Raw genomic sequence first — 72,089 nt, forward strand, 5'->3', positions numbered from 1 at the left:
TACTGCAGCCTAGCTAGCTACCCTCTCAGACATGGGTAGTGTACTGCAGCCTAGCTAGCTACCCTCTCAGACATGGGTAGTGTACTGCAGCCTAGCTAGCTACCCTTTCAGACATGGGTAGTGTACTGCAGCCTAGCTAGCTACCCTCTCAGACATGGGTAGTGTGCTGCAGCCTAGCTAGCTACCCTCTCAGACATGGGTAGTGTGCTGCAGCCTAGCTAGCTACCCTCTCAGACATGGGTAGTGTACTGCAGCCTAGCTAGCTACCCTTTCAGACATGGGTAGTGTACTGCAGCCTAGCTAGCTACCCTCCCATCATTACATTACATTTAAGTCATTTAGCAGACGCTCTTATCCAGAGCGACTTACAAATTGGTGCATTCACCTTATGACATCCAGTGGAACAGCCACTTTACAATAGTGCATCTAAATCTTTTAGGGGGGTGAGAAGGATTACTTATCCTATCCTAGGTATTCCTTAAAGAGGTGGGGTTTCAGGTGTCTCCGGAAGGTGGTGATTGACTCCGCTGTCCTGGCGTCGTGAGGGAGTTTGTTCCACCATTGGGGGGCCAGAGCAGCGAACAGTTTTGACTGGGAACTGTACTTCCTCAGTGGTAGGGAGACGAGCAGGCCAGACATGGGTAGTGTACTGCAGCCTAGCTAGCTACCCTCTCAGTCATGGGTAGTGTTCTGCAGCCTAGCTAGCTACCCTCTCAGACATGGGTAGTGTTCTGCAGCCTAGCTAGCTACCCTCTCAGACATGGGTAGTGTACTGCAGCCTAGCTAGCTACCCTTTCAGACATGGGTAGTGTACTGCAGCCTAGCTAGCTACCCTTTCAGACATGGGTAGTGTACTGCAGCCTAGCTAGCTACCCTCTCAGACATGGGTAGTGTACTGCAGCCTAGCTAGCTACCCTCTCAGACATGGGTAGTGTTCTGCAGCCTAGCTAGCTACCCTCTCAGACATGGGTAGTGTTCTGCAGCCTATCTTGCTACCCTCTCAGACATGGGTAGTGTACTGCAGCCTAGCTAGCTACCCTCTCAGACATGGGTAGTGTACTGCAGCCTAGCTAGCTACCCTTTCAGACATGGGTAGCGTACTGCAGCCTAGCTAGCTACCCTCTCAGACATGGGTAGTGTACTGCAGCCTAGCTAGCTACCCTCTCAGACTTCTCTCTCTATTTCTCTGTCTGTCTGTGTCTCTCCCTCTATCTCTACCCTTTTCATATGCCTCTGTAGCTCTTTCAGTGAGTGTACTCTAGTGTACTGTAGAGAAGTGTGCAGTAGAGTACTGTAGGGTACATTGACATATTAGTCACTTAGCAGACTCACTTATCCACAGCCACTTATAGTAGTGAGTCATTTAGCAGACTCTCTTATCCACAGCCACTTATAGTAGTGAGTCATTTAGCAGACACTCTTATCCACAGCCACTTATAGTAGTGAGTCATTTAGCAGACTCTCTTATCCACAGCCACTTATAGTAGTGAGTCATTTAGCAGACTCTATTATCCACAGCCACTTATAGTAGTGAGTCATTTAGCAGACTCACTTATCCACAGCCACTTATAGTAGTGAGTCATTTAGCAGACTCACTTATCAAATCAAATCAATTTTTACTGGTCACATACACATGGTTAGCAGATGTTATTGTGAGTGTAGCGAAATGCTTATGCTTCTAGTACCCGACAGTGCAGCAGTATCTAACAAATTCCACAACAAAACCTAATACACAAAATCTAGTAAAGGAATGGGATAATAATATATCAATATAAAATAAATTGGACGAGCGATGACAGAGCGGCTGAGATGCAATAGATAGTATGTTATACAGTATATACATATGAGATGAGTAATGTAAGATATGTAAACATCATTTTTAAAGTGACGAGTGATCCACTTATTAAAGTGGCCAATGATTTCTGGTCTGTATGTAGGCAGCAGCCACTCTGTGTTAGTGATGGCTGTTTAACAGTCTGATGGCCTTGAGATAGAAGCTGTTTTTCAATCTCTCGGTCCCCGCTTTGATGCACCTGTACTGACCTCGCCTTCTGGATGCAAGCGGGGTGAACAGCTAGTGGCTCGGGTGGTTGTTGTCCTTGATGATCTTTATGGCCTTCCTGTGACATCGGGTGGTGTAGGTGTCCTGGAGGGCAGGTAGTTTTCCCCCGGTGATGCGTTGTGCAGACCTCACTACCCTCTGGAGAGCCTTACGGTTGTGGGCGGTGCAGTTGCCGTACCAGGCGGTGATACAGCCTGACAGGATGCTCTCGATTGTGCATCTGTAAAAGTTAGTGAGGGTTTTTGGTGACAAGCCGAATTTCTTCAGCCTCCTGAGGTTGAAGAGGCGCTGTCGCACCTTCTTCACCACACTCTCTGTGTGCGTGGATCATTTCAGTTTGCCGGTGATATGTAAACCACCGAGGAACTTAAAAGTTTCCACCCTGTTCCATCGATGTGGATAGGGGGTTGTTCCCTCTGCTGTTTCCTGAAGTCCACAATCATCTCCTTAGTTTTGCTGACGTTGAGTGTCAGGTTATTGTCCTGACACCACACTCCGAGGGCCCTCACCTCCTACCTGTAGGCTGTCTCGTCATTGTTGGTAATCAAGCCTACCACTGTTGTGTCGACTGCAAACTTGATGATTGAATTGGAGGCGTGCATGGCCACGCAGTGGTGGATGAACAGGGAGTACAGGAGGGGGCTGAGAACGCACCCTTGCGGGGCCCCAGTGTTGAGGATCAGCGAAGTTGAGCTTGCAACAAACACTCAAACTGGACAGTTTTCCCTCCATCTTTTCATTCAAAGTCTCAGTCATGGATTACTCTTATTGACAGTTGTGGCTGCTTTGTGTGATGTATTGTTGTCTCTACCTTCTTGCCCTTGTGCTGTTGTCTGTGCCCAATAATGTTTGTACCATGATGTGTTGCTACCATGATGTGTTGTCAGCTTGGTCTATCTTTATGTAGTGTTCTGGTGTCTCTCTTGTCGTGATGTGTGTTTTTACTATATATATTTTGTATTTTTAAATCCTAGCCCCCATCCCTGTAGGCGGACTTTTTGGTAGACCGTCATTGTAAATGAGAATTTTGCCTAGTTAAATAAGGTTCAAATAAAATCATCTGTAAAAATATGTCTTTTGGATCATAATGATCGTAAATCAGCAGTCCTACTTTGAGACGCCTTGTCAATACAGACCCTGGTCTCCACTCAGGGCTCTATTCCATCCGTAGAGCAGGAGTTCAGTGTTACACAGCGTGATTGAAATTTAAAGGTAATGTTAGCAGAGACTGCATTTACGGTGAACGCTACACATGTCAGCTCAATTAGAAATTACCTTTAAATTAATAACGGGCAATCTCTATCACTTCAGCCATCCAGATTGAATAGAGCCCTGAGTCTTAAAACAGGCTAACTAGTATTCCATGTAAAGATATACCTGAGATATTGGCTATCTGCCGTCAGGGAGAGGTAGCTACAAAAAATAATGTTTCCAGAACCACCAGAATGAACTGCCAGGCAAAAGGAAGACTGACTCTCCATATCTCTGTTTCCTGTCGTGTTGACACCATCCAGTAAAGTAGTACAGTGTTGACACCACACAGTACAGTGTTGACACCACACAGTACAGTAGTATAATGTTGACACCACGCAGTATAGTGTTGACACCACCCAGTACAGTAGTATAATGTTGACACCATCCAGTAAAGTAGTACAGTGTTGACACCACCCAGTACAGTGTTGACACCACACAGTACAGTAGTATAATGTTGACACCACACAGTACAGTGTTGACACCACACAGTACAGTTGTATAGTGTTGACACCACACAGTACAGTAGTACAGTGTTGACACCACCCAGTACAGTGTTGACACCACCCAGTACAGTGTTGACACCACCCAGTACAGTAGTACAGTGTTGACACCACACAGTACAGTAGTATAGTGTTGACACCACACAGTACAGTGTTGACACCACCCAGTACAGTGTTGACACCACCCAGTACAGTAGTATAGTGTTGTCACCACACAGTACAGTGTTGACACCACCCAGTACAGTAGTATAGTGTTGACACCACACAGTACAGTGTTGACACCACACAGTACAGTGTTGACACCACCCAGTACAGTGTTGACACCACCCAGTACAATAGTAGTGTTGACACCACCCAGTACAGTGTTGACACCACCCAGTACAGTAGTATAGTGTTGACACCACACAGTACAGTGGGTATAGTGTTGACACCACCCAGTACAGTAGTATAGTGTTGACACCACACAGTACAGTGTTGACACCACACAGTACAGTTGTATAGTGTTGACACCACCCAGTACAGTAGTATATTGTTGACACCACCCAGTACAGTAGTATATTGTTGACACCACACAGTACAGTGTTGACACCACACAGTACAGTGAGTACAGTGCTGACACCACCCAGTACAGTAGTATATTGTTGACACCACACAGTACAGTACAGTAGTACAGTGTTGACACCACCCAGTACAGTAGTATAGTGTTGACACCACACAGTACAGTAGTATAGTGTTGACACCACACAGTACAGTAGTATAGTGTTGACACCACCCAGTACAGTAGTACAGTGTTGACACCACCCAGTACAGTAGTATAGTGTTGACACCACCCAGTACAGTGTTGACACCACACAGTACAGTAGTATAGTGTTGACACCACACAGTACAGTAGTATAGTGTTGACACCACCCAGTACAGTAGTATAGTGTTGACACCACACAGTACAGTAGTATAGTGTTGACACCACCCAGTACAGTAGTATAGTATTGACAACCACACAGTACAGTAGTGCAGTGTTGACACCACACAGTACAGTGTTGACACCACCCAGTACAGTAGTATAGTGTTGACACCACACAGTACAGTGTTGACACCACCCAGTACAGTAGTACAGTGTTGACACCACACAGTACAGTAGTATAGTGTTGACACCACCCAGTACAGTAGTACAGTGTTGACACCACACAGTACAGTAGTATAGTGTTGACACCACACAGTACAGTAGTATAGTGTTGACACCACCCAGTACAGTAGTATAGTGTTGACACCACACAGTACAGTAGTATAGTGTTGACACCACCCAGTACAGTAGTATAGTGTTGACACCACCCAGTACAGTAGTATAGTGTTGACACCACCCAGTACAGTAGTATAGTGTTGACACCACCCAGTACAGTAGTATAGTGTTGACACCACCCAGTACAGTAGTATAGTGTTGACACCACCCAGTACAGTAGTATAGTGTTGACACCACACAGTACAGTAGTATAGTGTTGACACCACCCAGTACAGTAGTATAGTGTTGACACCACCCAGTACAGTAGTACAGTGTTGACACCACCCAGTACAGTAGTACAGTGTTGACACCACCCAGTACAGTAGTATTCTGTTCTGTTTGCGGCTATGGAACCCTGACCTGTTCACCGGACGTGCTACTTGTCCCAGACCTGCTGTTTTCAACTCTCTAGAGACAGCAGGAGCGTTAAGAGATACTCTGAATGATCGGCTATGAAAAGCCAAATGACATTTACTCCTGAAGTGCTGACCTGTTGCACCCTCGACAACTACTGTGACTGTTATTATTTGATGCTGCTAGTCATCTATGAACATTTGAACATCTTGGCCATGTTCTGTTATTATCTCCACTCGGCACAGCCAGAAGAGGACTGGCCACCCCACATAGCCTGGTTCCTCTCTAGGTTTCTTCCTAGGTTTTGGCCTTTCTAGGGAGTTTTTCCTAGCCACCGTGCTTCTACAGCTGCATTGCTTGCTGTTTGGGGTTTTAGGTCTGGGTTTCTGTACAGCACTTTGTGACATCAGCTGATGTAAGAAGGGCGATATAAATACATTTGATTGATTAACACCACACAACACAGTCGTATAGTGTTGACTCCAACACACAGTACAGAGTATTACCAACTGGACACAAACATATTGCTAAAAATATTCTCTTATCACCACAGAGGAGGAAACAGACTAGCAGATGTGAGGGAAGGGGTGGGGGGCATAAGGGGAAGGCTGGGGCAGGTCAAAGCTACATGGGGGGGGTAGGCAACGACTTCAGGAAGGAATGTTGAAAAGCCTAACTCTTTTTGTTCCCATCTATTTCTAAGTAACAGATCAGCTGCGTTAAAACACTAAGCAGCAATGTTACTGTGTTACTGCAGGCTGGAAGGAGTCCTCTCTCAGGAGCGGAGAGCTCTGCCCACAAACTACAGCTCTGCTTGTATTTCCTTCAAAATCAGTCAACGTCTTTCCAATACCCTCTGCTGCCAAAAGCCCACATTCTCCTGACGACTGACTGACTCTCTCTCTCTCACTCTCTAGGAGAGACAGACACAAGCAACTCCACCCCTCCACCCACACACACACACACACTCTATCTCTCTCTCAGATTCCAACTGCTGATTCATGTTTGGACGTACACTGTAAATCTACCAAAGAAAGGTCTGTTAATCACTTGAATATATGAAGTTTAAAGGAACATAATTCATGAAATATGCTGTCCAGTGCAGGGTTCAATCAGGACTCGCTCACTAGGAAAACTAAAATACCAGATGCTGGCCCTAAGGTAATCTACCACAGGTCCTAGAGAGAGTTCAATCAGGACTTGCTCACTAGGAAAAATAAAATACCAGAGGCTGGCCCTAAGGTAATCTACCACAGGTCCTACAGAGGGTTCAATCAGGACTCGCTCACTAGGAACACTAAAATACCAAAGGCTGGCCCTAAGGTAATCTACCACAGGTCCTACAGAGGGTTCAATCAGAACTCGCTCACTAGGAACACTAAAATACCAAAGGCTGGCCCTAAGGTAATCTACCACAGGTCCTATAGAGGGTTCAATCAGGACTCGCTCACCAGGAACACTAAAATACCAAAGCCCCTAAGGTAATCTACCACAGGTCCTACAGAGGGTTCAATCAGGACTCGTTGTGGATGAGATTGAGAATGGGCCAAAGGTTAGAAGTGTGTAGTGAGGATGATCCTGAAATGTCATTAAGTTTGTTTATGAAATGATTTATGCGTATAACTGATAAGCACGCCCCTTTAAGAAATGATTTATGAGTATAGCTGATAAGCCCCTTTAAGAAATGATTTATGAGTATAGCTGATAAGCCCCTTTAAGAAATGATTTATGAGTATAGCTGATAAGCCCCTTTAAGGAAAAGTTATGATTATAGCTGATAAGCCCCTTTAAGAAATGATTTATGAGTATAGCTGATAAGCCCCTTTAAGAAATGATTTATGAGTATAGCTGATAAGCCCCTTTAAGAAATGATTTATGAGTACAACTGATAAGCCCCTTTAAGAAATGATTTATGAGTACAGCTGATAAGCCCCTTTAAGAAATGATTTACGTTATAGCTGATAAACACGCCCCTTTAAGAAAATGCACAGTGAGGTTAAATGGTGCCCCATGGATTGATGACGAGCTGAGAAATGTAAGGATTCAATGTCACGATGCCAAAAAAGTAGCAGATAAATCTGGCACTGTGTTTGATAAGTAAAGTTATTGTAAATGAAGAAATCTTGTGACCAAAATAAAGAAAGAAGGAGGGATTCGAAAACTGATGAAGTGAAGGATGATGGGAAAAAACTGTGGAGAACATTGAACACTATTACGGGTAGGAATTCAAACATGTCCATCTCTTTTGTTGAATCAGAGGGTATATTTATTACAAAACCACACGACATCGGAAAACTACTTTAATTAATATTTTACAGGCAAAGTGGACAAGTTGAGGAATGTTATGATTCCAACTGATGGCTCAATGCCATATACCCTGATAACAGATTTTATCATGGAGGAGAGGCAATGCAGGTTTGTTTTTCATCAGGTAGAAAGGACGCTGTTGTCTCTTTCGGATGACAAGTCACCTGGTACAGATAATCTAGACACCAAATTGTTTAGAGTTACAGCTAATCAAATATCTACCCCAATCTCTCATATTTGTAATAAGTGCTTGATGGGGTGTGCCTAGAAGCCTGGAAAGAGTCAAAGGTTATTCCACTACCTAAGTGTAAAAAAATCTGCATTCACTGGTCAATGGCTATAAACGTGTTGCCTGTGTTAAGTAAATTATTGGATGAAATTGTATCTGTAGAAATCTGTGATGTCACACTGTGGTATGTCACCCAGTAGATATGGGAGTTTATCAAACTTGTTTTCAAATGATTTGTGTGTCTGTGTAATCTGAGGGAAATATGTGTCTCTAATATGGTCATACATTTGGGCAGGAGGTTAGGAAGTGCAGCTCAGTGTCCACCTCATTTTGTGGGCAGTGTGCAACATAGCCTGTCTTCTCTTGAGAGCCAAGTCTTCCTACGGTGGCCTTTCTCAATAGCAAGGCTATGCTCACTGAGTCTGTACATAATCACAGCTTGTTTTTCATTTGTGGTCAGTCACAGTGGCCACTGTGTACTCTCTGTTTAGGGCCAAGTAGCATTCTAGTTTGCTCGTTTTTTTCTTTTGTTAATTCTTTCCAATGTGTCAAGTAATTATCTTTTTGTTTTCTCATGATTTGGTTGTGTCTAATTGTGCTGCTGTCCTGAGGCTCTGTAGGGTCTGTTTGTGAACAGAGCCCCAGGACCAGCTTGCTGAGGGGACTTTTCTCCAGGTTCATCTCTCTGCAGGCGATGGCTCTGTTATGGAAGGTTTGCGAATAGCTTCCTTTTAGGTGGTTGTAGAATTTAACGGCTCTTTTCTGGATTTTGATAGTTAGTGGGGATCGGCCTAATTCTGCTCTGCATGTAGTAGTTGGTATGTCTAATTTTATGTTCCTTTTGATGGCGTAGAAGGCCCTTCTTGCCTTGTCTCTCAGATCGTTCGCAGCTTTGTGGAAGTGATGTGTCGCTGATGTTTAGGCTGAGGTATGTATAGTTTCTTGTGTGCTCTAGAGCAGTGGTTCCCAAACTGTTTATAGTCCTGTTCCCCTTCAAACATTCAACCTCCAGCTGTGTACGCCCTCTAGCACCAGGGTCAGCGTACCCCTCTAGCACCAGGGTCAGCTGTACCCCTCTAGCACCAGGGTCAGCGTACCCCCTCTAGCACCAGGGTCAGCGTACCCCCTCTAGCACCAGGGTCAGCTGTACCCCCTCTAGCACCAGGGTCAGCGTACCCCCTCTAGCACCAGGGTCAGCGTACCCCCTCTAGCACCAGGGTCAGCGTACCCCCTCTAGCACCAGGGTCAGCTGTACCCCCTCTAGCACCAGGGTCAGCGTACCCCCTCTAGCACCAGGGTCAGCTGTACCCCCTCTAGCACCAGGGTCAGCGTACCTCCTCTAGCACCAGGGTCAAATGTTGTTTTTTGCCTTCATTGTAAGACTGCCACACACACACTATGCCATACATTTATTAAACATAAGAATGAGTGTGAGTTGTCGTCACGACCTGGCTCGTGGGAAGGACCAGGGCACAAATAATAACATAATAATAATCAATAATTTTGTTCTTTATTTAACCATCTTACATATAAAACCTTATTTGTTCATCAACAATTGTGAATAAGTGAATTAACACAGGTTAAGGGATTGCTTGAAAAGTCTGCAATGTTGGGTTGTATTGGAGAGACTCAGTTTTAAATCATTTTCCACACACCGTCTGCGCCTGTATGTAGTTTTCATGCTAGCGAGGGCCGAGAATCCATTCTCACATAGGTATGTGGCTGCAAAGGGCATCAGTGTCTTAACAGCGCGATTTTCCAAGGCAGGACACTCTGAGCGCAGCCCTATCTAGAAATCTGGCAGCGGCTTCTGATTCAATTACATTTTCACAGAACTGCTTGTTGCAATTTCGATGAGTCTCTCTGGTTCAGATATCGGTAAGTGGACTGGAGGCAGGGCATGAAAGGGATAACGCATCCAGTTGTTTGTGTCGTCTGTTTCGGGAAAGTACCTGCGTAATTGCGCACTCAGCTCACTCAGGTGCTTCGGTATATCACATTTGTGACTCAATTCAGGAAACGACGTCGCACGACTTCACAGCCTTTAGAACATATTGATTTTTATTTTCAAAATGCATTTTTTGGCAGAAATGCCGTCACGAACATGTCAACTTTCATGCGCCTTAATATCAAACTCGTATGTCATCTGTAAATACAAATAAAATAGCCTAGTTGGTTTAGCCACAGAAAAGTGAGCAACCTTCCCACTAACCATGATTGGCTGAGATAAAGAGAGCAGTCCACAATCATCTCCTTTATCTTGATTACTTTGAGGGACAGGATGTTATTATGGCACCTTTCTGATCTCCTCTCTATAGGCTGTCTCCTCATTCTCACGTAGGTGTTCCTTTTGTCCAGGTGGGACAGTGTGGAGTAGAGATCGCATCATCTGTGGATCTGTTTGGAGCGGCATGCAAATTAGAGCGGGTCTAGGGTTTCTGGGATAATGGTGTTGATGTGAGACGTGTCCAGCCTTTCAAAGCACTTCGTGGCTACGGACGTGAAGGCAGGTTACCTTAGTGTTCTAGGGCACAGGGACTATGGTGGTCTGCTTGAAACATGTTGGTATTACAGACTCAATCAGGGACATATTAAAAATGTCAGTGAAGACACCATTCAGTTGGTCAGCACATTTACATTTACATTTAAGTCATTTAGCAGACGCTCTTATCCAGAGCGACTTACAAATTGGTGAGCACATGCCCCCAGCAACCGTTCTGGTAATCCGTCTGGCCCAGCGGCCTTGTGAATGCTGACCTGTTTAAAGGTCTTGTTCACATCGGCTACAGAGAGCGTGATCACACAGTCATCCAAGAACAACTGATAGTCTCATGCATGCATCAGTGTTGCTTGCCTCGAAGCGAGCAGAGAAGTGATTTAGCTCGTCTGGTAGGCTCACATCATTGGGCAGCTAGCGGCTGGGCTTCCCATTGTAGTCTGTAATAGTTGGCAGGCCCTGCCACATCCAAAGAGTGTCAGAGCCGTTGTGGTACGATTCAATCTTAGTCCTGTATTGGTGCTTTGCCTGTTTGATGGTTCGTCTGAGGACGTAGCAGGATTTATTATAAGTCCCCTTCCTTGAAGGCGCCAGCTCTACCCTTTAGCTCAGTGCGGATGTCGCCTATTATCCATGGTTTCTGGTTGGGGTATGTATGTACAGTTACTGTGGGTACGACGTCAACGATGCTTTTATTGATGAAGCCAGTGACTGATGTCAGTAGCTCTTGTCAATAACAGTAACTCTTGTCAGTAGCTCTTGTCAGTAGCTCTTGTCAATAACAGTAGCTCTTGTCAATAACAGTAACTCTTGTCAGTAGCTCTTGTCAGTAGCTCTTGTCAATAACAGTAACTCTTGTCAGTAGCTCTTGTCAATAACAGTAACTCTTGTCAGTAGCTCTTGTCAATAACAGTAACTCTTGTCAGTAGCTCTTGTCAATAACAGTAGCTCTTGTCAGCAGCTCTTGTCAGTAGCTCTTGTCAGCAGCTCGTCAATAACAGTAACTCTTGTCAGTAGCTCTTGTCAATAACAGTAACTCTTGTCAGTAGCTCTTGTCAGCAGCTCTTGTCAGTAGCTCTTGTCAGCAGCTCTTGTCAGTAGTTCTTGTGAATAACAGTAACTCTTGTCAGTAGCTCTTGTCAATAACAGTAACTCTTGTCAGTAGCTCTTGTCAATAACAGTAACTCTTGTCAGTAACTCTTGTCAGTAGCTCTTGTCAGTAGCTCTTGTCAGCAGCTCTTGTCAGTAGCTCTTGTGAATAACAGTAACTCTTGTCAGTAGCTCTTGTGAATAACAGTAACTCTTGTCAGTAACTCTTGTCAATAACAGTAACTCTTGTCAGTAACTCTTGTCAATAACAGTAACTCTTGTCAGTAACTCTTGTCAGTAGCTCTTGTCAGTAGCTCTTGTCAGCAGCTCTTGTCAGTAGCTCTTGTGAATAACAGTAACTCTTGTCAGTAGCTCTTGTCAATAACAGTAACTCTTGTCAGTAGCTCTTGTCAATAACAGTAACTCTTGTCAGTAGCTCTTGTCAATAACAGTAACTCTTGTCAGTAGCTCTTGTCAATAACAGTAACTCTTGTCAGTAGCTCTTGTCAATAACAGTAGCTCTTGTCAATAACAGTAACTCTTGTCAGTAGCTCTTGTCAATAACAGTAGCTCTTGTCAGCAGCTCTTGTCAATAACAGTAACTCTTGTCAGTAGCTCTTGTCAGTAGCTCTTGTCTGTAGCTCTTGTCAATAACAGTAACTCTTGTCAGTAGCTCTTGTCAGTAGCTCTTGTCAATAACAGTAACTCTTGTCAGTAGCTCTTGTCAGTAGCTCTTGTCAATAACAGTAACTCTTGTCAGTAGCTCTTGTCAGTAGCTCTTGTCAATAACAGTAACTCTTGTCAGTAACTCTTGTCAGTAAATGTCAGAACCCTTTCCGTGAAGTCTCAGCTAACCCTGACTATACACTGGCCTGACAAGCTGCTACATACATACAGGTTTACGAGGGAATAGAAAGACAGAGTCTAATGAATAATAAATACTGGGCAGAGATTACATCACTGGACGTCCTGAAGATAAATGAACAAATATCAACTGGACAAAGAAATGGTGGACTGTAAACAAGTGACTAATAATCAATGCAATGGTGGACTGTAAACAAGTGACTAATAATCAATGCAATGGTGGACTGTAAACAAGTGACTAATAATCAATGCAATGGTGGACTGTAAACAAGTGACTAATAATCAATGCTATCAATCCCTGCACCTACAGTATAAAGGTTTGTCCATTTTTACAGCCACAGAACTAACAAAACACAATGTACCACAGCGTTTTGGAATAACAATGTACTTGGTGTTTACGGAATAACAACAGACACTAATGGACTTGGTGTTTACTGAATAACAACAGACACTAATGGACTTGGTGTTTACGGAATAACAACAGACACTAATGGACTTGGTGTTTACTGAATAACAACAGACACTAATGGACTTGGTGTTTACTGAATAACAACAGACACTACTGGACTTGGTGTTTACTGAATAACAACAGACACTACTGGACTTGGTGTTTACTGAATAACAACAGACACTACTGGACTTGGTGTTTACTGAATAACAACAGACACTACTGGACTTGGTGTTTACTGAATAACAACAGACACTACTGGACTTGGTGTTTACAGAATAACAACAGACACTAATGGACTTGGTGTTTACGGAATAACAACAGACACTAATGGACTTGGTGTTTACTGAATAACAACAGACACTAATGGACTTGGTGTTTACTGAATAACAACAGACACTAATGGACTCGGAGGTTCTAAAGTGAATAACACAAGACACTAATGGACTTGGTGTTTACTGAATAACAACAGACACTAATAGACTTGGTGTTTACTGAATGACAACAGACACTAATGGACTCGGCGTTTACTGAATGACAACAGACACTAATGGACTCGGAGGTTCTAAAGTGAATAACACAAGACACTAATGGACTTGTTGTTTACTGAATAACAACAGACACTAATGGACGTGGTGTTTACTGAATAACAACAGACACTAATGGGCTTGGTGTTTACTGAATGACAACAGACACTAATGGACTCGGCGTTTACTGAATGACAACAGACACTAATGGACTCGGAGGTTCTAAAGTGAATAACACAAGACACTAATGGGCTTGGTGTTTACTGAATGACAACAGACACTAATGGACTTGGTGTTTACTGAATAACAGACACTAATGGACTTGGTGTTTACTGAATAACAACAGACACTAATGGACGTGGTGTTTACTGAATAACAACAGACACTACTGGACTTGGTGTTTACTGAATAACAACAGACACTAATGGACGTGGTGTTTACTGAATAACAACAGACACTAATGGACTTGGTGTTTACTGAATAACAACAGACACTAATGGACTTGGTGTTTACTGAATAACAACAGACACTAATGGACTTGGTGTTTACTGAATAACAACAGACACTAATGGGCTTGGTGTTTACTGAATAACAACAGACACTAATGGACTCGGTGTTTACTGAATAACAACAGACACTAATGGGCTTGGTGTTTACTGAATAACAACAGACACTAATGGACGTGGTGTTTACTGAATGACAACAGACACTAATGGACTCGGAGGTTCTAAAGTGAATAACACAAGACACTAATGGACTTGGTGTTTACTGAATAACAACAGACACTAATGGACTTGGCGTTTACTGAATAACAACAGACACTAATGGACTCGGCGTTTACTGAATGACAACAGACACTAATGGACTTGGCGTTTACTGAATAACAACAGACACTAATGGACTCGGCGTTTACTGAATGACAACAGACACTAATGGACTCGGTGTTTACTGAATAACAACAGACACTAATGGGCTTGGTGTTTACTGAATAACAACAGACACTAATGGACTCTGTGTTTACTGAATAACAACAGACACTAATGGACTCGGTGTTTACTGAATAACAACAGACACTAATGGACTCGGTGTTTACTGAATAACAACAGACACTAATGGGCTTGGTGTTTACTGAATAACAACAGACACTAATGGACTCGGTGTTTACTGAATAACAACAGACACTAATGGGCTTGGTGTTTACTGAATAACAACAGACACTAATGGACGTGGTGTTTACTGAATGACAACAGACACTAATGGACTCGGAGGTTCTAAAGTGAATAACACAAGACACTAATGGACTTGGTGTTTACTGAATAACAACAGACACTAATGGACTCGGCGTTTACTGAATAACAACAGACACTAATGGACTCGGCGTTTACTGAATGACAACAGACACTAATGGACTTGGTGTTTACTGAATAACAACAGACACTAATGGACTTGGCGTTTACTGAATAACAACAGACACTAATGGACTCGGCGTTTACTGAATAACAACAGACACTAATGGACTCGGTGTTTACTGAATAACAACAGACACTAATGGGCTTGGTGTTTACTGAATAACAACAGACACTAATGGACGTGGTGTTTACTGAATGACAACAGCCACTAATGGACTCGGAGGTTCTAAAGTGAATAACACAAGACACTAATGGACTTGGTGTTTACTGAATAACAACAGACACTAATGGACTTGGCGTTTACTGAATAACAACAGACACTAATGGACTCGGCGTTTACTGAATGACAACAGACACTAATGGACTTGGTGTTTACTGAATAACAACAGACACTAATGGACTCGGTGTTTACTGAATAACAACAGACACTAATGGACTTGGCGTTTACTGAATAACAACAGACACTAATGGACTTGGCGTTTACTGAATGACAACAGACACTAATGGACTTGGCGTTTACTGAATAACAACAGACACTAATGGACTCGGCGTTTACTGAATGACAACAGACACTAATGGACTTGGCGTTTACTGAATAACAACAGACACTAATGGACTTGGCGTTTACTGAATAACAACAGACACTAATGGACTTGGCGTTTACTGAATAACAACAGACACTAATGGACTCGGAGGTTCTAAAGTGAATAACAACAGACACTAATGGACTCGGAGGTTCTAAAGTGAATAACAACAGACACTAATGGACTCGGAGGTTCTAAAGTGAATAACAACAGACACTAATGGACTCGGAGGTTCTAAAGTGAATAACAACAGACACTAATGGACTCGGAGGTTCTAAAGTGAAAGTTACTGATAAAACAGATACTATTGCCATCAAGGACAAAGCAGCACAAATCAATGCAATCAATTCCATCTAAAAAAGTCAAATCAACTCCAGCTTTAGTTTGTTATTATAAAACACCCATGTTTTGGACTTGGGACGTTCAAGACAAAGAAAGTGGCAGATTTCATCGCCTTGCAATCTCTCGCCTGCACCTGCAGTTAAAAACTCCCAATCTGGTGTTTACAGCCCCAGAGCACACAGAACACATGAAGGTCATATGATGTGTTAAACCAACACTGAGGGGAACTAAGATGGCTGCCGGCCATGTAACTGGGAACAAAGAGCTTATTCACCCAGGCAGCATGTCTCCTCTAGAGCAGGAACACTAGCTGACCTTTACTGCAGATAACAATATATTGCACGAGACACAAATTGCACTCTATTCCCTATATAGTGCACTACTTTAGACCAGAGCCCTATAGAACCCTATTCCCCATATAGTGCACTACTTTCGACCAGAGAAGTAGTGACCTGGGCCCATTGGTTGATGGTATTCACATAGAACTGCAGTAGTCTCCCTCCCATTGGCCACAAACTGGTTGAATCAACATTGTTTCTGCAGTAGCCTCCCTCCCATTGGCCACACACTGGTTGAATCAGTGTTGGTTCATTGTAATTTGTCAATGTATTGTCACATGGAATCTATGTGGAAAATACATTGGATTTGAAAAAGTTATCACATTTTATTTTTTAGCAAATCTGTGAAGGGTTGTGACCGCGTACTCACTCTACAGCCTAAAATACCTGTCTGCCCTGCCCTGCCCTGCCTCAGACCTGGCTAGCTTAACACACCTGTCTGCCCAGCCCTGCCTCAGACCAGACCTGGCTAGCATAACACACCTGTCTGCCCTGCCTCAGACCAGACCTGGCTAGCTTAACACACCTGTCTGCCCTGCCTCAGACCAGACCTGGCTAGCTTAACACACCTGTCTGCCCTGCCTCAGACCAGACCTGGCTAGCTTAACACACCTGTCTGCCCAGCCCTGCCTCAGACCAGACCTGGCTAGCTTAACACACCTGTCTGCCCTGCCTCAGACCAGACCTGGCTAGCATAACACACCTGTCTGCCCTGCCTCAGACCAGACCTGGCTAGCTTAACACACCTGTCTGCCCAGCCCTGCCTCAGACCAGACCTGGCTAGCTTAACACACCTGTCTGCCCTGCCTCAGACCAGACCTGGCTAGCATAACACACCTGTCTGCCCTGCCTCAGACCAGACCTGGCTAGCTTAACACACCTGTCTGCCCAGCCCTGCCTCAGACCAGACCTGGCTAGCTTAACACACCTGTCTGCCCTGCCTCAGACCAGACCTGGCTAGCATAACACACCTGTCTGCCCTGCCTCAGACCAGACCTGGCTAGCTTAACACACCTGTCTGCCCAGCCCTGCCTCAGACCAGACCTGGCTAGCATAACACACCTGTCTGCCCAGCCCTGCCTCAGACCAGACCTGGCTAGCTTAACACACCTGTCTGCCCTGCCTCAGACCAGACCTGGCTAGCATAACACACCTGTCTGCCCTGCCTCAGACCAGACCTGGCTAGCATAACACACCTGTCTGCCCAGCCCTGCCTCAGACCAGACCTGGCTAGCTTAACACACCTGTCTGCCCTGCCTCAGACCAGACCTGGCTAGCTTAACACACCTGTCTGCCCTGCCTCAGACCAGACCTGGCTAGCTTAACACACCTGTCTGCCCTGCCTCAGACCAGACCTGGCTAGCTTAACACACCTGTCTGCCCTGCCTCAGACCAGACCTGGCTAGCTTAACACACCTGTCTGCCCAGCCCTGCCTCAGACCAGACCTGGCTAGCATAACACACCTGTCTGCCCTGCCTCAGACCAGACCTGGTCCAAAACCCTAGCTGTCTCAGACCAGACCTGGTCCAAAACCCTAGCTGTCTCAGACCAGACCTGGTCCAAAACCCTAGCTGCCTCAGACCAGACCTGGTCCAAAACCCTAGCTGTCTCAGACCAGACCTGGTCCAAAACCCTAGCTGTCTCAGACCAGACCTGGTCCAAAACCCTAGCTGTCTCAGACCAGACCTGGTCCAAAACCCTAGCTGTCTCAGACCAGACCTGGTCCAAAACCCTAGCTGTCTCAGACCAGACCTGGTCCAAAACCCTAGCTGTCTCAGACCAGACCTGGTCCAAAACCCTAGCTGTCTCAGACCAGACCTGGTCCAAAACCCTAGCTGTCTCAGACCAGACCTGGTCCAAAACCCTAGCTGTCTCAGACCAGACCTGGTCCAAAACCCTAGCTGTCTCAGACCAGACCTGGTCCAAAACCCTAGCTGTCTCAGACCAGACCTGGTCCAAAACCCTAGCTGTCTCAGACCAGACCTGGTCCAAAACCCTAGCTGTCTCAGACCAGACCTGGTCCAAAACCCTAGCTGTCTCAGACCAGACCTGGTCCAAAACCCTAGCTGCCTCAGACCAGACCTGGTCCAAAACCCTAGCTGTCTCAGACCAGACCTGGTCCAAAACCCTAGCTGTCTCAGACCAGACCTGGTCCAAAACCCTAGCTGTCTCAGACCAGACCTGGTCCAAAACCCTAGCTGTCTCAGACCAGACCTGGTCCAAAACCCTAGCTGTCTCAGACCAGACCTGGTCCAAAACCCTAGCTGTCTCAGACCAGACCTGGTCCAAAACCCTAGCTGTCTCAGACCAGACCTGGTCCAAAACCCTAGCTGTCTCAGACCAGACCTGGTCCAAAACCCTAGCTGTCTCAGACCAGACCTGGTCCAAAACCCAAGCTGCCTCAGACCAGACCTGGTCCAAAACCCTAGCTGTCTCAGACCAGACCTGGTCCAAAACCCTAGCTGTCTCAGACCAGACCTGGTCCAAAACCCTAGCTGTCTCAGACCAGACCTGGTCCAAAACCCTAGCTGTCTCAGACCAGACCTGGTCCAAAACCCTAGCTGTCTCAGACCAGACCTGGTCCAAAACCCTAGCTGCCTCAGACCAGACCTGGTCCAAAACCCTAGCTGCCTCAGACCAGACCTGGTCCAAAACCCTAGCTGCCTCAGACCAGACCTGGTCCAAAACCCTAGCTGCCTCAGACCAGACCTGGTCCAAAACCCTAGCTGTCTCAGACCAGACCTGGTCCAAAACCCTAGCTGTCTCAGACCAGACCTGGTCCAAAACCCTAGCTGTCTCAGACCAGACCTGGTCCAAAACCCTAGCTGTCTCAGACCAGACCTGGTCCAAAACCCTAGCTGTCTCAGACCAGACCTGGTCCAAAACCCTAGCTGTCTCAGACCAGACCTGGTCCAAAACCCTAGCTGTCTCAGACCAGACCTGGTCCAAAACCCTAGCTGTCTCAGACCAGACCTGGTCCAAAACCCTCAGACCAGACCAGACCTGTCCAAAACCCTAGCTGTCTCAGACCAGACCTGGTCCAAAACCCTAGCTGCCTCAGACCAGACCTGGTCCAAAACCCTAGCTGTCTCAGACCAGACCTGGTCCAAAACCCTAGCTGTCTCAGACCAGACCTGGTCCAAAACCCTAGCTGTCTCAGACCAGACCTGGTCCAAAACCCTAGCTGTCTCAGACCAGACCTGGTCCAAAACCCTAGCTGTCTCAGACCAGACCTGGTCCAAAACCCTAGCTGTCTCAGACCAGACCTGGTCCAAAACCCTAGCTGTCTCAGACCAGACCTGGTCCAAAACCCTAGCTGTCTCAGACCAGACCTGGTCCAAAACCCTAGCTGCCTCAGACCAGACCTGGTCCAAAACCCTAGCTGTCTCAGACCAGACCTGGTCCAAAACCCTAGCTGTCTCAGACCAGACCTGGTCCAAAACCCTAGCTGTCTCAGACCAGACCTGGTCCAAACCCCTAGCTGTCTCAGACCAGACCTGGTCCAAAACCCTAGCTGCCTCAGACCAGACCTGGTCCAAAACCCTAGCTGTCTCAGACCAGACCTGGTCCAAAACCCTAGCTGCCTCAGACCAGACCTGGTCCAAAACCCTAGCTGCCTCAGACCAGACCTGGTCCAAAACCCTAGCTGCCTCAGACCAGACCTGGTCCAAAACCCTAGCTGTCTCAGACCAGACCTGGTCCAAAACCCTAGCTGCCTCAGACCAGACCTGGTCCAAAACCCTAGCTGCCTCAGACCAGACCTGGTCCAAAACCCTAGCTGCCTCAGACCAGACCTGGTCCAAAACCCTAGCTGTCTCAGACCAGACCTGGTCCAAAACCCTAGCTGTCTCAGACCAGACCTGGTCCAAAACCCTAGCTGCCTCAGACCAGACCTGGTCCAAAACCCTAGCTGTCTCAGACCAGACCTGGTCCAAAACCCTAGCTGTCTCAGACCAGACCTGGTCCAAAACCCTAGCTGTCTCAGACCAGACCTGGTCCAAAACCCTAGCTGTCTCAGACCAGACCTGGTCCAAAACCCTAGCTGTCTCAGACCAGACCTGGTCCAAAACCCTAGCTGCCTCAGACCAGACCTGGTCCAAAACCCTAGCTGTCTCAGACCAGACCTGGTCCAAAACCCTAGCTGTCTCAGACCAGACCTGGTCCAAAACCCTAGCTGTCTCAGACCAGACCTGGTCCAAAACCCTAGCTGTCTCAGACCAGACCTGGTCCAAAACCCTAGCTGTCTCAGACCAGACCTGGTCCAAAACCCTAGCTGTCTCAGACCAGACCTGGTCCAAAACCCTAGCTGCCTCAGACCAGACCTGGTCCAAAACCCTAGCTGCCTCAGACCAGACCTGGTCCAAAACCCTAGCTGCCTCAGACCAGACCTGGTCCAAAACCCTAGCTGCCTCAGACCAGACCTGGTCCAAAACCCTAGCTGCCTCAGACCAGACCTGGTCCAAAACCCTAGCTGTCTCAGACCAGACCTGGTCCAAAACCCTAGCTGCCTCAGATCAGACCTGGTCCAAAACCCTAGCTGCCTCAGACCAGACCTGGTCCAAAACCCTAGCTGCCTCAGACCAGACCTGGTCCAAAACCCTAGCTGCCTCAGACCAGACCTGGTCCAAAACCCTAGCTGTCTCAGACCAGACCTGGTCCAAAACCCTAGCTGTCTCAGACCAGACCTGGTCCAAAACCCTAGCTGTCTCAGACCAGACCTGGTCCAAAACCCTAGCTGTCTCAGACCAGACCTGGTCCAAAACCCTAGCTGTCTCAGACCAGACCTGGTCCAAAACCCTAGCTGTCTCAGACCAGACCTGGTCCAAAACCCTAGCTGTCTCAGACCAGACCTGGTCCAAAACCTTAGCTGTCTCAGACCAGACCTGGTCCAAAACCCTAGCTGTCTCAGACCAGACCTGGTCCAAAACCCTAGCTGCCTCAGACCAGACCTGGTCCAAAACCCTAGCTGCCTCAGACCAGACCTGGTCCAAAACCCTAGCTGCCTCAGACCAGACCTGGTCCAAAACCCTAGCTGTCTCAGACCAGACCTGGTCCAAAACCCTAGCTGTCTCAGACCAGACCTGGTCCAAAACCCTAGCTGTCTCAGACCAGACCTGGTCCAAAACCCTAGCTGTCTCAGACCAGACCTGGTCCAAAACCCTAGCTGTCTCAGACCAGACCTGGTCCAAAACCCTAGCTGCCTCAGACCAGACCTGGTCCAAAACCCTAGCTGTCTCAGACCAGACCTGGTCCAAAACCCTAGCTGTCTCAGACCAGACCTGGTCCAAAACCCTAGCTGTCTCAGACCAGACCTGGTCCAAAACCCTAGCTGTCTCAGACCAGACCTGGTCCAAAACCCTAGCTGTCTCAGACCAGACCTGGTCTAAAACCCTAGCTGCCTCAGACCAGACCTGGTCCAAAACCCTAGCTGCCTCAGACCAGACCTGGTCCAAAACCCTAGCTGCCTCAGACCAGACCTGGTCCAAAACCCTAGCTGCCTCAGACCAGACCTGGTCCAAAACCCTAGCTGCCTCAGACCAGACCTGGTCCAAAACCCTAGCTGTCTCAGACCAGACCTGGTCCAAAACCCTAGCTGTCTCAGACCAGACCTGGTCCAAAACCCTAGCTGTCTCAGACCAGACCTGGTCCAAAACCCTAGCTGTCTCAGACCAGACCTGGTCCAAAACCCTAGCTGTCTCAGACCAGACCTGGTCCAAAACCCTAGCTGTCTCAGACCAGACCTGGTCCAAAACCCTAGCTGTCTCAGACCAGACCTGGTCCAAAACCCTAGCTGTCTCAGACCAGACCTGGTCCAAAACCCTAGCTGTCTCAGACCAGACCTGGTCCAAAACCCTAGCTGTCTCAGACCAGACCTGGTCCAAAACCCTAGCTGTCTCAGACCAGACCTGGTCCAAAACCCTAGCTGTCTCAGACCAGACCTGGTCCAAAACCCTAGCTGTCTCAGACCAGACCTGGTCCAAAACCCTAGCTGTCTCAGACCAGACCTGGTCCAAAACCCTAGCTGTCTCAGTCAGAAGGACACAAGTTGTTCACAGACAGGAGTCTCACCAGACAAAAAACTGAGAAAGTGGTTCAGAATTCACACCTGTATGAGCAAGGTTAGGAGGTTCCATAAATGGTGTGGCGTTAAGGACAGACGAGACCAGTCTGCCAATAAAATAAATAGTAGCGGCCGTTGTGGTGTTTTAGAGGGACAGTGATATAAGGAGTTGTACCACTCTGTCAGCACACATTAAGTTGCCTGCCTGCCTGCCTGCCTCCCTGCCTCCCTCCCTCCCTCTCTATCTCTGGCCCTGAAAGAACTTCATTGGACTCTATGCAAACTGGAAACCACATATCCTGAGGCTGCATTCATTGTAGCTGGAGATTTTAACAAGGCTAATCTGAAAACAAGACTCCCTAAATTGTATCAGCATATCGATTGTGCAAACAGAGCTGATAAAACCCTAGATCATTGTTATTCAAACTTCCGCGATGCATATAAGGCTCTCCCCCACCCTCCTTTCGGAAAAGCTGACCACGACTCCATTTTGTTGATCCCTGCCTACAGACAGAAACTAAAACAAGAAGTTCCCGCGCTGAGGTCTGTTCAACGCTGGTCCGACCAATCTGATTCCACACTCCAAGACTGCATTGATCGCGTGGACTGGGATATGTTCCGCATTGCATGAGACAACAACATTGACGAAAATGCTGATTTGGTGAGCGAGTTAATTAGAAAGTGCATTGACGATGTCGTACCCATAGCAACAATTAAAACATTCCCAAACCAGAAACCGTGGATTGATAGCAGCATTCGCGTGAAACTGAAAGCGCAAACCACTGCTTTTAACCAGGGCAAGGTGACCGGAAACATGACGGAATACAAACAGTTTAGCTATTCCCTCAGTAAGGCAATCAAACAAGCAGTAGAGTAGAGTCGCAACTCAACGGCTCAGACACAAGAGGTATGTGGCAGGGTCTATCAAGTCAATCACGGATTACAAAAAGAAAACCAGCCCCGTCACGGACCAGGATGTCTTGCACCCAGACAGACTAAGTAACTTTTTCGCCCGCTTTGAGGACAATACAGTGCCACTGACACGGCCGCTACAAAAACCTGCAGACTCTCCACTGCAGCTGACGTGAGTAAAACATTTAAACGTGTTAACCCTCGCAAGGCTGCAGGCCCAGACGGCATCCCCAGCCGCGCCCTCAGAGCATGCGCAGACCAGCTGGCCGGTGTGTTTACGGACATATTCAATCAATCCCTATACCATTCTGCTGTTCCCACATGCTTCAAGAGGGCCACCATTGTTCCTGTTCCCAAGAAAGCTAAGGTAACTGAGCTAAACGACTACCGCCCCGTAGCACTCACTTCCGTCATCATGAAGTGCTTTGAGAGACTAGTCAAGGACCAAATCAACTGTAAATTTCGGTGTTCCTCAAGGTTCTGTTTTAGGACCACTATTGTTTTCACTATATATTTTACCTCTTGGGGATGTTATTCGAAAACATAATGTAAACTTTCACTGCTATGCGGATGACACACAGCTGTACATTTCAATGAAACATGGTGAAGCCCCAAAATTGACCTCGCTAGAAGCATGTGTTTCAGACATAAGGAAGTGGATGGCTGCAAACGTTCTACTATTAAACTCGGACAAAACAGAGATGCTTGTTCTAGGTCCCAAGAAACAAAGAGATCTTCTATTGAATCTGACAATTAATCTTAATGGTTGTACAGTCGTCTCAAATAAAACTGTGAAGGACCTCGGCGTTACTCTGGACCCTGATCTCTCTTTTGAAGAACATATCAAGACCATTTCGAGGACAGCTTTTTTCCATCTACGTAACATTGCAAAAATCAGAAACTTTCTGTCCAAAAATGATGCAGAAAAATTAATCCATGCTTTTGTCACTTCTAGGTTAGACTACTGCAATGCTCCATTTTCCGGCTACCCGGATAAAGCACTAAATAAACTTCAGTTAGTGCTAAATACGGCTGCTAGAATCCTGACTAGAACCAAAAAAATTGATCATATTACTCCAGTGCTAGCCTCTCTACACTGGCTTCCTGTCAAAGCAAGGGCTGATTTCAAGGTTTTACTGCTAACCTACAAAGCATTACATGGGCTTGCTCCTACCTACCTCTCTGATTTGGTCCTGCCGTACATACCTACACGTATGCTACGGTCACAAGACGCAGGCCTCCTAATTGTCCCTAGAATTTCTAAGCAAACAGCTGGAGGCAGGGCTTTCTCCTATAGAGCTCCATTTTTATGGAACGGTCTGCCTACCCATGTCAGAGACGCAAACTCGGTCTCAACCTTTAAGTCTTTACTGAAGACTCATCTCTTCAGTGGGTCATATGATTGAGTGTAGTCTGGCCCAGGAGTGGGAAGGTGAACGGAAAGGCTCTGGAGCAACGAACCGCCCTTGCTGTCTCTGCCTGGCTGGTTCCCCTCTTTCCACTGGGATTCTCTGCCTCTAACCCTGTTACGGGGGCTGAGTCACTGGCTTGCTGGGGCTCTCTCATGCCGTCCCTGGGGGGGGTGCGTCACCTGGGTGGGTTGATTCACTGTTGTGGTCATCCTGTCTGGGTTGGCCCCCCCCCCCCCTGGGTTGTACCGTGGCGGAGATCTTTGTGGGCTATACTCGGCCTTGTCTCAGGATGGTAAGTTGGTGGTTGAAGATATCCCTCTAGTGGTGTGGGGGCTGTGCTTTGGCAAAGTGGGTGGGGTTATATCCTTCCTGTTTGGCCCTGTCCGGGGTGTCCTCGGATGGGGCCACAGTGTCTCCTGATCCCTCCTGTCTCAGCCTCCAGTATTTATGCTGCAGTAGTTTATGTGTCGGGGGCTAGGGTCAGTTTGTTATATCTGGAGTACTTCTCCTGTCCTATTCGGTGTCCTGTGTGAATCTAAGTGTGCGTTCTCTAATTCTCTCCTTCTCTCTTTCTTTCTCTCTCTCGGAGGACCTGAGCCCTAGGACCATGCCCCAGGACTACCTGACATGATGACTCCTTGCTGTCCCCAGTCCACCTGGCCATGCTACTGCTCCAGTTTCAACTGGCCTGGGCCCTAGGACCATGTCCCAGGACTACCTGACATGATGACTCCTTGCTGTCCCCAGTCCACCTGGCCATGCTGCTGCTCCAGTTTCAACTGTTCTGCCTTACTATTATTCAACCATGCTGGTCATTTATGAACATTTGTAAATGTAACATTTGAACATCTTGGCCACGTTCTGTTATAATCTCCACCCGGCACAGCCAGAAGAGGACTGGCCACCCCACATATGCTCTCTCTAATTCTCTCCACCTGACTGTGCTGCTGCTCCAGTTTCAACTGTTCTGCCTTATTATTATTCGACCATGCTGGTCATTTATGAAGATTTGAACATCTTGGTCATGTTCTGTTATAATCTCTACCCGGCACAGCCAGAAGAGGACTGGCCACCCCACATAGCCCGGTTCCTCTCTAGGTTTCTTCCTAGGTTTTGGCCTTTCTATGGAGTTTTTCCTAGCCACCGTGCTTTTACACCTGCATTGTTTGCTGTTTGGGGTTTTAGGCTGGGTTTCTGTACAGCTGATGTACAGCTGATGTACGAAGGGCTATATAAATCAATTTGATTTGATTTGATCATATCACCTCCACCCTACCTGACACCCAAGACCCACTCCAATTTGCTTACCGCCCAAATAGGTCCACAGACGACGCAATCGCAACCACACTGCCCTAACCCATCTGGACAAGAGGAATACCTATGTGAGAATGCTATTCATCGACAACAGTTCAGCATTTAACACTATAGTACCCTCCAAAATCGTCACCAAGCTCGATACCCTGGGTCTCGACCCCGCCCTGTGCAACTGGGTACTGGACTTCCTGACGGGCCGCCCCCAGGTGGTGAGAGTAGGTAACAACATCTCCACCCCGCTGATCCTCAACACTGGGGCCCCACAAGGGTGCGTTCTGAGCCCTCTCCTGTACTCCCTGTTCACCCACGACTGCGTGGCCATGCACGCCTCCAACTCAATCATCAAGTTTGCGGACGACACTACAGTAGTAGGCTTGATTACCAACAACGACGAGACGGCCTACAGGGAGGAGGTGAGGGCCCTCGGAGTGTGGTGTCAGGCAAATAACTCACACTCAACGTCAACAAAACAAAGGAGATGATTGTGGACTTCAGGAAACAGCAGAAGGAACACCCCCTATCCACATCGATGGGACAGTAGAGGAGAGGGTAGTAAGTTAAGTTCCTCGGCGTATACATCACGGAAAACTGAATTGGTCCACTCACACAGACAGCATCGTGAAGAAGGTGCATCAGCGCCTCTTCAACCTCAGGAGGCTGAAGAAATTCGGCTTGTCACCAAAAGCACTCACAAACTTCTACAGATGCACAATAGAGAGCATCCTGTCGGGCTGTATCACGGCCTGGTACGGCAACTGCTCCGCCCACAACCGTAAGGCTCTCCAGAGGGTAGTGAGGTCTGCACAACGCATCACCGGGGGCAAACTACCTGCCCTCCAGGACACCTACACCACCCGATGTTACAGGAAGGCCATAAAGATCATCAAGGACATCAACCACCCGAGCCACTGCCTGTTCACCCCGCTATCATCCAGAAGGCGAGGTCAGTACAGGTGCATCAAAGCTGGGACCGAGAGACTGGAAAAACAGCTTCTATCTCAAGGCCATCAGACTGTTAAACAGCTACCACTAACATTGAGTGGCTGCTGCCAACACACTGACTCAACTCCAGCCACTTTAATAATGGAAATTGATGTAAAAATATATCACTATATTACTATCAATATATCACTAGCTACTTTAAACAATGCTACTTAATATAATGTTTACATACCCTACATTATTCATCTCATATGTATATACTGTACTCTATACCATCTACGGCATCTTACCATCTGTATGTAATACATGTATCACTTGCCTTTAAACAATGCTTTAAACAATTACAATTACATTACTCATCTGATATGTATATACTGTACTCTATACCATCTACTGCATCTTTATGTAATACATGTATCACTAGCTACTAGCTAAAGTGGCTAAACAATGCCACTTTTATATGCATCTTGCCTATGCCGTTCTGCACTCATCTTCATCCCTTTACACTTGTGTGTATAAGGTAGTAGTTTTGGAATTGTTAGTTAGATTACTCGTTGGTTATTACTGCATTGTCGGAACTAGAAGCACAAGCATTTCGCTACACTCGCATTAACATCTGCTAACCATGTGTATGTGACAAATAAAATTTGATTTGATTATAGAGAGGCTACGACTATTAAACTAAACAGAGTCAAAGCCAGGACGGGGAGAGGGAGGGGAGGAGGAGGGAGGAGGAGAGGGGAGGGGGAGAAGGAGAGGGGAGGAGGGAGAGGGAGGAGGAGATGGGAAGTTCTGGGAGGCGGAGAAGGGGAGGAGAAGTTCTGGGAGGAGGGAGAAGGAGAGGGGTCTCATAGGCTAGGGCAGGGATCCAAGCAAACACAGGAATGTCGTTGCCACGGGAACAAGGTCTACTCCGAAATTATCCAGTGCTCTTTACTACCATCCCCTGGAGCGAAGAGTTTCTCTCCCTCTCTCTCTCACGCTCGCTCTCTCTCGCTCTGACACATTCTCTCTATCTCACTAAATTCAATTCAGATGGCTTTATTGGCATGGGAAACATATGTTTACATTGCCAAAGCAAACAAAAAAATAATAATTATTGAACTTATTAAGGCTTTAAAACGATAGACTTTTCAAATGCTCAGTTATTATCAGTTATGCAGAGTTTTCACTATTTGAATATAGTTGTAATAGAAATAGTAGCGGAATAAAGGTAAACAGATGAATATAGCAGGTTGAGAGTTTCAAGTTCCTTGGTGTCACCAACAAACGAACATGGTCCAAGCACACCAAGACAGTTGTGAAGAGGGCACGACAAAACCTATTCCCCTCAGGAGACTGATAAGATTTGGCATGGGTCCTCAGATCCTCAAAAGGTTCTACAGCTGCATCATCGAGAGAATCCTGACTGGTTACATCACTGCCTAGTATGGCAACTGCTCGACCGCAAGGCACTTCAGAGGGTAGTACGTACGGCACAGTACATCACTGGGGCCAAGCTGCCTGCCATCCAGGACCTCTATACCAGGTGGTGTCAGAGGAAGGCACAAAAAATTGTCAAAGACTCCAGCCACCCAAGTCATAGACTGTTCTCTCTGCTACCGCACGGCAAGTGGTACCGGAGCGCCAAGTCTAGGACAAAAATAATTGTCAACGGTATCTACCCCCAAGGCATAAGACTCCTGAACATCTAATCAAATGGCTGCCCGCCCCCCTTCTACACTGCTGCTACTCTCTGTTATTATCTATGCATAGTTACTTTAATAACTCTACCTACATGTACATATTACCTCAATACCGGTGCCCCCACACATTGACTCTGTACTGGTACCTCATGTTTATAGCCTCCACATTGACTCTGTACCGTAATACCCTGTATATAGCCTCCACATTGACTCTGTACTGGTACCCCATGTTTATAGCCTCCACATTGACTCTGTACCGTAATACCCTGTATATAGCCTCCACATTGACTCTGTACCGTAATACCCTGTATATAGCCTCCACATTGACTCTGTACCGTAATACCCTGTATATACCCTCCACATTGACTCTGTACTGGTACCCCATGTTTATAGCCTCCAAATTGACTTGTATATAGCCTCCACATTGACCTGGTACCCCTGTATATAGCCTCCACATTGACTCTGTACCGGTACCCCTGTTTATAGCCTCCACATTGACTCTGTACCGGTACCCCTGTATATAGCCTCCACATTGACTCTGTACCGTAACACCCTGTATATAGCCTCCACATTGACTCTGTACCGTAACACCCTGTATATAGCCTCCACATTGACTCTGTATCGTAACACCCTGTATATAGCCTCCACATTGACTCTGTACCGTAACACCCTGTATATAGCCTCCACATTGACTCTGTACCGTAACACCCTGTATATAGCCTCCACATTGACTCTGTACCGTAACACCCTGTATATAGCCTCCACATTGACTCTTCACCGTAACACCCTGTATATAGCCTCCACATTGACTCTGTACCGTAACACCATGTATATAGTCTCCACATTGACTCTGTACCGTAACACCATGTATATAGCCTGACACATTGACTATGTGCACCATATTCTCTCAAGGCTTTCGACTCTGTCTCCCACATCCCTCACACTCGACAGCCCTCAAATGATTGCCTCTCACCAACTCTTCTCTGATAGAGTTCAGTTTGTCTCGGAGGGTCTCTCACTCTGGCCCTTTCTCAGGGTTCTCTTCTCTCTCTCTTCATCAATCTCTCACATCCACCCTTTCTCTCTCCTCTCTCTCACTAACAACCCTCCAGGCAAGCTTCTCTCTCTCCTTCCCCTCCATTGCTCTTAAATACAAGTAAAACTAAATGCTGCTCTCTCTCCCACACTACCCCCTCCAACATCCTCTCTCTCCCACACTACAAATACCCTCTAAACTCTCCTTCCAGACCCCTCTCATCTCCAAAATTACATCTAGAACTTCCCTCTCTCTCATGCTGCCCACCCTTGTAAAACTGACCATCCTACCTCTGACTCTCTCCCACACTCCTCCCTCTCTCTCCCTCCCTCTTATGAACAGTCCTCCCTTCAGCAGCCTCCTGTGCTCAGTCCCTCATCCACAGAGCTGGATTTTCCTCCAGGCTTCAGGTAGAAGGAGAAGAAAAGGGGAGGGAGAAGGATAAGAAAAGGGGAGGAGGTTGAAAGAGAGGGAAAGGGGAGGAGGAGAGGGTGGAGGGAGAAGGAGAGGGCAGAGGGATAAGGAGAGGGGGTATGGAGAAGGAGAGGGGGGGGAGAAGGAGAGGGGGAGAAGGAGAGGGGGAGAAGGAGAAGAAAATGGGGGCAGGGAGAAGGAGGAGGGAGGAGGAAAGGGAGGAAGGGGAAGGAGGGGAAAGGGGAGGAGGGAGAGGGGGAGGGAGAAGGAGAGGGGGAGGGAGAAGGAGAGGGGGGTAGGGGAGGAGAGGGGAGGAGGGAAAAGGAGAGGGGAGGAGGGAGGAGGAGAGGAGGGGGGAAGGAGAGAGAGAAGGAGAGGGCAGAGGGATAAGGAGAGGGGGTAGGTAGAAGGAGAGGGGGAAGGAGAGGGGGAAGGAGAGGGGGAGGGAGAAGGAGAAGGAGAGGGCAGAGGGAGGAGGGAGGAGGGGAAGGAGGGAAAAGGAGAAGAGGATGAAAGAGAGGGAAAGAGGAGGAGGGAGAATGAGAGGGTGGAGGGAGAAGGAGAGGGGGAGAAGGAGAAGAAAATGGGAGGAGGGAAAAGGAGATGGGAGGAGGGAGGAGGAAAGGGGAGGAGGGAGAAGGAGATGGGAGGAGGGAGGAGGAAAGGGGAGGAGGGGGAGGAGGGGGGAGGGAGAAGGAGATGGGAGAAGGAGATGGGAGGAGGGAGAAGGAGATGGGAGGAGGGAGAAGGAGATGGGAGGAGGGAGGAGGAGGGAGAAGGAGATGGGAGGAGGGAGGAGGAAAGGGGAGGAGGGAGAAATAGAAGAGTGAGAAGCAGAAGAAAATGGGAGGAGGTAAAAGGAGAGGGGAGGATAAGTTCTGGGAGGAGGGAGAAGGGTCTCATAGGCTATGGCAGGGATCCAAGCAAACACAGGAATGTCGTTGCCACGGGAACAAGGTCTACTCCGAAATTATCCAGTGCTCTTTACTACCATCCCAGGGAGCTAAGAGTTTCTCTCCTCTCTCTCTCTCTCACACGCTCTCTCTATTTCTCTCTCATTACATTTCTCTCTATTGCTCTCTCTCTCAATTCAATTCAAAGGGGCTTTATTGGCATGGGAAACGTTTACATTGCCAAAGAAAATGGACAAAAAAATAAATAAAATGGGATTATTCAAGTTGTAGTACGAATAGTAGGGGAAGATATGCTAACAGAAAAATATTGATTGTTTTTACAATGTTTTTTTCTTCTAGGGGTAAATATATATTTTATTATATACTTTCCTTAATTAGGTTCCCTAACCCTAATTTGAGGTAGCTAATGGACAACAACACTTCTAAAACAGGCTTATCTCTCTCTCTCTCTCTCTCTCTCTCTCTCTACTGAGCTGATGGAACTATTAGTACGTAAACAGCCCCAATGTGCATTTCCATTTTCAAAGGTTGTTTACCTTTAAACAATGTATAATATATTATAGAACTACAGTATAGCAGACTGTATAATATATTATAGAACTACAGTACAGCAGACTGTATACTCTATTATAGAACTACAATATAGCAGACTATCATAGTATATAGAACTACAGTACAGCAGACTGTATCATCTATTATAGAACTACAGTATAGCAGACTGTATCATCTATTATAGAACTACAGTATAGCAGACTATCATAGTATATAGAACTACAGTATAGCAGACTGTATCATCTATTATAGAACTACAGTATAGCAGACTATCATAGTATATAGAACTACAGTATAGCAGACTATCATAGTATATAGAACTACAGTATAGCAGACTGTATCATAGTATATAGAACTACAGTATAGCAGACTATCATAGTATATAGAACTACAGTATAGCAGACTATCATAGTATATAGAACTACAGTATAGCAGACTGTATCATAGTATATAGAACTACAGTATAGCAGACTATCATAGTATATAGAACTACAGTATAGCAGACTATCATAGTATATAGAACTACAGTATAGCAGACTATCATAGTATATAGAACTACAGTATAGCAGACTGTATCATAGTATATAGAACTACAGTATAGCAGACTGTATACTCTATTGAACTACAGTATAGCAGACTGTGTACTCTATTATAGAACTACAGTATAGCAGACTGTATCATCTATTATATAACTACAGTATAGCAGACTGTATCATAGTATATAGAACTACAGTACAGCAGACTGTATACTCTATTATAGAACTACAGTATAGCAGACTGTATACTCTATTATAGAACTACAGTATAGCAGACTGTATAATATATTATAGAACTACAGTATAGCAGACTGTATAATATATTATAGAACTACAGTATAGCAGACTGTATAATATATTATAGAACTACAGTATAGCAGACTGTATCATCTATTATAGAACTACAGTACAGCAGACTGTATAATCTATTATAGAACTACAGTATAGCAGACTGTATAATATATTATAGAACTACAGTATAGCAGACTGTATCATCTATTATAGAACTACAGTACAGCAGACTGTATACTCTATTATAGAACTACAGTATAGCAGACTGTATACTCTATTATAGAACTACAGTATAGCAGACTGTATCATCTATTATAGAACTACAGTATAGCAGACTGTATACTCTATTATAGAACTACAGTACAGCAGACTGTATCATCTATTATAGAACTACAGTACAGCAGACTGTATACTCTATTATAGAACTACAGTATAGCAGACTGTATACTCTATTATAGAACTACAGTATAGCAGACTGTATACTCTATTATAGAACTACAGTATAGCAGACTGTATACTCTATTATAGAACTACAGTATAGCAGACTGTATACTCTATTATAGAACTACAGTATAGCAGACTGTATAATATATTATAGAACTACAGTATAGCAGACTGTATAATATATTATAGAACTACAGTATAGCAGACTGTATACTCTATTATAGAACTACAGTACAGCAGACTGTATACTCTATTATAGAACTACAGTATAGCAGACTGTATACTCTATTATAGAACTACAGTACAGCAGACTGTATACTCTATTATAGAACTACAGTATAGCAGACTGTATACTATATTATAGAACTACAGTATAGCAGACTGTATACTCTATTATAGAACTACAGTACAGCAGACTGTATACTCTATTATAGAACTACAGTATAGCAGACTGTATACTCTATTATAGAACTACAGTATAGCAGACTGTATAATATATTATAGAACTACAGTATAGCAGACTGTATAATATATTATAGAACTACAGTATAGCAGACTGTATAATATATTATAGAACTACAGTATAGCAGACTGTATACTCTATTATAGAACTACAGTATAGCAGACTGTATCATAGTATATAGAACTACAGTATAGCAGACTGTATAATATATTATAGAACTACAGTATAGCAGACTGTATAATATATTATAGAACTACAGTATAGCAGACTGTATAATATATTATAGAACTACAGTATAGCAGACTGTATAATCTATTATAGAACTACAGTATAGCAGACTGTATAATCTATTATAGAACTACAGTATAGCAGACTGTATAATATATTATAGAACTACAGTATAGCAGACTGTATCATAGAATATAGAACTACAGTATAGCAGACTGTATAATATATTATAGAACTACAGTATAGCAGACTGTATACTCTATTATAGAACTACAGTATAGCAGACTGTATAATATATTATAGAACTACAGTATAGCAGACTGTATAATATATTATAGAACTACAGGCCAGGTATAATATATTATAGAACTACAGTATAGCAGACTGTATACTCTATTATAGAACTACAGTATAGCAGACTGCTCTATTATAGAACTACAGTACAGCAGACTGTATAATATATTATAGAACTACAATACAGCAGACTGTATCATCTATTATAGAACTACAGTATAGCAGACTGTATCATATATTATAGAACTACAGTATAGCAGACTGTATAATATATTATAGAACTACTGTATAGCAGACTGTATCATATATTATAGAACTACAGTATAGCAGACTGTATAATATATTATAGAACTACAGTATAGCAGACTGTATAATATATTATAGAGCTACAGTATAGCAGACTGTATAATATATTATAGAGCTACAGTATAGCAGACTGTATAATATATTATAGAACTACAATACAGCAGACTGTATAATATATTATAGAACTACAGTATAGCAGACTGTATAATATATTATAGAACCACAGTATAGCAGACTGTATCATCTAATATATACTTTATATATATATACTTTATGCTGGCCAGGTCAGTGGTAGTTCTATAGACTACAGGCCAGGTCAGTGGTAGTTCTATAGACTACAGGCCAGGTCAGTGGTAGTTCTGTAGACTACAGGCCAGGTCCAGTGGTAGTTCTGTAGACTACAGGCCAGGTCAGTGGTAGTTCTGTAGACTACAGGCCAGGTCAGTGGTAGTTCTGTAGGATACAGGCCAGGTCAGTGGTAGTTCTGTAGACTACAGGCCAGGTCAGTGGCAGTTCTGTAGACTACAGGCCAGGTCAGTGGTAGTTCTGTAGACTACAGGCCAGGTCAGTGGTAGTTCAGTAGGATACAGGCCAGGTCAGTGGTAGTTCAGTAGGATACAGGCCAGGTCAGTGGTAGTTCTGTAGACTACAGGCCAGGTCAGTGGTAGTTCAGTAGACTACAGGCCAGGTCAGTGGTAGTTCTGTAGGCTACAGGCCAGGTCAGTGGTAGTTCTGTAGACTACAGGCCAGGTCAGTGGTAGTTCTGTAGACTACAGGCCAGGTCAGTGGTAGTTCTGTAGACTACAGGCCAGGTCAGTGGTAGTTCTGTAGACTACAGGCCAGGTCAGTGGTAGTTCTGTAGGATACAGGCCAGGTCAGTGGTAGTTCTGTAGACTACAGGCCAGGTCAGTGGTAGTTCTGTAGACTACAGGCCAGGTCAGTGGTAGTTCTGTAGGATACAGGCCAGGTCTGTGGTAGTTCTGTAGACTACAGGCCAGGTCTGTGGTAGTTCTGTAGACTACAGGCCAGGTCAGTGGTAGTTCTGTAGACTACAGGCCAGGTCAGTGGTAGTTCTGTAGACTACAGGCCAGGTCAGTGGTAGTTATGTAGGATACAGGCCAGGTCAGTGGTAGTTCAGTAGACTACAGGCCAGGTCAGTGGTAGTTCTGTAGACTACAGGCCAGGTCAGTGGTAGTTCTGTAGGATACAGGCCAGGTCAGTGGTAGTTCTGTAGACTACAGGCCAGGTCAGTGGTAGTTATGTAGACTACAGGCCAGGTCAGTGGTAGTTATGTAGGATACAGGCCAGGTCAGTGGTAGTTCTGTAGACTACAGGCCAGGTCATGTGGTAGTTCTGTAGACTACAGGCCAGGTCAGTGGTAGTTCTGTAGACTATAGGCCAGGTCAGTGGTAGTTCTGTAGACTACAGGCCAGGTCAGTGGTAGTTCTGTAGACTACAGGCCAGGTCAGTGGTAGTTCTATAGACTACAGGCCAGGTCAGTGGTAGTTCTGTAGACTACAGGCCAGGTCAGTGGTAGTTCTGTAGACTACAGGCCAGGTCAGTGGTAGTTCTGTAGACTACAGGCCAGGTCAGTGGTAGTTCTGTAGACTACAGGCCAGGTCAGTGGTAGTTCTGTAGACTACAGGCCAGGTCAGTGGTAGTTCTGTAGACTACAGGCCAGGTCAGTGGTAGTTCTGTAGGATACAGGCCAGGTCAGTGGTAGTTCTATAGACTACAGGCCAGGTCCGTGGTAGTTCTGTAGACTACAGGCCAGGTCAGTGGTAGTTCTATAGACTACAGGCCAGGTCAGTGGTAGTTCTATAGACTACAGGCCAGGTCAGTGGTAGTTCTATAGACTACAGGCCAGGTCAGGTCAGTGGTAGTTCTATAGACTACAGGCCAGGTCAGGTCAGTGGTAGTTCTGTAGGATACAGGCCAGGTCAGTGGTAGTTCTGTAGACTACAGGCCAGGTCAGGTCAGTGGTAGTTCTGTAGACTACAGGCCAGGTCAGTGGTAGTTCTGTAGACTACAGGCCAGGCCAGGCCAGGTCAGTGGTAGTTCTATAGACTACAGGCCAGGCCAGGTCAGTGGTAGTTCTATAGACTACAGGTCTGGCCAGGTCAGTGGTAGTTCTGTAGACTACAGGCCAGGTCCAGTGGTAGTTCTGTAGACTACAGGCCAGGTCAGTGGTAGTTCTATAGACTACAGGCCAGGTCAGGTCAGTGGTAGTTCTGTAGACTACAGGCCAGGTCCAGTGGTAGTTCTGTAGACTACAGGCCAGGTCAGTGGTAGTTCTATAGACTACAGGCCAGGTCAGTGGTAGTTCTGTAGACTACAGGCCAGGTCAGTGGTAGTTCTGTAGGATACAGGCCAGGTCAGTGGTAGTTCTGTAGGCTACAGGCCAGGTCAGTGGTAGTTCTGTAGACTACAGGCCAGGTCAGTGGTAGTTCTGTAGACTACAGGCCAGGTCTGTGGTAGTTCTGTAGGATACAGGCCAGGTCAGTGGTAGTTCTGTAGACTACAGGCCAGGTCAGTGGTAGTTCTGTAGACTACAGGCCAGGTCAGTGGTAGTTCTGTAGACTACAGGCCAGGTCAGTGGTAGTTCTGTAGACTACAGGCCAGGTCAGTGGTAGTTCTGTAGGATACAGGCCAGGTCAGTGGTAGTTCTGTAGACTACAGGCCAGGTCAGTGGTAGTTCTGTAGACTACAGGCCAGGTCAGTGGTAGTTCTGTAGGATACAGGCCAGGTCAGTGGTAGTTCTGTAGACTACAGGCCAGGTCAGTGGTAGTTCTGTAGACTACAGGCCAGGTCAGTGGTAGTTCTATAGACTACAGGCCAGGTCAGTGGTAGTTCTATAGACTACAGGTCAGGCCAGGTCTGTGGTAGTTCTATAGACTACAGGTCAGGCCAGGTCTGTGGTAGTTCTGTAGGATACAGGCCAGGTCAGGCCAGGTCAGTGGTAGTTCTGTAGGATACAGGCCAGGTCAGGCCAGGTCAGTGGTAGTTCTGTAGGATACAGGCCAGGTCTGGCCAGGTCAGTGGTAGTTCTATAGACTACAGGTCAGGCCAGGTCTGTGGTAGTTCTGTAGACTACAGGCCAGGTCAGTGGTAGTTCTATAGACTACAGGCCAGGCCAGGTCAGGCCAGGTCAGTGGTAGTTCTATAGACTACAGGCCAGGTCAGGTCAGTGGTAGTTCTGTAGACTACAGGCCAGGTCAGTGGTAGTTCTATAGACTACAGGCCAGGCCAGGTCAGGCCAGGTCAGTGGTAGTTCTATAGACTACAGGCCAGGTCAGGTCAGTGGTAGTTCTGTAGACTACAGGCCAGGTCAGTGGTAGTTCTATAGACTACAGGCCAGGCCAGGTCAGTGGTAGTTCTATAGACTACAGGCCAGGCCAGGTCAGTGGTAGTTCTATAGACTACAGGCCAGGTCAGTGGTAGTTCTATAGACTACAGGCCAGGTCAGTGGTAGTTCTGTAGACTACAGGCCAGGCCAGGCCAGGTCAGTGGTAGTTCTATAGACTACAGGCCAGGCCAGGTCAGTGGTAGTTCTATAGACTACAGGCCAGGTCAGTGGTAGTTCTGTAGACTACAGGCCAGGTCTGGTCAGGTCAGTGGTAGTTCTGTAGACTACAGGCCAGGTCAGTGGTAGTTCTATAGACTACAGGCCAGGCCAGGTCAGTGGTAGTTCTATAGACTACAGGCCAGGTCAGTGGTAGTTCTGTAGACTACAGTCCAGGCCAGGCCAGGTCAGTGGTAGTTCTATAGACTACAGGCCAGGCCAGGTCAGTGGTAGTTCTATAGACTACAGGCCAGGTCAGGTCAGTGGTAGTTCTATAGACTACAGGCCAGGTCAGGTCAGTGGTAGTTCTGTAGGATACAGGCCAGGCCAGGTCAGGTCAGTGGTAGTTCTATAGACTACAGGTCAGGCCAGGTCTGTGGTAGTTCTGTAGGATACAGGCCAGGTCTGGCCAGGTCAGTGGTAGTTCTATAGACTACAGGCCAGGCCAGGTCAGTGGTAGTTCTATAGACTACAGGTCTGGTCAGGTCAGGGGTAGTTCTATAGACTACAGGCCAGGTCAGTGGTAGTTCTGTAGACTACAGGCCAGGCCAGGTCAGGTCAGTGGTAGTTCTATAGACTACAGGCCAGGTCAGGTCAGTGGTAGTTCTATAGACTACAGGCCAGGTCTGGTCAGTGGTAGTTCTATAGACTACAGGTCTGGTCAGGTCAGTGGTAGTTCTATAGACTACAGGCCAGGTCAGGTCAGGGGTAGTTCTATAGACTACAGGTCAGGTCAGGTCAGTGGTAGTTCTATAGACTACAGGTCAGGTCAGGTCAGTGGTAGTTCTATAGACTACAGGTCAGGTCAGGTCAGTGGTAGTTCTATAGACTACAGGTCAGGTCAGTGGTAGTTCTGTAGTCTACAGGCCAGGTCAGTGGTAGTTCTGTAGTCTACAGGCCAGGTCAGTGGTAGTTCTGTAGACTACAGGCCAGGTCAGTGGTAGTTCTGTAGACTACAGGCCAGGTCAGTGGTAGTTCTGTAGACTACAGGTCAGGTCAGTGGTAGTTCTGTAGACTACAGGTCAGGTCAGTGGTAGTTCTGTAGACTACAGGTCAGGTCAGTGGTAGTTCTATAGACTACAGGTCTGTGGTAGTTCTATAGACTACAGGTCAGGTCAGGTCAGTGGTAGTTCTATAGACTACAGGTCAGGCCAGGTCTGTGGTAGTTCTGTAGGATACAGGCCAGGTCTGGCCAGGTCAGTGGTAGTTCTATAGACTACAGGTCAGGCCAGGTCTGTGGTAGTTCTGTAGGATACAGGCCAGGTCTGGCCAGGTCAGTGGTAGTTCTATAGACTACAGGTCAGGCCAGGTCTGTGGTAGTTCTGTAGACTACAGGCCAGGTCAGTGGTAGTTCTATAGACTACAGGCCAGGCCAGGTCAGGCCAGGTCAGTGGTAGTTCTATAGACTACAGGCCAGGTCAGGTCAGTGGTAGTTCTGTAGACTACAGGCCAGGTCAGTGGTAGTTCTATAGACTACAGGCCAGGTCAGGCCAGGTCAGTGGTAGTTCTATAGACTACAGGCCAGGTCAGGTCAGTGGTAGTTCTGTAGACTACAGGCCAGGTCAGTGGTAGTTCTGTAGACTACAGGCCAGGCCAGGCCAGGCCAGTGGTAGTTCTATAGACTACAGGCCAGGCCAGGTCAGTGGTAGTTCTATAGACTACAGGCCAGGTCAGTGGTAGTTCTGTAGACTACAGGCCAGGTCTGGTCAGGTCGGTGGTAGTTCTGTAGACTACAGGCCAGGTCAGTGGTAGTTCTATAGACTACAGGCCAGGCCAGGTCAGTGGTAGTTCTATAGACTACAGGCCAGGTCAGTGGTAGTTCTGTAGACTACAGGCCAGGTCAGTGGTAGTTCTGTAGACTACAGGCCAGGTCAGTGGTAGTTCTGTAGACTACAGGCCAGGTCAGTGGTAGTTCTGTAGGATACAGGCCAGGTCAGTGGTAGTTCTGTAGACTACAGGCCAGGTCAGTGGTAGTTCTGTAGACTACAGGCCAGGTCAGTGGTAGTTCTGTAGACTACAGGCCAGGTCAGTGGTAGTTCTGTAGACTACAGGCCAGGTCAGTGGTAGTTCTGTAGGATACAGGCCAGGTCAGTGGTAGTTCTGTAGACTACAGGCCAGGTCAGTGGTAGTTCTGTAGACTACAGGCCAGGTCAGTGGTAGTTCTGTAGACTACAGGCCAGGTCAGTGGTAGTTCTGTAGACTACAGGCCAGGTCAGTGGTAGTTCTGTAGGATACAGGCCAGGTCAGTGGTAGTTCTATAGACTACAGGCCAGGTCAGTGGTAGTTCTGTAGACTACAGGCCAGGTCAGTGGTAGTTCTGTAGACTACAGGCCAGGTCAGTGGTAGTTCTGTAGACTACAGGCCAGGTCAGTGGTAGTTCTGTGGACTACAGGCCAGGTCAGTGGTAGTAGACTACAGGCCAGGTCAGTGGTAGTTCTGTAGACTACAGGCCAGGTCAGTGGTAGTTCTGTAGACTACAGGCCAGGTCAGTGGTAGTTCTGTAGGATACAGGCCAGGTCAGTGGTAGTTCTATAGACTACAGGCCAGGTCAGTGGTAGTTCTGTAGACTACAGGCCAGGTCAGTGGTAGTTCTATAGACTACAGGCCAGGTCTGTGGTAGTTCTGTAGGATACAGGCCAGGTCTGGCCAGGTCAGTGGTAGTTCTATAGACTACAGGTCAGGCCAGGTCTGTGGTAGTTCTGTAGGATACAGGCCAGGTCTGGCCAGGTCAGTGGTAGTTCTATAGACTACAGGTCAGGCCAGGTCTGTGGTAGTTCTGTAGGATACAGGCCAGGTCTGGCCAGGTCAGTGGTAGTTCTATAGACTACAGGTCAGGCCAGGTCTGTGGTAGTTCTGTAGGATACAGGCCAGGTCAGTGGTAGTTCTATAGACTACAGGCCAGGCCAGGTCAGGCCAGGTCAGTGGTAGTTCTATAGACTACAGGCCAGGTCAGGTCAGTGGTAGTTCTGTAGACTACAGGCCAGGTCAGTGGTAGTTCTATAGACTACAGGCCAGGCCAGGTCAGGCCAGGTCAGTGGTAGTTCTATAGACTACAGGCCAGGTCAGGTCAGTGGTAGTTCTGTAGACTACAGGCCAGGTCAGTGGTAGTTCTATAGACTACAGGCCAGGCCAGGTCAGTGGTAGTTCTATAGACTACAGGCCAGGCCAGGTCAGTGGTAGTTCTATAGACTACAGGCCAGGTCAGTGGTAGTTCTATAGACTACAGGCCAGGTCAGTGGTAGTTCTGTAGACTACAGGCCAGGCCAGGCCAGGTCAGTGGTAGTTCTATAGACTACAGGCCAGGCCAGGTCAGTGGTAGTTCTATAGACTACAGGCCAGGTCAGTGGTAGTTCTGTAGACTACAGGCCAGGTCTGGTCAGGTCAGTGGTAGTTCTGTAGACTACAGGCCAGGTCAGTGGTAGTTCTATAGACTACAGGCCAGGCCAGGTCAGTGGTAGTTCTATAGACTACAGGCCAGGTCAGTGGTAGTTCTGTAGACTACAGTCCAGGCCAGGCCAGGTCAGTGGTAGTTCTATAGACTACAGGCCAGGCCAGGTCAGTGGTAGTTCTATAGACTACAGGCCAGGTCAGGTCAGTGGTAGTTCTATAGACTACAGGCCAGGTCAGGTCAGTGGTAGTTCTGTAGGATACAGGCCAGGCCAGGTCAGGTCAGTGGTAGTTCTATAGACTACAGGCCAGGTCAGTGGTAGTTCTGTAGACTACAGGCCAGGCCAGGTCAGGTCAGTGGTAGTTCTATAGACTACAGGCCAGGTCAGGTCAGTGGTAGTTCTATAGACTACAGGTCTGGTCAGGTCAGGGGTAGTTCTATAGACTACAGGCCAGGTCAGTGGTAGTTCTGTAGACTACAGGCCAGGCCAGGTCAGGTCAGTGGTAGTTCTATAGACTACAGGCCAGGTCAGGTCAGTGGTAGTTCTATAGACTACAGGCCAGGTCTGGTCAGTGGTAGTTCTATAGACTACAGGTCTGGTCAGGTCAGTGGTAGTTCTATAGACTACAGGCCAGGTCAGGTCAGGGGTAGTTCTATAGACTACAGGTCAGGTCAGGTCAGTGGTAGTTCTATAGACTACAGGTCAGGTCAGTGGTAGTTCTATAGACTACAGGTCAGGTCAGGTCAGTGGTAGTTCTATAGACTACAGGTCAGGTCAGGTCAGTGGTAGTTCTGTAGTCTACAGGCCAGGTCAGTGGTAGATCTGTAGTCTACAGGCCAGGTCAGTGGTAGTTCTGTAGACTACAGGCCAGGTCAGTGGTAGTTCTGTAGACTACAGGCCAGGTCAGTGGTAGTTCTGTAGACTACAGGTCAGGTCAGTGGTAGTTCTGTAGACTACAGGCCAGGTCAGTGGTAGTTCTGTAGACTACAGGTCAGGTCAGTGGTAGTTCTATAGACTACAGGCCAGGCCAGGTCAGGTCAGTGGTAGTTCTGTAGACTACAGGTCAGGTCAGGTCAGTGGTAGTTCTATAGACTACAGGCCAGGTCTGGTCAGTGGTAGTTCTGTAGACTACAGGTCAGGTCAGGTCAGTGGTAGTTCTATAGACTACAGGCCAGGTCTGGTCAGTGATAGTTCTATAGACTACAGGTCTGGTCAGGTCAGTGGTAGTTCTATAGACTACAGGCCAGGCCAGGTCAGTGGTAGTTCTGTAGACTACAGGCCAGGTCAGTGGTAGTTCTATAGACTACAGGCCAGGTCTGGTCAGTGGTAGTTCTATAGACTACAGGCCAGGTCTGGTCAGTGGTAGTTCTATAGACTACAGGTCTGGTCAGGTCAGTGGTAGTTCTATAGACTACAGGCCAGGCCAGGTCAGTGGTAGTTCTGTAGGCTACAGGCCAGGTCAGTGGTAGTTCTGTAGGATACAGGTCAGGTCAGTGGTAGTTCTGTAGGATACAGGCCAGGTCAGGTCAGTGGTAGTTCTGTAGGATACAGGCCAGGCCAGGTCAGTGGTAGTTCTGTAGGATACAGGTCAGGTCAGTGGTAGTTCTGTAGTCAGTCGTATTGCAGAGAGAGCCTCAAACCCTCTGTTGACCGAACACACATCTGTTTCCTGCCATGCACAGCAACTAATCATGAAACACAGGGTACTGCCAGTTGAGTTAGGACCATTGGAATCCAGGATGGAGAGAGCAGCTCTAACATCTCTAGTTGTGTCCCAAATGGCTCCCTATTCCCTGTATACAGTAGTGACCTACTTTGGACCAGGACTGGCTCCCTATTCCCTGTATACAGTAGTGACCTACTTTGTGGTCCTTCTGTGGCTCAGTTGGTAGAGCATGGCGCTTGTAACGCCAGGGTAGTGGGTTCGATTCCCGGGACCACCCATACGTAGAATGTATGCACACATGACTGTAAGTCGCTTTGGATAAAAGCGTCAGCTAAATGGCATATATTATTATTATTACTTTGGACCAGGACTGGCACCCTATTCCCTGTATACAGTAGTGACCTACTTTGGACCAGGACTGGCTCCCTATTCCCTGTATACAGTAGTGACCTACTTTGGACCAGGACTGGCACCCTATTCCCTGTATACAGTAGTGAACTACTTTGGACCAGGACTGGCTCTCTATTCCCTGTATACAGTAGTGAACTACTTTGGACAAGGCTGGCACCCTATTCTCTATGTGTCTGGTATAAAGTTGTGGATTTTTAGGGAATAGGATACCTTCTGAGACTCAGAACACCTCCTCTCTTCTCAACCCTGGAACAACACTTCTCTCCACTGGGAGGCCTGGAGCAACACATCTCTCCACTGGGAGGCCTGGAACAACACTTCTCTCCACTGGGCAGCCTGGAGCAACACTTCTCTCCACTGGGAGGCCTGTAGCAACACATCTCTCTACTGGGCAGCCTGGGGCCATGTTACTCTCCACTGGGCAGCCTGGAGCAACACATCTCTCCACTGGGCAGCCTGGAGCAACACTTCTCTCCACTGGGCAGCCTGGAGCCATGTTACTCTCCACTGGGCAGCCTGGAGCAACACTTCTCTCCACTGGGCAGCCTGGGGCCATGTTCCACTGGGACTCTCCACTGGGAGGCCTGGAGCAACACATCTCTCCACTGGGCAGCCTGGAGCAACACTTCTCTCCACTGGGCAGCCTGGAGCAACACATCTCTCCACTGGGCAGCCTGGAGCAACACATCTCTCCACTGGGCAGCCTGGAGCAACACTTCTCTCCACTGGGCAGCCTGGAGCAACACATCTCTCCACTGGGCAGCCTGGAGCAACACATCTCTCCACTGGGCAGCCTGGAGCAACACATCTCTCCACTGGGCAGCCTGGAGCAACACTTCTCTCCACTGGGAGGCCTGGAGCAACACATCTCTCCACTGGGAGGCCTGGAGCAACACATCTCTCCACTGGGCAGCCTGGAGCAACACATCTCTCCACTGGGCAGCCTGGAGCATGTTACTCTCCACTGGGCAGCCTGGAGCAACACATCTCTCCACTGGGCAGCCTGGAGCAACACTTCTCTCCACTGGGAGGCCTGGAGCAACACTTCTCTCCACTGGGAGGCCTGGAGCAACACTTCTCTCCACTGGGAGGCCTGGAGCAACACATCTCTCCACTGGGAGGCCTGGAACAACACTTCTCTCCACTGGGCAGCCTGGAGCAACACTTCTCTCCACTGGGCAGCCTGGAGCCATGTTACTCTCCACTGGGCAGCCTGGAGCAACACATCTCTCCACTGGGAGGCCTGGGCAACACTTCTCTCCACTGGGAGGCCTGGAGCAACACTTCTCTCCACTGGGAGGCCTGGAGCAACACTTCTCTTCACTGGGAGGCCTGGAGCAACACATCTCTCCACTGGGAGGCCTGGAACAACACTTCTCTCCACTGGGCAGCCTGGAGCTACACTTCTCTCCACTGGGCAGCCTGGAGCCATGTTACTCTCCACTGGGCAGCCTGGAGCAACACATCTCTCCACTGGGCAGCCTGGAGCCATGTTACTCTCCACTGGGCAGCCTGGAGCAACACTTCTCTCCACTGGGCAGCCTGGAGCAACACTTCTCTCCACTGGGCAGCCTGGAGCAACACTTCTCTCCACTGGGCAGCCTGGAGCCATGTTACTCTCCACTGGGCAGCCTGGAGCAACACATCTCTCCACTGGGCAGCCTGGAGCAACACATCTCTCCACTGGGCAGCCTGGAGCAACACATCTCTCCACTGGGCAGCCTGGAGCAACACATCTCTCCACTGGGCAGCCTGGAGCAACACATCTCTCCACTGGGCAGCCTGGAGCAACACATCTCTCCACTGGGCAGCCTGGAGCAACACATCTCTCCACTGGGCAGCCTGGAGCAACACTTCTCTCCACTGGGCAGCCTGGAGCCATGTTACTCTCCACTGGGCAGCCTGGAGCAACACTTCTCTCCATTGGGCAGCCTGGAACCATGTCACTCTCCACTGGACAGCCTGGAACCATGTTACTCTCCACTGGGCAGCCTGGAACCATGTCACTCTCCACTGGGCAGCCTGGAACCATGTCACTCTCCACTGGACAGCCTGGAGCAACACTTCTCTCCACTGGGCAGCCTGGAGCAACACTTCTCTCCACTGGGCAGCCTGGAGCCATGTTACTCTCCACTGGGCAGCCTGGAGCAACACTTCTCTCCATTGGGCAGCCTGGAACCATGTCACTCTCCACTGGACAGCCTGGAACCATGTTACTCTCCCCTGGGCAGCCTGGAACCATGTCACTCTCCACTGGGCAGCCTGGAACCATGTTACTCTCCCCTGGGCAGCCTGGAACCATGTTAGTGTAGGAGGTCATTACAATGCAAGACGCTCTCTAACTAGACTAGAACACAGTACCACCGTGGCATTATGTCATTTACATGCATGAGCAATTTACACACATACCAGCAGACTGTCTAGACTACATTACTGCTGTCCTAGCATGTAGCAGTCATAGACCTACCAGAGGACTGTCTAGACTACATTACTGCTGTCCTAGCATGTAGCAGTCATAGACCTACCAGAGGACTGTCTAGAATACATTACTGCTGTCCTAGCATGTAGCAGTCATAGACCTACCAGAGGACTGTCTAGACTACATTACTGCTGTCCTAGCATGTAGCAGTCATAGACCTACCAGAGGACTGTCTAGACTACATTACTACTGTCCTAGCATGTAGCAGTCATAGACCTACCAGAGGACTGTCTAGACTACATTACTGCTGTCCTAGCATGTAGCAGTCATAGACCTACCAGAGGACTGTCTAGACTCCATTACTGCTGTCCTAACATGTAGCAGTCATAGACCTACCAGAGGACTGTCTATACTACATTACTGCTGTCCTAGCATGTAGCAGTCACAGACCTACCAGAGGACTGTCTATACTACATTACTGCTGTCCTAGCATGTAGCAGTCATAGACCTACCAGCAGACTGTCTAGACTACATTACTGCTGTCCTAGCATGTAGCAGTCATAGACCTACCAGAGGACTGTCTAGACTACATTACTGCTGTCCTAGCATGTAGCATTCATAGACCTACCAGAGGACTGTCTATACTACATTACTGCTGTCCTAGCATGTAGCAGTCATAGACCTACCAGCGGACTGTCTAGACTACATTACTGCTGTCCTAGCATGTAGCAGTCATAGACCTACCAGAGGACTGTCTAGACTCCATTACTGCTGTCCTAACATGTAGCAGTCATAGACCTACCAGAGGACTGTCTAGACTCCATTACTGCTGTCCTAACATGTAGCAGTCATAGACCTACCAGAGGACTGTCTAGACTCCATTACTGCTGTCCTAGCATGTAGCAGTCATAGACCTACTGCCTTAAACACTTTAACAGCAGGCAGGCAGACTGACTGACACAGCATCTCTGTCTGTCTGTCTGATCTTTATCCAGGCCTGTCTGTGTCTGTCTGTCTGTCTGTCTGTCTGTCTGTCTGTCTGTCTGTCTGTCTGTCTGTCTGTCTGTCTGTCTGTCTGTCTGTCTCACTCACACATGTTGATGCCACACACACACTCACACACACACTTGTTATACACTAATAACTCATTAATCATGACATTTTTTTATTTTACCTTTATTTAACAAGGCAAGTCAGTTAAGAACAAATTTGCCACACTCTCACTCACACACACACACACACACACACACACACACATTGATACCAAACACACACACATATTGATGCCACGCACACACACACACATTGATGCCTCACACACACACACACATTGATGCCTCACACACACACACACACACACACACACACACACACACATTGATGCCTCACACACACACACACACACACACACACACACACACACACACACTCACACACACTCATATTGATGCCAGACACACACACATATTGATGCCACGCACACACACACATTGATGCCTCACACACACTCACACGCATATTGATAACACACACACATCTTGACGCCACACACACTCACACTCACTCACATTTACACTCACTCACACACACACATTGATGCCACACACACACACACTCACTCACACACACACATATTGATGCACACACACACACACTCACCACACACACACATATTGATGCCACACACACACACACACACATATTGATGCCACACACACACACACTCACACACACACACACACATTGATGCCACACACACACACACACACACACACACACACACACACACACACACACACATGCCACACACACACACACACACACACACACACACACACACACACACACACACACACACACACACACATTGATGCCACACACACTCACACACACATATTGATGCCACACACACACACACACACACACACACACACATTGATGCCACACACACACACACATATTGATGCCACACACACTCACACACACATATTGATGCCACACACACACACACACACACACACACACACATTGATGCCACACACACACACACATATTGATGCCACACACACTCACACACACATATTGATGCCACACACACACACACACACACACACACACACACACACATTGATGCCACACACACACACACACACACATATTGATGCCACACACACACACACACACATATTGATGCCACACACACTCACACACACATATTGATGCCACACACACACACACACACACTTGTTATACACTAATAACTCATTAATCATGAATTTTTTATATTTTTTATTTTACCTTTATTTAACGAGGCAAGTCAGTTAAGAACAAATTCTCTAACCACTAGGCTACCCTGCCGCCCCAGGTTTAGACCACCCACACACAAGATACGATAGTTTTACTGTGTCGTTGTTCATACAATCATTAAATATTGTAGTACAAAATATGAGACACGCGTTTCATTATGCTACTACACGTAAATACATCACTGCAGTGTTCCTCTCCTGGCTTACTGTAAAACATCACTGCAGTGTTCCTCACCTGGCTTACTGTAAAACATCACTGCAGTGTCCCTCACCTGGCTTACTGTAAAACATCACTGCAGTGTTCCTCTCCTGGCTTACTGTAAAACATCACTGCAGTGTTCCTCTCCTGGCTTACTGTAAAACATCACTGCAGTGTTCCTCACCTGGCTTACTGTAAAACATCACTGCAGTGTTCCTCACCTGGCTTACTGTAAAACATCACTGCAGTGTTCCTCTCCTGGCTTACTGTAAAACATCACTGCAGTGTTCCTCTCCTGGCTTACTGTAAATACATCACTGCAGTGTTCCTCTCCTGGCTTACTGTAAAACATCACTGCAGTGTTCCTCTCCTGGCTTACTGTAAAACATCACTGCAGTGTTCCTCTCCTGGCTTACTGTAAATACATCACTGCAGTGTTCCTCCCCTGGCTTACTGTAAAACATCACTGCAGTGTTCCTCTCCTGGCTTACTGTAAATACATCACTGCAGTGTTCCTCTCCTGGCTTACTGTAAAACATCACTGCAGTGTTCCTCTCCTGGCTTACTGTAAAACATCACTGCAGTGTTCCTCTCCTGGCTTACTGTAAATACATCACTGCAGTGTTCCTCTCCTGGCTTACTGTAAAACATCACTGCAGTGTTCCTCTCCTGGCTTACTGTAAATACATCACTGCAGTGTTCCTCTCCTGGCTTACTGTAAATGCATCACTGCAGTGTTCCTCACCTGGCTTACTGTAAATACATCACTGCAGTGTTCCTCTCCTGGCTTACTGTAAAACATCACTGCAGTGTTCCTCTCCTGGCTTACTGTAAATACATCACTGCAGTGTTCCTCTCCTGGCTTACTGTAAAACATCACTGCAGTGTTCCTCTCCTGGCTTACTGTAAATACATCACTGCAGTGTTCCTCTCCTGGCTTACTGTAAATACATCACTGCAGTGTTCCTCACCTGGCTTACTGTAAATACATCACTGCAGTGTTCCTCTCCTGGCTTACTGTAAAACATAACTGCAGTGTTCCTCTCCTGGCTTACTGTAAATACATCACTGCAGTGTTCCTCACCTGGCTTACTGTAAATACATCACTGCAGTGTTCCTCTCCTGGCTTACTGTAAAACATCACTGCAGTGTTCCTCACCTGGCTTACTGTAAATACATCACTGCAGTGTTCCTCTCCTGGCTTACTGTAAAACATCACTGCAGTGTTCCTCTCCTGGCTTACTGTAATACATCACTGCAGTGTTCCTCTCCTGGCTTACTGTAAAACATCACTGCAGTGTTCCTCTCCTGGCTTACTGTAAATACATCACTGCAGTGTTCCTCTCCTGGCTTACTGTAAATACATCACTGCAGTGTTCCTCTCCTGGCTTACTGTAAAACATCACTGCAGTGTTCCTCTCCTGGCTTACTGTAAATACATCACTGCAGTGTTCCTCTCCTGGCTTACTGTAAATACATCACTGCAGTGTTCCTCTCCTGGCTTACTGTAAATGCATCACTGCAGTGTTCCTCACCTGGCTTACTGTAAAACATCACTGCAGTGTTCCTCTCCTGGCTTACTGTAAAACATCACTGCAGTGTCCTCAGCTGGCTTACTGTAAATACATCACTGCAGTGTTCCTCACCTTGCTTACTGTAAAACATCACTGCAGTGTTCCTCAGCTGGCTTACTGTAAATACATCACTGCAGTGTTCCTCACCTGGCTTACTGTAAATACATCACTGCAGTGTTCATCTCCTGACTTACTGTAAAACATCACTGCAGTGTCCCTCACCTGGCTTACTGTAAATATATCACTGCAGTGTTCCTCTCCTGGCTTACTGTAAAACATCACTGCAGTGTTCCTCTCCTGGCTTACTGTAAAACATCACTGCAGTGTTCCTCTCCTGGCTTACTGTAAAACATCACTGCAGTGTTCCTCTCCTGGCTTACTGTAAAACAGCAACTGCAGTGTTCCTCACCTGGCTTACTGTAAAACATCACTGCAGTGTTCCTCTCCTGGCTTACTGTAAATACATCACTGCAGTGTTCCTCTCCTGGCTTACTGTAAAACAGCAACTGCAGTGTTCCTCACCTGGCTTACTGTAAAATATCAGCTGCAGTGTTCCTCACCTGGATTACTGTAAAATATCAGCTGCAGTGTTCCTCACCTGGCTTACTGTAAAATATCAGCTGCAGTGTTCCTCTCCTGGCTTACTGTAAAACATCACTGCAGTGTTCCTCACCTGGCTTCCTGTAAAATATCAGCTGCAGTGTTCTTCTCCTGGCTTACTGTAAAAAGCCAAACAAAAGATTGATTACTGTATTTCTATATGTATTCTATATTTCCATCAACCCTGTCTTGTGGATTTGGCCACAGGTTCTCATCCACATCACAATGGATGTTTTCATTGGCCAAACATTTTGGGAAGAATCTTCGGTCGAATCCAGGCCTGACACCGGTCTGCCGTGATGTCATTGCGTGCGTCATCCTGTAGCTCAGTTGGTAGAGCATGGCGCTTGTAACGCCAGGGTAGTGGGTTCGATTCCCGGGACCACCCATACGTAGAATGTATGCACACATGACTGTAAGTCGCTTTGGATAAAAGCGTCTGCTAAATGGCATATATATATATATCCATGGCCTGGAGTGTGTGCCCCCCCAACCCCTCTTTTACACTGCTGCTACTCTCTGTTTATCTTATATGCATAGTCACTAACTATACATTCATGTACATACTACCTCAATTGGCCCGACCAACCAGTGCTCCCGCACATTGGCTAACGGGGCTATCTGCATTGTGTCCCGCCCACAACCCTCTAACCCCTATTTTACGCTACTGCTAATCTGTTCATCAGATATGCATAGTCATTTTAACCATATCTACATGTACATACTACCTCAATCAGCCTGACTAACAGGTGTCATCTGTATTTAGCCTCTCTACTGTATATAGCCTCTCTACTGTATATAGCTCTCTACTGTATATAGCCTGTATATCTCTACTGTATATAGCCTCTCTACTGTATATAGCCTCTCTACTGTATATAACCTCTCTACTGTATATAACCTCTCTACTGTATATAACCTCTACTGTATATAGCCTCTCTGCTGTATATAGCCTCTCTGCTGTATATAGCCTCACTACTGTATATAGCCTCACTACTGTATATAGCCTCACTACTGTATATAGCCTCTCTACTGTATATAGCCTCTCTACTGTATATAGCCTCTCTACTGTATATAGCCTCTACTGTATATAGCCTCTCTACTGTATATAGCCTCTCTACTGTATATAGCCTCTCTACTGTATATAGCCTCTACTGTATATAACCTGTCTTTTTACTGTTGTTTTATTTCTTTACTTACCTATTGTTCACCTAATACATTTTTTGCACTATTGGTTAGAGCCTGTAGCGATACCTACATGTACATACTACCTCAATAAGCCTGACGGGGCGGCAGCGTAGCCTAGTGGTTAGAGCGTTGGACTAGTAACCGGAAGGTTGCGAGTTCAAACCTCCGAGCTGACAAGGTACAAATCTGTCATTCTGCCCCTGAACAGGCACGTCATTGAAAATAAGAATTTGTTCTTAACTGACTTGCCTAGTAAAATGTAAAAAAATATTTTAAAAAAACTAACTCTATAGAACCTTGCTACTCTTTTTTCAAATGTCTGTCTACTGTTGTTTTATTGACAGACAGACAGACCGACAGACAGACCTCACTGTGAGGTCTACACCACCTGTTGTATTTGGAGCATGTGACAAATAAACTTTGATTTGATTTGAGAAGGGCGGTTTGTTCGTGAGGGCGCCTACCTTCCACCTCCATGTGGAGAAACATTCCTCAATCGGGGCTAAGGAAAGGAGAGCATGGGGTAAGTACAAGGTGGTAAATTGTGGATGGGCCTGAAACCATGCTTTGCACCATTGGAGCATGGTGGAACCTGACATTATCCCACACAATGACATAGGTCACGCCATCAGCTCTACAGACCTCAATATATAGAGTATATAGAGTAAAATCCACTCATTTGGCCATGTAGTGTGAACAAATGATCTTAGTTTATGTGTATCGTATCCAAGCAATTGGAAAAAGTGTTAGTTTTGAAAAATGTGAATTTTGATCATTCGTTGTGAGTTTTGTGTCCAGAGTTTTTTTTAAATTACATCAAGGTTCCGAAATTAGTGCCAAAGTAATTGTAAAAAACTAAGAGCTCAGCACCAACCGAGGATGCCACCTTGCCAACAAGTCAGTTCATCAAATGTGTCCTGCTAGAGCTGCCCCGGTCAACTGTAAGTGGTATTATTGTGAAGTGGAAACGTCTAGAAGCAACAACGGCTCAGCCGCAAAGTGGTAGGCCACAGAACGGGACCGCAGAGTGCTTTCTAGGGAGTTTTTCCTAGCCACCGTGCTTCTACACCTGCATTGCTTTCTGTTTGGGGTTTTAGCCTGGGTTTCTGTACAGCACTTTGAGATATCAGCTGATGTACGAAGGGCTATATAAATACATTTGATTGATTGCTAAAGTGATAGGTCACACCAGCTCACAGAACGGGACCACAGAGTACTGAAGTGGTAGGTCACACCAGCTCACAGAACCGGACCACAGAGTACTGCAGTGATAGGTCACACCAGCCCACAGAGTACTGAAGTGATAGGTCACACCAGCCCACAGAGTACTGAAGTGGTAGGTCACACCAGCCAACAGAACCAGACCACAGAGTACTGAAGTGATAGGTCACACCAGCCAACAGAACCGGACCACAGAGTACTGAAGTGGTAGGTCACACCAGCTCACAGAACCGGACCACAGAGTACTGAAGTGATAGGTCACACCAGCCAACAGAACCGGACCACAGAGTACTGAGGTGATAGGTCACACCAGCCAACAGAACCGGACCACAGAGTACTGAAGTGGTAGGTCACACCAGCTCACAGAACCAGACCACAGAGTACTGAAGTGGTAGGTCACACCAGCTCACAGAACAGGACCACAGATTACTGAAGTGGTAGGTCACACCAGCTCACAGAACCGGACCGCAGAGTACTGAAGTGATAGGTCACACCAGCTCACAGAACCGGACCACAGAGTACTGAAGTGGTAGGTCACACCAGCTCACAGAACCGGACCGCAGAGTACTGAAGTGATAGGTCACACCAGCTCACAGAACCGGACCACAGAGTACTGAAGTGGTAGGTCACACCAGCTCACAGAACCGGACCACAGAGTACTGAAGTGGTAGGTCACACCAGCTCACAGAACGGGACCGCAGAGTACTGAAGTGATAGGTGACACCAGCTCACAGAACCGGACCACAGAGTACTGAAGTGGTAGGTCACACCAGCTCACAGAACCGGACCGCAGAGTACTGAAGTGGTAGGTCACACCAGCTCACAGAACCGGACCACAGAGTACTGAAGTGGTAGGTCACACCAGCTCACAGAACCGGACCACAGAGTACTGAAGTGGTAGGTCACACCAGCTCACAGAACCGGACCACAGAGTACTGAAGTGATAGGTCACACCAGCCAACAGAACCGGACCACAGAGTACTGAAGTGGTAGGTCACACCAGCTCACAGAACCGACCACAGAGTACTGAAGTGATAGGTCACACCAGCTCACAGAACCGACCACAGAGTACTGAAGTGATAGGTCACACCAGCTCACAGAACCGGACCACAGAGTACTGAAGTGGTAGGTCACACCAGCTCACAGAACCGGACCACAGAGTACTGAAGTGATAGGTCACACCAGCCCACAGAACCGGACCACAGAGTACTGAAGTGGTAGGTCACACCAGCTCACAGAACCGGACCACAGAGTACTGAAGTGATAGGTCACACCAGCTCACAGAACCGGACCACAGAGTACTGAAGTGATAGGTCACACAAGCTCACAGAACCAGACCACAGAGTACTGAAGTGGTAGGTCACACCAGCTCACAGAACCAGACCACAGAGTACTGTAGCGTGTAGCCTCTGGAAGCAACGTAATTCTAGATGATTCTGTGCTTCCAACTTTGTGGTAACAGTTTGGGGAAGACCATTTCCTGTTTCAGCACGACAATGCCCCCCCGTGCACAAAGCGAGGTCCATACAGAAATGGTTTGTTGATATCAGTGTAGAGGAACTTGACTGGCCTGCACAGAGCCCTGACCTCAACCCCATCGAACAACTTTGGGATGAATTGGAATGCTGACCAAGAGTCAGGCCTAATCGCCCAACATCAGTACCCGACCTCACCAATGCTCTTGTGGCTGAATGGAAGCAAGTCCTCACATCAATGTTCCAACATCTAGTGGAAAGCCTTCCCAGAAGAGTGGAGGCTGTTATAGCAGCAATGTTCCAACATCTAGTGGAAAGCCTTCCCAGAAGAGTGGAGGCTGTTATAGCAGCAATGTTCCAACATCTAGTGGAAAGCCTTCCCAGAAGAGTGGAGGCTGTTATAGCAGCAATGTTCCAACATCTAGTGGAAAGCCTTCCCAGAAGAGTGGAGGCTGTTATAGCAGCAATGTTCCAACATCTAGTGGAAAGCCTTCCCAGAAGAGTGGAGGCTGTTATAGCAGCAAAGGGGGGACCAACTCCATATTAATGCCCATGATTTTGGAATGAGATGTTCGACGAGCAGGTGTCCACATACTTTTGCCCATGAAATGTATATATAGACTAGTCACTTTTACCCATACACTCATGTACATACTGTATTACCTCAACTATCTCAACTAACTGGTACCTCTGCACATTGACTCAGTACTCCCTGTATATAGGTATATAGCCATGCTACTACCTAGTACCTCTGCACATTGACTCAGTACTCCTGTATATAGCCATGCTACTACCTGGTGCCTCTGCACATTGAATCAGTACTCCTGTATATAGCCATGCTACTACCAGGTACCTCTGCACATTGACTCAGTACTCCCTGTATATAGCCATGCTACTACCTGGTACCCCTGCACATTGACTCAGTACTCCCTGTATAGAGCCATGCTACTACCTGGTACCTCTGCACATTGACTCAGTACTCCCTGTATATAGCCATGCTACTACCTGGTAGCTCTGCACATTGACTCAGTACTCCCTGTATATAGCCATGCTACTACCTGGTAGCTCTGCACATTGACTCAGTACTCCTGTATATAGCCATGCTACTACCTGGTACCTCTGCACATTGACTCAGTACTCCCTGTATAGAGCCATGCTACTACCTGGTAGCTCTGCACATTGACTCAGTACTCCCTGTATATAGCCATGCTACTACCTGGTACCTCTGCACATTGACTCAGTACCTGTATATAGCCATGCTACTACCTGGTACCTCTGCACATTGACTCAGTACTCCCTGTATATAGCCATGCTACTACCTGGTACCTCTGCACATTGACTCAGTACTCCCTGTATATAGCCATGCAACTACCTGGTACCTCTGCACATTGACTCAGTACTCCCTGTAAATAGCCTCGTTATTATTGTGTTACCATTTCTTTAATATTGAGCAAATATTTGTGTGTTTTTTTTTGTTGGCTTTTGGAATAGGTTCGTAAGTAAGCATTTCACTGAAGTCTACACCAGTTGTATTCAGTGCTTGTGACAAATACAATTTGATTTGATCTTTCCTCATTACCAGCGTTCTCCCCAGTCTCCCCTGATCCCAAAGGGCTGCTTGTTGCATTGCAGACACCTGCGTCTGTGATCGAGGAGGAATTCAGCTGTCTGGAACTCCCAGAGCGTTCTCTTTGATCCAATCAAGGCTTTTTTTTATCTCTGTGTTGGATAAGACTCAAACACACTGGGGAGAGAGAGAGAACAACAGAAGTCCCCCCCCCCCATGTGCTCTCCCCAGGAAAAACAAGTAACCTCATATGTATTTCAGACAGAGTAGCTCAATCTGGTGAAGCATGTTATTTCAGAGCTGGGGGTAGCTGGCTAGTGTTAATCTAGTGAAGAATGGTGTTTCAGAGCTGGGTGTAGCTGGCTAGTGTTAATCTAGTGAAGCATGGTGTTTCAGAGCTGACGGTAGCTGGCTAGTGTTAATCTAGTGAAGCATGTTATTTCAGAGCTGGGAGTAGCTGGCTAGTGTTAATCTAGTGAAGCATGGTGTTTCAGAGCTGGGGGTAGCTGGCTAGTGTTAATCTAGTGAAGCATGGTGTTTCAGAGCTGGGGGTAGCTGGCTAGTGTTAATCTAGTGAAGCATGGTGTTTCAGAGCTGGGGGTAGCTGGCTAGTGTTAATCTAGTGAAGCATGGTGTTTCAGAGCTGGGGGTAGCTGGCTAGTGTTAATCTAGTGAAGCATGGTGTTTCAGAGCTGGGGGTAGCTGGCTAGTGTTAATCTAGTGAAGCATGGTGTTTCAGAGCTGGGGGTAGCTGGCTAGTGTTAATCTAGTGAAGCATGGTGTTTCAGAGCTGGGGGTAGCTGGCTAGTGTTAATCTAGTGAAGCATGGTGTTTCAGAGCTGGGGGTAGCTGGCTAGTGTTAATCTAGTGAAGCATGGTGTTTCAGAGCTGGGGTAGCTGGCTAGTGTTAATCTAGTGAAGCATGTTATTTCAGAGCTGGGAGTAGCTGGCTAGTGTTAATCTAGTGAAGCATGTTATTTCAGAGCTGGGGGTAGCTGGCTAGTGTTAATCTAGTGAAGCATGGTGTTTCAGAGCTGGGGGTAGCTGGCTAGTGTTAATCTAGTGAAGCATGTTATTTCAGAGCTGGGGGTAGCTGGCTAGTGTTAATCTAGTGAAGCATGGTGTTTCAGAGCTGGGGGTAGCTGGCTAGTGTTAATCTAGTGAAGCATGTTATTTCAGAGCTGGGGGTAGCTGGCTAGTGTTAATCTAGTGAAGTATGTTGTTTCAGAGCTGGGGGTAGCTGGCTAGTGTTAATCTAGTGAAGCATGGTGTTTCAGAGCTGGGGGTAGCTGGCTAGTGTTAATCTAGTGAAGCATGGTGTTTCAGAGCTGGGGGTAGCTGGCTAGTGTTAATCTAGTGAAGCATGGTGTTTCAGAGCTGGGGGTAGCTGGCTAGTGTTAATCTAGTGAAGCATGGTGTTTCAGAGCTGGGGGTAGCTGGCTAGTGTTAATCTAGTGAAGCATGGTGTTTCAGAGCTGGGGGTAGCTGGCTAGTGTTAATCTAGTGAAGCATGGTGTTTCAGAGCTGGGGTAGCTGGCTAGTGTTAATCTAGTGAAGCATGTTATTTCAGAGCTGGGGGTAGCTGGCTAGTGTTAATCTAGTGAAGCATGATGTTTCAGAGCTGGGGTAGCTGGCTAGTGTTAATCTAGTGAAGCATGGTGTTTCAGAGCTGGGGGTAGCTGGCTAGTGTTAATCTAGTGAAGCATGTTATTTCAGAGCTGGGGGTAGCTGGCTAGTGTTAATCTAGTGAAGCATGGTGTTTCAGAGCTGGGGGTAGCTGGCTAGTGTTAATCTAGTGAAGCATGGTGTTTCAGAGCTGGGGTAGCTGGCTAGTGTTAATCTAGTGAAGCATGGTGTTTCAGAGCTGGGGGTAGCTGGCTAGTGTTAATCTAGTGAAGCATGGTGTTTCAGAGCTGGGGGTAGCTGGCTAGTGTTAATCTAGTGAAGCATGGTGTTTCAGAGCTGGGGGTAGCTGGCTAGTGTTAATCTAGTGAAGCATGTTATTTCAGAGCTGGGAGTAGCTGGCTAGTGTTAATCTAGTGAAGCATGGTGTTTCAGAGCTGGGGGTAGCTGGCTAGTGTTAATCTAGTGAAGCATGGTGTTTCAGAGCTGGGGTAGCTGGCTAGTGTTAATCTAGTGAAGCATGGTGTTTCAGAGCTGGGGGTAGCTGGCTAGTGTTAATCTAGTGAAGCATGGTGTTTCAGAGCTGGGGGTAGCTGGCTAGTGTTAATCTAGTGAAGCATGGTGTTTCAGAGCTGGGGGTAGCTGGCTAGTGTTAATCTAGTGAAGCATGGTGTTTCAGAGCTGGGTGGTTGAGCTGGGGGTAGCTGGTGTTAATCTAGTGAAGCATGGTGTTTCAGAGCTGGGGGTAGCTGGCTAGTGTTAATCTAGTGAAGCATGGTGTTTCAGAGCTGGGGGTAGCTGGCTAGTGTTAATCTAGTGAAGCATGGTGTTTCAGAGCTGGGGGTAGCTGGCTAGTGTTAATCTAGTGAAGCATGTTATTTCAGAGCATGTTATTTCAGAGCTGGGGTAGCTGGCTAGTGTTAATCTAGTGAAGCATGTTATTTCAGAGCTGGGGTAGCTGGCTAGTGTTAATCTAGTGAAGCATGGTGTTTCAGAGCTGGGGGTAGCTGGCTAGTGTTAATCTAGTGAAGCATGTTATTTCAGAGCTGGGGGTAGCTGGCTAGTGTTAATCTAGTGAAGCATGGTGTTTCAGAGCTGGGGGTAGCTGGCTAGTGTTAATCTAGTGAAGCATGTTATTTCAGAGCTGGGGGTAGCTGGCTAGTGTTAATCTAGTGAAGCATGGTGTTTCAGAGCTGGGGGTAGCTGGCTAGTGTTAATCTAGTGAAGCATGGTGTTTCAGAGCTGTGAAGCATGGGTAGCTGGCTAGTGTTAATCTAGTGAAGCATGGTGTTTCAGAGCTGGGGGTAGCTGGCTAGTGTTAATCTAGTGAAGCATGGTGTTTCAGAGCTGGGGTAGCTGGCTAGTGTTAATCTAGTGAAGCATGGTGTTTCAGAGCTGGGGTAGCTGGCTAGTGTTAATCTAGTGAAGCATGGTGTTTCAGAGCTGGGGGTAGCTGGCTAGTGTTAATCTAGTGAAGCATGGTGTTTCAGAGCTGGGGTAGCTGGCTAGTGTTAATCTAGTGAAGCATGTTATTTCAGAGCTGGGGGTAGCTGGCTAGTGTTAATCTAGTGAAGCATGATGTTTCAGAGCTGGGGGTAGCTGGCTAGTGTTAATCTAGTGAAGCATGGTGTTTCAGAGCTGGGGGTAGCTGGCTAGTGTTAATCTAGTGAAGCATGTTATTTCAGAGCTGGGGTAGCTGGCTAGTGTTAATCTAGTGAAGCATGTTATTTCAGAGCTGGGGGTAGCTGGCTAGTGTTAATCTAGTGAAGCATGGTGTTTCAGAGCTGGGGGTAGCTGGCTAGTGTTAATCTAGTGAAGCATGGTGTTTCAGAGCTGGGGGTAGCTGGCTAGTGTTAATCTAGTGAAGCATGGTGTTTCAGAGCTGGGGGTAGCTGGCTAGTGTTAATCTAGTGAAGCATGGTGTTTCAGAGCTGGGGGTAGCTGGCTAGTGTTAATCTAGTGAAGCATGTTATTTCAGAGCTGGGGTAGCTGGCTAGTGTTAATCTAGTGAAGCATGTTATTTCAGAGCTGGGGTAGCTGGCTAGTGTTAATCTAGTGAAGCATGTTATTTCAGAGCTGGGGTAGCTGGCTAGTGTTAATCTAGTGAAGCATGTTATTTCAGAGCTGGGGTAGCTGGCTAGTGTTAATCTAGTGAAGCATGGTGTTTCAGAGCTGGGGTAGCTGGCTAGTGTTAATCTAGTGAAGCATGGTGTTTCAGAGCTGGGGGTAGCTGGCTAGTGTTAATCTAGTGAAGTAAGGGTAGGTAATCCTTCTCCCCCCCCAACAAGATTTAGATGCAAGTGGCTGTTCCACTGGTTGTCATAAGGTGTATGCACCAATTTGTAAGTCGCTCTGGATAAGAGCGTCTGCTAAATGACTTAAATGTAAATGTAAATGTAAATCTAGTGAAGCATGTTATTTCAGAGCTGGGGTAGCTGGCTAGTGTTAATCTAGTGAAGCATGTTATTTCAGAGCTGGGGTAGCTGGCTAGTGTTAATCTAGTGAAGCATGGTGTTTCAGAGCTGGGGGTAGCTGGCTAGTGTTAATCTAGTGAAGCATGTTATTTCAGAGCTGGGGGTAGCTGGCTAGTGTTAATCTAGTGAAGCATGGTGTTTCAGAGCTGGGGGTAGCTGGCTAGTGTTAATCTAGTGAAGCATGGTGTTTCAGAGCTGGGGGTAGCTGGCTAGTGTTAATCTAGTGAAGCATGTTATTTCAGAGCTGGGAGTAGCTGGCTAGTGTTAATCTAGTGAAGCATGGTGTTTCAGAGCTGGGGTAGCTGGCTAGTGTTAATCTAGTGAAGCATGGTGTTTCAGAGCTGGGGGTAGCTGGCTAGTGTTAATCTAGTGAAGCATGGTGTTTCAGAGCTGGGGGTAGCTGGCTAGTGTTAATCTAGTGAAGCATGGTGTTTCAGAGCTGGGGTAGCTGGCTAGTGTTAATCTAGTGAAGCATGGTGTTTCAGAGCTGGGGGTAGCTGGCTAGTGTTAATCTGGTGAAGCATGGTGTTTCAGAGCTGACGGTAGCTGGCTAGTGTTAATCTAGTGAAGCATGGTGTTTCAGAGCTGGGGTAGCTGGCTAGTGTTAATCTAGTGAAGCATGGTGTTTCAGAGCTGGGGGTAGCTGGCTAGTGTTAATCTAGTGAAGCATGGTGTTTCAGAGCTGGGGGTAGCTGGCTAGTGTTAATCTAGTGAAGCATGGTGTTTCAGAGCTGGGGGTAGCTGGCTAGTGTTAATCTAGTGAAGCATGATGTTTCAGAGCTGGGGGTAGCTGGCTAGTGTTAATCTAGTGAAGCATGGTGTTTCAGAGCTGGGAGTAGCTGGCTAGTGTTAATCTAGTGAAGCATGTTATTTCAGAGCTGGGGGTAGCTGGCTAGTGTTAATCTAGTGAAGCATGTTATTTCAGAGCTGGGGGTAGCTGGCTAGTGTTAATCTAGTGAAGCATGGTGTTTCAGAGCTGGGGGTAGCTGGCTAGTGTTAATCTAGTGAAGCATGGTGTTTCAGAGCTGGGTGTAGCTGGCTAGTGTTAATCTAGTGAAGCATGTTATTTCAGAGCTGGGGTAGCTGGCTAGTGTTAATCTAGTGAAGCATGGTGTTTCAGAGCTGGGGTAGCTGGCTAGTGTTAATCTAGTGAAGCATGGTGTTTCAGAGCTGGGGGTAGCTGGCTAGTGTTAATCTAGTGAAGCATGGTGTTTCAGAGCTGGGGGTAGCTGGCTAGTGTTAATCTAGTGAAGCATGGTGTTTCAGAGCTGGGTGTAGCTGGCTAGTGTTAATCTAGTGAAGCATGTTATTTCAGAGCTGGGGGTAGCTGGCTAGTGTTAATCTAGTGAAGCATGGTGTTTCAGAGCTGGGGGTAGCTGGCTAGTGTTAATCTAGTGAAGCATGGTGTTTCAGAGCTGGGGGTAGCTGGCTAGTGTTAATCTAGTGAAGCATGATGTTTCAGAGCTGGGGGTAGCTGGCTAGTGTTAATCTAGTGAAGCATGGTGTTTCAGAGCTGGGGGTAGCTGGCTAGTGTTAATCTAGTGAAGCATGGTGTTTCAGAGCTGACGGTAGCTGGCTAGTGTTAATCTGGTGAAGCATGGTGTTTCAGAGCTGACGGTAGCTGGCTAGTGTTAATCTAGTGAAGCATGGTGTTTCAGAGCTGGGGGTAGCTGGCTAGTGTTAATCTAGTGAAGCATGATGTTTCAGAGCTGGGGTAGCTGGCTAGTGTTAATCTAGTGAAGCATGATGTTTCAGAGCTGGGGTAGCTGGCTAGTGTTAATCTAGTGAAGCATGGTGTTTCAGAGCTGGGGGTAGCTGGCTAGTGTTAATCTAGTGAAGCATGGTGTTTCAGAGCTGGGGGTAGCTGGCTAGTGTTAATCTAGTGAAGCATGGTGTTTCAGAGCTGGGGTAGCTGGCTAGTGTTAATCTAGTGAAGCATGGTGTTTCAGTGCTGGGGGTAGCTGGCTAGTGTTAATCTAGTGAAGCATGGTGTTTCAGAGCTGGGGGTAGCTGGCTAGTGTTAATCTAGTGAAGCATGGTGTTTCAGAGCTGGGGGTAGCTGGCTAGTGTTAATCTAGTGAAGCATGGTGTTTCAGAGCTGGGGGTAGCTGGCTAGTGTTAATCTAGTGAAGCATGGTGTTTCAGAGCTGGGGTAGCTGGCTAGTGTTAATCTAGTGAAGCATGGTGTTTCAGAGCTGGGGGTAGCTGGCTAGTGTTAATCTAGTGAAGCATGGTGTTTCAGAGCTGGGGGTAGCTGGCTAGTGTTAATCTAGTGAAGCATGATGTTTCAGAGCTGGGGGTAGCTGGCTAGTGTTAATCTAGTGAAGCATGGTGTTTCAGAGCTGGGGGTAGCTGGCTAGTGTTAATCTAGTGAAGCATGATGTTTCAGAGCTGGGGGTAGCTGGCTAGTGTTAATCTAGTGAAGCATGGTGTTTCAGAGCTATCTAGTGAAGCACAGTGTTTAAGAGCTGAAGGGAGCTGGCTAGTGTTACTATGTGGAGTACAGCAGGTTTCTAGCAGGTTGTCAGTTATTGGGTCATAATATTAAGTACATAGACCAACACTGCCCTGGGTCATAGTATTGAGTATTAACCTCCTTGGATCCTAAAACTTTGTCAGCTTTACAAGACCTGGCCGCTCACCTTTATTCAAATGAATTACAACTTTAATTAGGAGGAATCCATGTACAGACTTAGTGTTAAAGAGATGTTCTGGGCCGTGAAAACAACTTTATTAAAGAGATGTTCTGGGCCGGAAAACAACTTTATTAAAGAGATGTTCTGGGCCGTGAAAACAACTTTATTAATGAGATGTTCTGGGCCGTGAAAACAACTTTATTAAAGAGATGTTCTGGGCCGTGAAAACAACTTTATCAATGAGATGTTCGGGGCCGTGAAAACAACTTTATTAAAGAGATGTTCTGGGCCGTGAAAACAACTTTATTAATGAGACGTGAAAACAACTTTATTAAAGAGATGTTCTGGTCCGTGTAAACAACTTTATTAAAGAGATGTTCTGGGCCGTGAAAACAACTTTATCAAAGAGATGTTCTGGGCCGTGAAAACAACTTTATCAAAGAGATGTTCTGGGCCGTGAAAACAACTGGGAGACTTTTAAAAGGCACAGCACCTTGGGGTGGAACTGAGTGAGCTGAAGGGAGTTTGAGTGATTATTCAATTATGGTCAGTTACTGTACAGTCTTATTTAACATCGACTGGTCATATTTTATAATGAGCTGATATGGAGAACATGACAGCAGAAGAGTCCAGTTTGCTCCCCTCACTGCAAGGAAAGGCATATTGCATCTACTAATATGGACGTGATATAACTGGTTCTGTGCCGTGTTAATCAGAGTCCAACACCTGTACCGCAACACACAGCAGTGCAATATATTGGACCGTTACGGAGCTCAAAGCAATTTCTCCGACTGTCTTGTCAACACAGTCAAATGAATAGAGAACAGGGTTGGGAATTGTGGGGACGTTCAGGCTGAGCATCCCCCTGTTGATGGTGGTCTCAGAACAACGTAGGAATGGGACGCTGAACTATCGCGTCCTAGCGTCTGTGGATTATGATTTACGCTCCAACAAATTAGGATGTGATTCAGCTGCTTGTGTTCTCTAGGAAGTGACAAGAGCTGCTTGTGTTCTCTAGGAAGTCACACAGCCAAAGGAGGAGAGGTCAAGAGGAAAGGCATTCACAGCAATAACAGCCTGGACTGTCAAACAGACAGATCCACTTGAAGACATGGGTAAATAACTAAACACAGTATTAAGATACAATGCATGTTGAAACCGGAGATGGAAGGATAGAGGAGAGCCAAACCAGAGACTGGACAGAGGAGAGCCAAACCAGAGACTGGACAGAGGAGAACCAAACCAGAGACTGGACAGAGGAGAGCCAAACCAGAGACTGGACAGAGGAGGGCCAAACCAGAGACTGGACAGAGGAGAGCCAAACCAGAGACTGGACAGAGGAGAGCCAAACCAGAGACTGGACAGAGGAGAGCCAAACCAGAGACTGGACAGAGGAGAGCCAAACCAGAGACTGGACAGAGGAGAGCCAAACCAGAGACTGGACAGAGGAGGGCCAAACCAGAGACTGGACAGAGGAGAGCCAAACCAGAGACTGGACAGAGGAGAGCCAAACCAGAGACTGGACAGAGGAGAGCCAAACCAGAGACCGGACAGAGGAGAGCCAACCCTGAGACTGGATAGAGGGGGCCAAACCAGATACTGGATAGAGGAGAGCCAACCCAGAGACTGGACAGAGGAGGGCCAAACCAGAGACTGGACAGAGGAGAACCAAACCAGAGACCGGACAGAGGAGAGCCAAACCAGAGACTGGACAGAGGAGAGCCAAACCAGAGACTGGACAGAGGAGAGCCAAACCAGAGACTGGACAGAGGAGAGCCAAACCAGAGACTGGACAGAGGAGAGCCAAACCAGAGACTGGACAGAGGAGAGCCAAACCAGAGACTGGACAGAGGAGAGCCAAACCAGAGACTGGATAGAGGAGAGCCAAACCAGAGACTGGACAGAGGAGAGCCAAACCAGAGACTGGACAGAGGAGAACCAAACCAGAGACTGGACAGAGGAGAGCCAAACCAGAGACTGGACAGAGGAGGGCCAAACCAGATACTGGATAGAGGAGGACAAAACCAGAGACTGGACAGAGGAGAGCCAAACCAGAGACTGGATAGAGGAGGACAAAACCAGAGACTGGACAGAGGAGAGCCAACCCAGAGACTGGATAGAGGAGGGCCGAACCAGAGACTGGACGTCTTATCAGATGAAAGCGTGGGTGACTCACATGCGCGAGCACACACACACACACAATGCACACCAGCACGCTTCTCCTTAAGCAAACATCCTGGCTTCATCATGATATAGCAGCTTCAGTACTGTGTACAGTTTGTGCTTGGTTGACCACGGTACAGGGCAGATGATGCATGTCCAACTACCTGCCCATCTCCACGGTACAGGGCAGATGATGCATGTCCAACTACCTGCCCATCACCACGGTACAGGGCAGATGATGCATGTCCAACTACCTGCCCATCTCCACGGTACAGGGCAGATGATGCATGTCCAACTACCTGCCCATCTCCACGGTACAGGGCAGATGATGCATGTCCAACTACCTGCCCATCTCCACGGTACAGGGCAGATGATGCATGTCCAACTACCTGCCCATCTCCACGGTACAGGGCAGATGATGCATGTCCAACTACCTGCCCATCTCCACGGTACAGGACAGATGATGCATGTCCAACTACCTGCCCATCACCACGGTACAGGGCAGATGATGCATGTCCAACTACCTGCCCATCTCCACGGTACAGGACAGATGATGCATGTCCAACTACCTGCCCATCACCACGGTACAGGGCAGATGATGCATGTCCAACTACCTGCCCATCTCCACGGTACAGGGCAGATGATGCATGTCCAACTACCTGCCCATCACCACGGTACAGGGCAGATGATGCATGTCCAACTACCTGCCCATCACCACGGTACAGGGCCCCATGAGCTCAGTGCTCAAACGACCTTCTAAAGAATAATCTTGGTCACTTTTCCAAGCATTTATATCAGCTACTTACAGTGCCAAATCAGACATGAGCTTCAGCTATGATAAATTATACAAGCCATTTCTCTTTCAGAGAGATACAACTTACAGTTCATTTTCCATGAAGACAACAAATAAAGTTTGGCAGACAGACGAAATGAGGTTGATACGTATCTGTTCATGCTTGGTTATGTCCCAAATGGAACACTTTTGCCATATATAGTGTACTACATTTGACCAAGGGCAGTGCACTAAATAGGAAGTAGGGGGCCTTTTGGAATGCACCGCTCTTTTCATTCTGATATTCCAGACTTGTACCATAGGGATGTACCATAGGGATGTACCATAGGGATGTACCATAGGGATGTACCATAGGGATGTACCATAGGGATGTACCATAGGGATGTACCATAGGGATGTACCATAGGGATGTCATCCTGAACCATGTTGGTTATAGCAGCAGTAACACAGAACCTTCACTTCCACACCACAGTCATCTGGATTATACAACACTACAAATAAAAAGCTACCTGTTCAGCGTGATAGAAACATGATAGAAACATGATAGAAACATGATAGAAACATGATAGAAACATGATAGAAACGTGATAGAAACGTGATAGAAACGTGATAGAAACATGATAGAAACATGCAGATTGTTATCATTACATTAGTGATCAAGTCAATATCTAAATCACTTGTTTGGATCTATTTGTATTTCGCCTTTATTTATCCATGAAGTCCTGTTGGTTAAAGACCTGTTGGTTAAAGACCTGTTGGTTAAAGACCTGTTGGTTAAAGACCTCTTTACAAAGGGAGATCTTGTTTACCAGCCACTGTTCAGTGGTACCAATGTCCATCACCCCACCAAGACCACCAGGGTGACGTAGTGTGTAGTAGTATATAGTAGTGTGTATCAAATCAAATGTATTTATATAGCCCTTCGTACATCAGCTGATATCTCAAAGTGCTGTACAGAAACCCAGCCTAAAACCCCAAACAGCAAGCAATGCAGGTGTAAAAGCACACGTAGTAGTATATAGTAGTGTATTGTAGTATATAATAGTGTGTAGTAGTATATAGTAGTATATAGTAGTGTGTAGTAGTATATAGTAGTGTGTAGTAGTATATATTAGTGTGTAGTAGTATATAGTAGTGTGTAGTAGTATATAGTAGTGTGTCGTAGTATATATTAGTGTGTAGTAGTATATAGTAGTATATAGTAGTGTGCAGTAGTATATAGTAGTATATAGTAGTGTGTAGTAGTATATAGTAGTGTGTCGTAGGCCATAGTAGTGTGGCTGTATAGAGACATGCATTTGATCCTTGACCCAGGCCTGTCTCCTCTAACTGTGACTCACACAGAGAAGCAGTGAACCTGCTGCTAGACTCGTCCAGTCATTTCCTATTTAAAAGTGATATTGGCTTCCAGGGCATTAGTAATATATAGTAGTGTATTGTAGTGTATTGTAGTAGTATATAGTAGTGTATGGTAGTATATGGTAGTGTATTGTAGTAGTATATAGTAGTGTATGGTAGTATATGGTAGTGTATTGTAGTAGTATATAGTAGTGTTGTAGTATATGGCAGTGTATTGGCTTCCAGGGCATTAGTAGTATATAGTAGTGTTGTAGTATATGGTAGTGTATTGGCTTCCAGGGTATTAGTAGTATATAGTAGTGTATTGTAGTATATGGTAGTGTATTGGCTTCCAGGGCATTAGTAGTATATAGTAGTGTATTGTAGTATATGGCAGTGTATTGGCTTCCAGGGCATTAGTAGTATATAGTAGTGTATGGTAGTATATGGTAGTGTATTGTAGTAGTATATAGTAGTGTATGGTAGTATATGGTAGTGTATTGGCTTCCAGGGCATTAGTAGTATATAGTAGTGTTTTTGTTCTGTATCTATGGACTCGACCCAGTATTTTTTCTAACTAGCTAATGAGGCACTATTTCGCCTGGCATTGAAAATGTGCTCACTCGTCAGGACACTGTTGTTCAGAGGAGCTAGCCAACACCACAGCCAACACCACTGTCAAGAACACAGCCAACACCACAGCCAACACCACTGTCAAGAACACAGCTAACAACACAGTCAACAACACAGCCAACAACACAGCCAACAACACAGCTAACACTACAGCCAACAACACAGCTAACACTACAGCCAACAACACAGCCAACAACACAGCCAACAACACAGCCAACAACACAGCCAACAACACAGTCAACAACACAGTCAAGAACACAGCCAACAACACAGCTAACATTAAAGCTAACACAGCCAACACTACAGCCAACACTACAGCCAACACTACAGCCAACACTACAGCCAACACTACAGCCAACACTACAGCCAACACTACAGCCAACACTACAGCCAACAACACAGCCAACAACACAGCCAACAACACAGCCAACAACACAGCCAACAACACAGCCAACAACACAGCTAACATTAAAGCTAACACAGCCAACACTACAGGCAACACTACAGCCAACACTACAGCCAACAACACAGCCAACACTACAGCCAACACTACAGCCAACACTACAGCCAACACTACAGCCAACACTACAGCCAACAACACAGCCAACAACACAGCCAACATCACAGCCAACACTACAGCCAACAACACAGCCAACAACACAGCCAACAACACAGCCAACAATACAGCCAACAACACAGCTAAACAACACAGCCAACAACACAGCCAACAACACAGCCAACAACACAGCCAACAACACAGCCAACAACACAGCCAACAACACAGCCAACACATTCACTTCACACGGGAGCTGAAAGACTGTATACTAGCTGCACTTGGTTTGCTTTGACCTGGTTTCTATTGACATGTATTTGTGTATAGATCCATAAAAATGATACCGATTCATGATTTCAACTGGTTGAGAAAAGCTGCCTGTATGTCTCGTCCCGACACGTTCATTACTCTTTATTCTTCTGAAATGTAACCTTTATTTAACTAGGCAAGTCAGTTAAGAACAAATTCTTATTTACAAATGGGACAGTTGGAGATCGAATTTCAATATGAACTTGTTGGAAATGTCAGAGGGACAGACAGCAAGGTTTATACAAATGTCCACTGTTGAAAACCAAATGCTAGTTTAAAAGGGGAGATAATGTCAAAAAGCTTTTTACAGTTTTACAAGTTTATAAATTGTCTGGCTGGGCTGATGAGACAGTGGATGTGCAGTGAGATGGAACAAGCATTTAAACCTCATAGCTTTAGCCGGTGGTAACTTTTGGAACAGACAGACACTGGCTGGAAAGCGGTTTTATCCAATCAGCATCCAGGATTATTTTATTTTATTTAACCTTTATTTACTAGGCATTATACCCACTCATATAAAATGCTAATATTTCCTCTCTCATTACCCTTGGTTCTGTGAATATCAACCAGAGGTTTACTTAGTGTACTACTGTTGACCAGAACCTATAAGGAATAGGGTACCATTTGAGACACAGACTGTGAGTCAACAGTCATTAAACCTTTCAGACTCTGGTCCACTTACCCTCCTATCTCAGCACTGATGTTGGAAATGAGTCAGTCGGAATCTCTCTCTGCATCTCCCTCGACAGTACTGACTAGGGCCTGGTTAAAATTATGGACTCTTTTGGCACGGAGGAACACCATCCCTGCCTAAAATACTAAATAGTAGCTAGCAAGATGGAGATCAGAGGTTATTTTTTATGAGTGCATTTCACAAGTGGCTAGTTTGCAACAACTATCGTTACTAAAACCACTGCAAAGGTTTTGCCTTCAAAACTTGGTTTTGAATGGTGACGTTCCGACATGTCCGCCTCGTGATGTGTTGGAAGAGTTGTCTGTCTGAAGAGGACACACCCCGGAAGAGTTGTCTGTCTGAAGAGGACACACCCCGGAAGAGTTGTCTGTCTGAAGAGGACACACCCCGGAAGAGTTGTCTGTCTGAAGAGGACACACCCCGGAAGAGTTGTGTCTGAAGAGGACACACCCCGGAAGAGTTGTCTGTCTGAAGAGGACACACCCCGGAAGAGTTGTCTGTCTGAAGAGGACACACCCCGGAAGAGTTGTCTGTCTGAAGAGGACACACCCCGGAAGAGTTGTCTGTCTGAAGAGGACACACCCCGGAAGAGTTGTCTGTCTGAAGAGGACACACCCCGGAAGAGTTGTCTGTCTGAAGAGGACACACCCCGGAAGAGTTGTCTGTCTGAAGAGGACACACCCCGGAAGAGTTGTCTGTCTGAAGAGGACACACCCGGAAGAGTTGTCTGTCTGAAGAGGAAGAGTTGTCTGTCTGAAGAGGACACACCCCGGAAGAGTTGTCTGTCTGAAGAGGACACACCCCGGAAGAGTTGTCTGTCTGAAGAGGACACACCCCGGAAGAGTTGTCTGTCTGAAGAGGACACACCCCGGAAGAGTTGTCTGTCTGAAGAGGACACACCCCGGAAGAGTTGTCTGTCTGAAGAGGACACACCCCGGAAGAGTTGTCTGTCTGAAGAGGACACACCCCGGAAGAGTGAAGTAGAAAGTGATGCAGTTCCTCTGTGCCAAAAGAGTCCTTTATTGAAACCAGAACCCAGTCTCTGTCTCTCTGAGCCCGGGCAGGCCTCACTCACCCCCCCCCTCTCTCTCTCTCTCTCTCCCCTTTCCCCTCTCTCTCTCCCTTTGCCCCTCTCTCTCTCCCATTGCCTCTCTCTCTGAGCTTCAAAGAGCACATCAATTAGTGTGTACAGATCATGTGGAGTTAAGATTTGGCAGGAGATGAGACTCAACTTTAAAGATAGAAAGTAGGGAGGAGAGTAGAAGAAGGAGAGTAGAAGGGAGAGGAGAGGAGAGTAGACGAAGGGAGAGGAGAGGAGAAGAAGGGAGAGGGGAGGAGAGTAGAAGGGAGAGGAGAGTAGACGAAGGGAGAGGAGAGGAGAAGAAGGGAGAGAGGAGGAGAGTAGAAGAAGGGAGAGGAGAGTAGAAGAAGGGAGAGGAGAGTAGAAGAAGGGAGAGGAGAGTAGAAGAAGGGAGAGGAGAGGAGAGTAGAAGAAGGAGAGGAGAGGAGAGGAGAAGAAGGGAGAGGAGAGTAGAAGAAGGGAGAGGAGAGGAGAGGAAGGGAGAGAGAGAGAGGAAGAAGAATAGAGGAAGGGAGAGGAGAGTAGAAGAAGGGAGAGGAGAGTAGACGAAGGGAGAGGAGAGGAGAAGAAGGGAGAGAGGAGGAGAGTAGAATAAGGGAGAGAGGAGGAGAGTAGAAGAAGGGAGAGAGGAGGAGAGGAGAAGAAGGGAGAGGAGAGGAGAGGAGAAGAAGGGAGAGGAGAGGAGAGGAGAAGAAGGGAGAGGAGAGGAGAAGAAGGGAGAGGAGAGTAGAAGAAGGGAGAGAGGAGGAGAGTAGAAGAAGGGAGAGAGGAGGAGAGGAGAAGAAGGGAGAGGAGAAGAAGGGAGAGGAGAGGAGAGTAGAAGAAGGGAGGAGAGTAGAATAAGGGAGAGTAGAAGGGAGAGGGAAGGAGAGTAGAACAAGGGAGAGGGGAGGGGATGAGAGTAGAAGAAGGGAGAGGAGAGTAGAAGAAGGGAGAGGAGAGTAGAAGAAGGGAGAGGAGAGGAGAAGAAGGGAGAGGAGAGGAGAAGAAGGGAGAGGAGAGGAGAAGAAGGGAGAGGAGAGGAGAGTAGAAGAAGGGAGAGGAGAGTAGAAGAAGGGAGAGGAGAGGAGAAGAAGGGAGAGGAGAGGAGAAGAAGGGAGAGAGGAGGAGAGTAGAAGAAGGGAGAGGAGAGGAGAGTAGAGGAGAGTAGAGGAGAAGAAGGGAGAGGTGAGGAGAGGAGAGTAGAATAAGGGAGAGGAGAGGGGAAGAGAGTAGGAGAGGGGAAGAGAGTAGAAGAGAGTAGGAGAGGGGAAGAGAGTAGAAGAAGGGAGAGGTGAGGAGAGGAGAGTAGAAGAAGGGAGAGGAGAGGGGAAGAGAGTAGAAGAAGGGAGAGGAGAGAGGAAGAGAGTAGAAGAAGGGGGAGGAGAGGGGAAGAGAGTAGAAGAAGGGAGAGGAGAGGGGAAGAGAGTAGAAGAAGGGAGAGGAGAGGGGAAGAGTAGAAGAAGGGAGAGGAGAGGGGAGGAGAAGAGTAGAAGAAGGGAGAGGGGAGGAGAAGAGTAGAAGAAGGGAGAGTAGAAGAAGGGAGAGGGGAGGAGAAGAGTAGAAGAAGGGAGAGTAGAAGAAGGGAGAGGAGAGTAGAAGAAGGAAGAGGAGAAGAAAGGAGATGGGAGGAGATTAGAAGAAGGGAGAGGAGAGAGTAGAAGAAGGGAGAGGAGAGGAGAGGAGAAGAAGGGAGAGGAGAGGAGAATAAGGGAGAGGAGAGGAGAGTAGAATAAGGGAGAGGAGAGGTGAGGAGAGTAGAAGAAGGGAGAGGAGAATAGAGAAGAGGAGAAGAAGGGAGAGGGGAGGAGAGTAGTATAAGGGAGAGGAGAGGGGAGGAGAGTAGAATAAGGGAGAGGAGAGGGGAGGAGAGTAGAATAAGGGAGAGGAGAGGGGAGGAGAGTAGAATAAGGAGAGGAGAGGAGAGTAGAAGAAGGGAGAGGAGAGTAGAAGAAGGGAGAGGAGAAGGGAGAGGGGAGTAGAAGAAGGGAGAGGAGAGGAGAGTAGAAGAAGGGAGAGGAGAGGAGAGTAGAAGAAGGGAGAGGAGAAGGGAGAGGGGAGTAGAAGAAGGGAGAGGAGAGGAGAGTAGAAGAAGGGAGAGGAGAGGAGAGTAGAAGAAGGGAGAGGAGAGGAGAGTAGAAGAAGGGAGAGGAGAGGAGAGTAGAAGAAGGGAGAGGAGAGGAGAGGTGAAGAAGGGAGATGAGAGGAGAGGTGAAGAAGGGAGATGAGAGGAGAGGTGAATAAGGGAGAGGAGAGGAGAGGTGAAGAAGGGAGATGAGAGGAGAGGTGAAGAAGGGAGAGGAGAGGAGAGGTGAAGAAGGGAGATGAGAGGAGAGGTGAAGAAGGGAGATGAG

General features: G+C 46.9%; 1 long non-coding RNA gene and 1 pseudogene across 3 annotated transcripts; one reads left to right on the forward strand and one right to left on the reverse strand.

Moving 5' to 3' along the window:
- Positions 1-43,317: 43,317 nt before the first annotated feature.
- On the forward strand, positions 43,318-45,305 carry LOC127923448 (foot protein 1 variant 1-like; annotated as a pseudogene).
- A 1,904-nt stretch (positions 45,306-47,209) lies between these two features.
- LOC127923447 (uncharacterized) lies at positions 47,210-50,078 on the reverse strand. Of its 3 annotated transcripts, none has more exons than XR_008114398.1 (3): positions 49,821-50,078; positions 48,583-49,071; positions 47,210-48,207 (listed from the first exon to the last, which is right to left on the reverse strand). It is a non-coding gene; the product is annotated as an uncharacterized LOC127923447 (long non-coding RNA). The 3 variants fall into 3 exon arrangements; XR_008114399.1 differs by having other exon boundaries at positions 47,210-48,244; XR_008114400.1 differs by lacking the exon at positions 47,210-48,207 and adding an exon at positions 48,289-48,506.
- Positions 50,079-72,089: the final 22,011 nt, after the last annotated feature.

The sequence above is a fragment of the Oncorhynchus keta genome, unplaced genomic scaffold (assembly GCF_023373465.1).
Source record: "Oncorhynchus keta strain PuntledgeMale-10-30-2019 unplaced genomic scaffold, Oket_V2 Un_contig_2984_pilon_pilon, whole genome shotgun sequence".
Classification (NCBI taxonomy): Eukaryota; Metazoa; Chordata; class Actinopteri; order Salmoniformes; family Salmonidae; genus Oncorhynchus; species Oncorhynchus keta.